This window comes from Gossypium raimondii, chromosome 9 (genome assembly GCF_025698545.1).
Source record: "Gossypium raimondii isolate GPD5lz chromosome 9, ASM2569854v1, whole genome shotgun sequence".
NCBI lineage: Eukaryota > Viridiplantae > Streptophyta > Magnoliopsida > Malvales > Malvaceae > Gossypium > Gossypium raimondii.
Genome location: NC_068573.1, coordinates 7554650 through 7617041, shown reverse-complemented (window position 1 = coordinate 7617041; position 62392 = coordinate 7554650). Strand labels below are relative to the sequence as shown.

Sequence of the window (62392 nt, the reverse complement as noted above, 5' to 3'; positions counted from 1 at the left end):
TAATCAAAGATATGATTGCAATTGGCAAAAGGAAAAAGACATGCCTTAATCCTGTCAAGGAAGTTTAAGCCAAGAACAAGGTCGTAATCATCTAAGTGGATTACCTTGAAATCTTCTTTGCTCTTCCACTCGATGATTTGTAGCTCCACTCTTTGTGCTATTACCATAATTGGGACCTATTCGAAATTTACCATCTTGATCTTCTTAGTCGATTTTCTAATCGAGATACCAATTTTTCCTGTGACTTTTTTTGATATAAACAAGTTTGATGCTCTCGTATCAACTAGAGCACTCCTTCGACTTTGCGGTGTTTATGTTCACAAACATTAGCCCTACCTGCCTGCTATTCCTCTTTATAGGGGCGAGTATCATTGATCCAAGATTTGATAGCCTTTCCTCTTTAGGCTTCGCTTCCTCTCCTTTGTTGATAGTGACGAACTTGGATCACTTTGGGAAGTCCCATATCCAATGCAGATCACTACACAAGAAGCACGTCATTGGCTTCTTCTCACTCTCTTTGACCTTCTTAGCTTTAACACCACTCACGATTGAACCAAGTCTCATAATTGCTTTATTTGGCTCATCCTCCTCTTCGATAGCAGAAAGTAAATATCATTTCGAATAATACCTCACCATATACGGACCGTAAAAAAGAAAACACTTCATTGGTTCATTCGGTTTGTTGTTGGGTTTTCACTTCCTATTCCCACCACTCTTACCGTTGCCATCGTTTCCATTTTTGTCCCGTTCTTCCTTATGGTCTCATCTACCATTGCTATTCTCTTTAGGCTTGGATGTTTCGAACTTTTCTTTCCTCTAATCAAGCTCGATAAAGGATTCTTCCTTAACCATTGCTACAGTAAGCTTAGTGATACCTTGTCAACGCAACTCTGTCGACACAACTATTTTTTTCCCAAGGCTTCAGCCCATCCTTAAACCAATAGAATTCTTCTTTCTAGCTCAAGTCAAAAATTTGAAGCGTCAACTGTTGAACTGTCAAACATACTCTCGAACAATACCTTGTTACATAAGTCGGTGAAACTTAGCCCGAGCCTCCTCCTTGGTATATTGTAGGTAAAACTACTTCTTCAACTCTCTTTGGAATTTCTTCTAAGTCTCAATTGCATTCCTACCACGTTTATTATCTGTGGACCTAGAATGCCACCATAAGAGAGCGACATCAGTAAAAAAGTTTAAAACAATGTTTACTTTAGTGGCATTATCCTCAATGCCTATCGCATAGAAGTATTGTTCCACTCTCCAGAGAAACTTGTCCACCTCTCTCGTGAACCTTGCCCCTTTGAACTCTTTTGGTTTGGGAAAATCAATTGTTCATTACTTTATTTTTGAAGCCAACATCCTATAACTCAAAGCAGCCTTGTAGATCGTGAGCTCCCCCTTGAACTCTGTAATCTCTTCCTTTAAGGCCATCATCATGGACTCGAGATCATCATCCCACACTATCAGCTTATCCGTGGTGGAACTAAGCATCCATTACATTGCTTCCACATTGGAACCGAGAGACTCCAACACAAAGTCTTTGAGTTGCTCCTTCATTGAGTCCAACTCATCATTGAGTCCATAAACCACATTGAGTGTCACCTTCATATTCCCCATGGACTCCTCGAGATTGGCTTCTCGACTTTCCAAAGCCAACAACATGCCCCTCGATCGACTTGTTGTCCTGGCCCTTACAGGTCTCCATTGGCTCAATCTGATTGGTAACTTCTTTAATCATCTCGATCGGTGCCTTCGCAACCTTAGCTCGGATACCAACTATCACGGCGTCTCACAATCTGTGTGGTCTTAAGCGATTTCTTTGATCCAAATACGCCTAAGTCAGCCTAACTCTCTGGAACTGAGAATTCTCGATAAAAATTTTCCATAAAAATTTTCCAAGGCACTGAAAATAAGCGAAAGTAACTCAAAGATAAAAAGAAAGCTCGAAATAATAAAATAGCCATAGAAAAGCAATGCTCGCAAAGTGTTTGAGTAAATGCCTCAATTAGTGTTCACTACTAAAGAATGGAATACAATGGGATGATTACAAATGAGGGGGAAACTCTCTATTTATAGTTGAGCTCCCCCCAATGGTACAACTAGCTTTACAACGATGGACGAGATCGAAACCTATTTACAATTAATGGATTTACATAATCCCCAAAGATTACACAATCAAATCTTATCAGGTTATAATCTCCTACAATCTTCTAAAATTACTTTCTATATTTACCAAGGTAGCCCCAATTTACCATAAGTGCTACACTGGGCCACCAATGCTTCAAATAGACGGACTTCAGCACTTGTTCTTCAAATCAGGTCAATTCAAGTGGGTTAAATGAACCCCATTTAATAGATTGACCTCCATGAGACGCTCTCTGTGCAATGGTTATGGTTTTGAACTGCGGCCTGTGATACTAGTTGGTATTGGAACTTATATTTCGCCATTTAGGTTGGCACCTCCGCACTAACATTGTTAGTTTATGTTGACATGATACTGATGACCAATCTGATGGTGACATGTGTCAGTCTCTCAGTATGACTCGTGCAAAAAATTAATTTAAAAATATTTAAAAATATATAAATTAATAAAAAAAATACTCTTTTCTCATCAAGAATGAACCTGAACAAAAAGTTGTCCAAATACAATTGAATTTGGACAATTATTTATCTAAATTCATTCTAGATGTATTTTTAGTAAATTTATATGTTTTAATTTTTATTATAAAATATTAGGTTATTATTATCTTCCAATTAAAATATATATAAAATTTGAAAAATATATGCATTAATAAAGATAAAAAGTTTTACATCAAGAATGAACCTAGATGATGGTTGTGCAAATTCAAATGCACGACAATATTTTGTTTAGATTCATTGTAGATATGCTTTTAGTTCTTTTATATATTTTTACATTTTTATAAATTTATAAATTTAATAGTTTCTTATATATTTATATATTTTTATAAAATTATAAAATTTTTATTTATATATATTTTATTGTACATTTTATATAATTTTCAAAATATTATAAACTTTTTATATATTTTTATTTGTATATATTTAAAAAAGATATTTTTGGTGAATTACAATAATAGGGCAAAGCCCAAATAACCAGTGCAACTAGATATTTTATAAAAGTAAAAAAAATAAACTTACTTAAAAATATATCTAGAATAAATTTGGACAAATAAGTGTCCAGATTTAGATATATTTGGACAACAATTTGTCTATGTTCATTCTTGAAGTGAAAACAATATTTTTTTTATTAATCTATAGTTTTTTTTTAATTTTTTAAATTAAGTCCGTCATATGCCATATTGGGAGACTGATATGTGTCACAACTAAATTGTCCATCAATATCATACGTCAGCACAAACTAATAGTGTAAGTGTAGAGGTACCAACTTGGGTGAGGAATGCAAAATCAAATAAAATTCAATTTGAATCGAACTCAAAACTTGAAAAAAATTAAATAAATTAATTCAATTAACTTAAAATTTAAATATTTATAAATTTTAAAATTTCATCATTCCTACTTTCTTAAATTAAAATAATAATGAAGACCTCAAAAAGAGGAAAAGAAACATATAGCTTTTCATTGAGGCCCATGGATATTTTCATGCCCCCTCAAATAATAGCAGCCCAAGTTTTGGTGCACCGACACTAATTTTCAATGTAAAACTACTACCAAGATTTTGCTTCTTAAAAACATTAAAATCATGTGATCTTCTAGAAGAATAACAAAAAGATTTATGCCCAAGTATTGAAATAAAATAATTCATAATATTTTATATACATTCTTTTACATTTCTGTATAAAATACTTTTTACTTTGAAAAAATTATTGAGTTACATTAAAATTTTCTTTTATAATTATAATATATATAATATAAATTTATAATTTATATGTATGAACTTGGAAAAATGAATACAAATTGAAATAATGTACGAAGATAATGTTTGATGTTGCAGATTATATGAAATAGGGACGTCATGTCATATGTATCCATTTTTCAATAGTTTTATGCCACATTAGTATTTTCATACTATATTTCAGTTTTTTTTTGGTAAAACAAACGAAAAATTACATCAGATTCATTTGATCTATCGCTCCCTTAGCTTTATATTGAAAAAGAACTTGTGAGACAGTATGAGGATACTCATCATAAAATTAGAGACTTGTCTTTCCTTATGCGTTCAATTTAGTCAAACAGTTGGCAACACGATTGAAAAAGAATAATATCTTTGTTTCATTTGTTATTTAATTAAATACCAAAACAATGGAGATAATCCTTTCCTTTCCAAATGATGAAGCATCATTTCAGGATTTCACTTTCTATTGTTGGAGTGTCAAAGTTGAAAAAATTTACAATACCATAAATAAATTAATTAATTAAAAGGTTTTCATTTTTTAAATTTAAAATCAGTTTTGCCTAAATCAAACAGTGGCATTTTCGCTATTTAAATCAAGACCCAGGGTGTTATTTACAAAAAAATAAAAATAAAAAACCATAAATGAACTCGTGCCTGCCGGCCTCGGTCGGTTTTTCCTTTTAAAATAGCCTATACGGTGTCGTTTGAATTTTGACTTTATTTAATTATTATATATATAAAAAATAGTCTCTCCGTTTTCACTGGGCAGTCTTAAATGCAAGTCACGGTGTTTGCTGATCACATTGCTTTCTCTCTCTACTGGTACTCTTTCTCTCTCTAGTTCTTTTTGGTAATTTTTTGAAAATATAATTTTGGAAGAAAATTAAGAATCCACGGCATATTTCTTGGCGAATTTTTTTATATATAATTCTTTGCTTTTAGTTTCATTTTCTATTTTTTAATGTAATTTAATGTGACGACATTTTCGATTTCTAGATCTCTAAGCTTGCTTTGATTTTTATTTTAGTTACTTCAAATTATTTTGTTGTGGAAATTTCATAATTTGTGCTAATTAGTGGATTTTCATTTGTATTGAATCGAATTAACAGAGATTTAGTTAGGTTTACTTGTATTGAATCAAATTAACATAGATTTAGTTAGGTTTATTTGTGCTAATTAGTTGATTGTATCTGCATTGTGAAGAATTCCTGTGCAAAAGTTTATGCATTAATATTTTAATTACATACTTTTTATTTATGTGGATTTTTTTTTGTCTGTGGTGAAATGATGCTAAATTTGGTTGAATTGAGGTTTCAGAGTCATTAATTAGTGTAATGCTTTCGGATTTTGGTTATGATTTGGTGTTCAATTTGTATAAAGTGGCAATTTGCAATGGAAGTAGTAATTATAGTTGAATCTGTGAACTGTGGGTTAAAACTTTTTGGCAGTCAGGCCGTACAATGAGCATTATAGGAACAAGCTTTTAAAAATGAGAAGAAATTTGTAGAGTGAAACATGCAAAAGCACTGAAACTATGAAGAGTTGCTTTGATTGCTATGTTTTACTGTACTTTTCAGCAATGTAAATCTCTAAGCCAAGTAATTAATTTTATTTCGTTGTCAATTTGTAAGGTCGTGCATAGTTTATCACTGTCATAGGCTCATAGTTGAATATGTTGATGCTTATCTATTCTTGCCTTTTGGTTTCAGACTTTAATTTCTATGATGTCGGGGAATGCTCTAAGAGATCTCAATACTTTACCTGCATCCGAGAGAAAGAATGACAGCTCTAGTAAAGGTAATTTTACTAAGACTTGCAATGGAAACACAATTGAAAATGTTGAAGAGCTGCAGAAGAAAAACCCTTCCTCTGTTTGCATAAACGGAGGTGAAACTATAAATGCTGCGGTAGAGGTAGCTAATTCGGAAGTTGAATATATTGAGTCTGAGAACTTGGGTGATCTAGAAGATGTTAATACCTGTCTTGAGGTAAAACTTTCTATTTTCTAATTCTTACGCTTCGTTTTGGATTTTTGGTGATCTACCATTTGCTAATACGGGTATTTACCTATATCAGAAGCTCTTACCTGGACTTGAATCCAAAGATTGGGTTTTGGTTGTTGAAACTCTCAACAATGTTCGCCGATTATCAATATTCCATAGGGAAGAAATGCATAGTATGCTGTAAGTCTAAGTTCTTGAATGATTATTTGACTGGAAATACTAGAGGATGGGGTTTTAATCTGATTTTCCATCAGTTAAGTCAGTTGTTCCCTTGGATTTAATTTGACTAATGTATTTTTCTTTATTGTTCTTATGTGCAGGGGTGATTTGATCCCACTTGTAGTCAAATCCTTGAAGAATCCAAGAAGTGCTGTTTGTAAAACTGCAATTATGACATCTGCAGACATCTTCAGTGCATATAATGATGATTTGATTGAGTTTTTGGATCCCCTGGTACTTTCACAATTTCTAAGATTTACTGCCACGTTTGTCTGGGTGCTTGTGTTGGATGGTACACTACCATCTTTTTATTTTTCCCCTCTGTGAACGTTTCTTCATTTTGGGGTACAAGTGAACAAGTTCCTACCTTTCTGATTTGTGCAAATTTTGTTGCTACAGCTTGTACAGCTTCTTCTTAAGTCTTCACAAGACAAAAGGTTTGTATGTGAGGCAGCTGAGAGAGCTTTAGAGGTCATGACTACTTCTGTCTTCCCTATGTCGTTGTTGCCCAAGTTGCAACCCTATCTTAAGAACAGAAATCCACGAATTCGGGCTAAGGCATCGATGTGCTTTAGTCGCAGTGTTCCACGACTGGTAGGCAAATGATATCTGAAACGGTTAAGGCTATTCCAATTTGTGCCACATTAAACATTTAAATTTCAATTAACTAAATAATTTTTTCTTCTTGGCTTTGACAGGGTGTTGAAGGAATTCAAGAATATGGAATCGACAAACTGATACAAGTAGCTGCATCACAGCTTAGTGACCAGCTCCCAGAGTCTCGTGAGGCTGCTCGAACCCTTCTATTAGAGCTGCAAACTGTATATGAGAAATCCAATGGACTCTCAACAACAATACCCGAACAACCAGAGATGAACTCTTGGGAGCATTTTTGTCAGTCAAAACTCTCTCCTTTAAGTGCACAAGCAGTGCTTCGGGTGACAAACATAGCTCGCGAAGGCCTCGTTATTGGTTCCTAACAGTGAGTTCTTATATACATGTGTGTAGCAGGTAATGTTATCTTCTTTTTTATTTTCAATTTACCCACATATATGAGATTTAGTGTGCAGACTGCAGAGTCTACACACCACAGTCACCTTTTATTGCTTTGGTTTTGGTTTTATCTTTTATTTTATTTTTTCCTTGTAAATCCTCTTGAATCATCGAGATGTCTTCGATCGTGGTTAAGAAGTAGTATAAATATGATTGAGCCTTCTTTCTTTGTTATGGTAGATGTTACATAATGTATGTAAATACATATTTGGGTGACTTTATGATTGCAATTGCAGATCTAAAAGACCCAAATAATTTATGTGAATCAATATTGAGTGCTGGTTTAAGATGTGTGGATGTCGTAATCGCATGTTAACATCTTTAATATAATATTGTCACCAAAATTGGAGCTAGTCTAAAGGTTTCCAATAAAATAGCCATTTTTATTTCCTCTTTGTCACTCTCTCAGCTACCAGATTTGGATGGTTGCTAATGCCATAGCTGGATCAGATCTAAGACGAGTGTCGGATTTAGATATAAGTCTGACTTTATGTTGGACAAGATTACTTTTTAATTTTAAATTTCTTTTTCGTCAGCATTATAGCATTTACTAATTCTAATACCTGTAACGGACCATAATAATGCTAAAAAGGATGCTGCAACCACCAATGCTAAAATCTGGACAAATTAAGTTTTGTCACGTTCAGAGGATGGGAACAAAGTTGCTGAAGGTAGATGGAGGTGGAGTAGATCAATTGGTGGTTCACCATTTTACGTGAAAAGTTTGTTGGAAGAGGAAATCTGTTAGTCAATAATGAAAAAGAAAAAAGAACAGGCAATAATTTAGCTGCTGCTGTAGGCATGGTCTAAGCTTATTTTATACCAAAAAAAGATGTTAAACATAATCAAATCAAATTGAAAAGCAATTTCTATGAAGTCTTTTAAAGTTATTTTTAAAAAATTAAATAAAAATATAATGGTGTTGGAATTGAATAATTATGGTTTTTAATTTGTAAACCGAATTTTCTCAAAATTTTTTCCTTGGTAGGTCCGGTGATGATAACAGTTGTCTCTTCACTTTCACTTGGTGGGCACGTAATTCGTCACGGAAGAGCGGCACAAAATGGGGGAAACAAAAAGTGGTCAAAACACACGTAAAATGAAGAGACAAATAAAAGTTTGAATCATCACTCTTCCTATGATTTTGTTTCCACCTCTAAAACCTGGTCTCTTTTTTATTTTTTGCCACCTACTCCATCACGAAATTTAACCATTCCACATTAAAATATCCATTAAATCATTTTCATTCTTGCAAAAAAAAAAAAAAAAAAGTGACCAGATTCAGATCACCCTCTGATTCATGTTTTGAACTATCTTTGTTTTGTCCTATGAATAATCACATGGTAATTTGTGGCAACCTTTCCTGCAATAAAAGATTTTTATGTTAATGGGCATTATCATCGCTGTGATTCTTCTGTTTCTTGGCATTGGAGTGCTGGTTTTAGTCCATTTATGTATAGTAGGCAGATCCTTCATCATTAGACGATTTCGTAACCCTTCGAGATTTGACACAAACAACAATAGCAACACGAACCCAACCATGTCCGAGGACGATGTTCAAAAGCTTTCATGTTATGATTACAGTGCAAAAGAGAAAGAAAACAGCACTTGTTTTCAAGTCCTGGATTGTGCTATCTGCTTGGAAGACTTCAAGATGGGTGAAAAATGTAGGCTTTTGCCACTTTGCAAGCATAGTTTCCATGCTGAATGTGTGGATTCATGGCTTCTGAGGAACCCCATTTGCCCCGTTTGTCGAACCGGTGCCGGTTCAGGCGAGTCCGAATCGGATTTAGGTTGCTGAGCCAGTCATCAGAGTGAAGATTTTATTGAGCTAACAGAGGACCATAGCAGGGAAAGTTGCCATTTCAATGATGTTTAGAATTGAAGTGAGAAATTCGACATAAACCAAACCATGTTCGAGGATGGCGACACAAACCGAGCCGAACGCTTGGAAAGACTTGAAGATGGGTGAAAAATGCAACCACAGTTTCCATTCTGAGTGTGTGGATTCATGGTTCTTGAGGAACCCCATTTGCCCTGTTTGTCGAACCGGTGGTCGGTTTTTGGTCACAGTGAAGAATGATCATAGTGAAAGTAGCCGAAATTTTAATTTAAAATTTAATTTGAAAGACGGTTTCTTGTTTTTCGCATATTCTTTTTGGATGATCCATAGCTTTTTGTTAATTTTTCTTTAACATTTTGGGAGGAGAATGAGGCTGCTTAATGACAAATTCAATATAGACTAACAAATTGATAATGTTTATGTTGTATGAAGTATGTATATATTTATAGGATTTTTAAAATATGTGATAGCCCATATTGAGATATCAACTTAAAACTAATTATGATATCAGTACATCTTAAGGTCTCACTGAATTGATTATTATTAAATTCATGTACGTGAATAGCAATAGGACATATATACCTATATTATGTTACCACTTTTAACGTTTTGGTCTCATATTGAAAAATTTTGAGTTTAGTTCGTAAAGCGTAAGGTTATTAGTTATGTGTTCATGGATTTAATTATCACCGATGTCTTTTTTTGTGAGTTGAACTTATAAATAAATTATGTTATATGACTGGGTTATCTACAAGACCATATTTAATATTTATGAATGATTTATGAATTACTTGTTTACTATTTAAATTTATCATCTAATCATTGATGTCACGTCATGTTTGATAAGTTATGTAAAAGCTTCTCTTGCTAGAAAGAGATGGATCCTTTTTGCGCCACTTAGCATTACTATGCTAGTAAGTAGGGTTTTGAGTCGTAAGGAGTCTAAGCTCGTGGCCATTGAAGTCGGTGCTCTTATGGGTCTCTTCTTGGACTATAAATAAATTAAAATTTTAGGTGAATACTGTGAGGAAATGTCTCATATTTCCAACTGAAATATTCCTTGGAGTGTCTTACAAGCTAGTTTAAAAGTAAAAATGATAAAACTGTGATTTCTCAGGCAAGCTGTAGTTTTGTTGTCTTGTGTTGTGTAAGGAAGTGTTTAACAGGATCTATTAGCACAAAAAGTAAACCCAAAAACTGGCTCAGTCTCTGCTTTAAGATTTGTTGGCTATGGCCGGCATGCATGCATGGGATGCTAATACAATGTTACCATTCCATTACTTTATTTATATCACCTTTTTTATAAATCTGAAATTCAATGCAACAAGACAAACAAAATAATATGATACTCTGAAACTTGATCCTTAAATCTCAAATGTTTACCATTCAAAGCTTCATTCTCCGAATCCATGAAAAAGGCCACAAATGTCTGGGTTTTCATCTTCATAATCATTGTCAACGTTGCATTTTCCCAGAAAACAAACTGTACCCTTGATTTCGAGTTCAAAGGTGCCTCAAATTCAAGCAATGAGAATGGCGATTGGGGTGGATTTCTTAACCAAAACCGTTGTGGAACCACATTCAATGGCTACCTCAAAGCATTGGGGGTTAGAGCAAATCAAACTGGGTTTATATTCTTGGATTCAAGTGAGCAAACGAGGTGCTTGAATTCAATGAAAAGATTCGATTGTGGGATGGAGAAGCTAACATCGGGTGGTGGGGGATGCTCCAATTATTCGACGGCCGATGTTGAACAAAAACTGGGGAATGAGCTGCGGAGTTTGAGTGAAAATTGTAGGTTTGCTTCATGTGGTTCGTGTGTTAGAAGCTGGGAATCCATTAATGGAGGGTCGAATTTAGAAGAGTCGATGATTTGCAGGTTTGCGGTGCTGGTTTCATTAACAAGTCTTAAGGTTGAAGATGAGGAGAATATTCAAAGGATTTATGAATGCCTTTCCAATAACACCCGCGTTTATGGAGGTAACAGGTTCTCTCTTTCAATACAAACTATAAACGCATAATCACTAATTTGTCTTTAACATTTACATTTTTATCAATTTAGCCCTTATTCTTTTCTTAAAAGACTTAAAATTGATATTAATCTTACAAAAAGTTGAATTGTTGTTTCTTTAATGGAAATTCAGACTAAAATATTAATCCACATGCATTTCATACTTTTTTTTTGAATATTTATGAACTTTATATATATTGAATTATTTTATTTCTTTTGAATATTTTTAAAATTTTAAATAATTTGACGTGACAAATAACACAAATAATATCATGCCAAACCAATATTTTTATTTAAAAGCGATTTTCAATTATTTTGAAAGGTAAATTATCAAAATTAATTAAAAAAGAGGGTCAAATCGATAAAAATATAAAAGTTGAACGCTCAAAATTAATATTATGCCAATTATAAAACACAAATTTAGAGATTTGAATATTTATTCCATATAATTAAAATCAAGTTGTTTGAATGGGATTGAACAATTTGGTTGAATCGAAAATTGACATGAACTAGTTGAATCAAGAATTATACCAATTTTAAAATTTTTTAATGATATATTTAATCCAACTTCTGTTCACAGAGAAGGAAGAATTAACAAAGAAATCAAAAGGAAAAAGGGGTATTTGGATTCTAATTGGATGCATAGTGGGGTTTGTTGTCATTATTGTTACAGTCATCATCTTCTCCAAGACATGTTGTAAATCAAAACCATCCTTCAAAACACATGGTATGTATATATGTTTCAAAACATCAGTTGTTTCTTCAATTGTTCATATCTAAACTAATTCAATTCTAATATTTTTGAAGCAATTAAGGATGTTTTATTGAAGAAACCAGGTTGTCCCAAATTCCCAATCAAAGAGGTTTATTTTGCTACCAACAGTTTAGATGAATCAAATTTCATTGGTGAAGGAACTGCTGGTAAGTACTGGCTTGATTGGTTGGGCTTTCTATTTCTTTTTAACATTGCAAGATTGAGTACCTTCTTGGATCTAGGGCTATAGAGTCAACCTGAGGTCGAAAAGTAAGAAGCTCTTGAAATTAAGTTTGAGTTTGATTGAATATCACTATAAAAGTTAGTAAAATCGGGTTATTGCAGTCCGTTTATATGATTTACATACTCGAGCACAAGTTTGAGTTTGAGTTCAAACTCATTTCATATACAAAATTTTTATATGCAAAAATAGGGTGAATGTTATCTTGTAATACAATTTGAACCCGTACTAAACAGATATCTAACAAAAACTTTAATCACCACCCCATGCAAGTCTAGACTTTATACTAATTCTTTTAAGATTTTAGATTTAAAATTTAAGCATATATACATTAAGGGTAAAGTAGTAATTTAATATAAAACACATTATAAATAAATAAATAATGCCGGTTTAATCTCAAGAATTGCTCAAATCAAGTATTAAGGTACTCAAACTTAGCTTACTTAATAGTTCGAACTCAACTCAATAATGACTAAATCAAATTCGAATTCTTTTAGTTTTTTTAGTCAAACTTGAATAACTTACGAGAAAACTATATCTCAAAATGGGATGAATAAACAATATAATCATTTTAAATTTCGTCCATCTCATTCTCATGGTTGTAGATATAAATTCAATTTATGTATATATATCAGGAAAGGTGTATAAAGGCATACTATCAAACAAGGAGCATGTTGCAATAAAGCACATTATAAAGGATGGAAAGGTGGAGACATTTGTGAGGGAAGTTACAAGTTTATCTCACATCAACCATCCAAACCTTGTGAGATTGGTTGGTTATTGTTCAAGTAAACAACATTGCTTCCTCATATATGAACTCTGCCCTAATGGGAACCTTGCAAATTGGCTATTTGGTATGTTTCTTGTTTTTTGGTTCAATTTCTTGCCATTTGTCAATAACGCTGAATTGAAATATGGGTTATAACAGGGAAAGACAGGGTGCTTTCATGGATCAAGAGGCTGGAGATCGCGGTCGGCAGTGCTCGAGGTCTTCAGTTTCTCCATACATATTCTGAAGGCTGCATAGTTCATCGTGATATCAAGGTCAGTCAACGTAGTTTCTCTCCAATAATATCGCAAAATCAAGTTATGATGGGTTTTAGTGTCTTAACTTTGCAGCCAACAAACATTCTGTTGGGGCCAAACTTTGAACCGAAGCTGTCGGATTTTGGGTTATGTAAGGTGATTGAAATTGGGGAAACCTATGTGAGCTCCGAAGTTAGAGGAACATTCGGGTATGTCGACCCTGAATATCAAAACGATCGCCGAGTCAATTCATCTGGCGATGTTTTCAGCTTTGGAGTTGTGTTGCTCCAGATCCTGTCGGGGAAGAAGGTTTTCAATTTGAACCTGGAAAAACCAATCCCCTTGAATAAAATGGTCAGCAACCCTATCCTAATGTTTACGATACCAACAGAAAAATGATGAGTTTGAGCACCATATATGGTATAATAGAAGCTTAGTGCTGAATCTGACAGGCCAGAATCCTAAGAAGAGGTGGGAGTGTACAACGATTTGCAGACCCAAAACTTGAAGGCCAATACTCAATGGAAGCTTTTGACATAACATTCAAGCTGGCACTCTCATGCACATCACTCAAACAACAACGACCATCAATGGAGCAAGTTGTTGTCAACTTAGAGAAGGCCCTTCACATTTCAACAATGGCCACTGCTTCAACTCCACAAACCACACCCTAACTCACCAATACTTTTCAATTCTCATCTATAATTCTTGGCCTTTTTATAAAATTTCGAGGGTTAATGTAGTAGAAAAATATACCTTTAAACGAATTTATTTGATCAATTAGGAGACAATTAATAAAATAACTAAAAAATATGTAATTTATAAAAGTAGAGGATTAACCAGGAAATATGTATTGTCTTCTTTTTTCGAGTTTCTTAGTTGATGTTATAAAGGTAAAGCGTTTGCAGCAAACTATTTTATGTGTAGAACAATTAAGAAATACTATTTTCAGGATATAATGCTTTTACTTTTCCGTTTATTCTGTTTATGTATATATGATCAATCTTATTATAAGTTCTAGTCATATCTGTTTTTTTTGACACAATGCTTAAAACTATCAATAACCACTCTCCAAAGTATAATGCGCTTCAGCACACTCTGACCCGCATCCCCCTGCATTAGTAACAATGCCCATACCAATCGAGCTAAGACTCAATGGACCTGTTTATATATATTGTATTTTTATTGTTGTATATATATATATATATAACATAAAATTTTAAGAAAATATAGTTTATTTGAATATATAATATTAATATGTTATTTTTTGGGGCTTGCAACATGTCTAACCTTATTGTCCAAGGCTGATATTGCTAAGAAGAAGGGAAAAGGACAAAGTCTCCTCCTCCACCACCTAAAGCCAAAAAGCAAAAGAAAGTAGTTGGGAAATGAGGCACCAAGGTTGTTGAATAAAACATGCAGGAATAGAATGAATTCTCTTCAAAGGAAGCACTTGATTGAAGAAAAGAATATCAACCTTGATGACTTTATTAAAGCTAATGCAGTAAGATTTGTTAAGAACATTATGCTGGGTGTTCTATGCTCATCTGAAGTAGGATTGTGCTAATTTTATCTCAAAGAACTATATGAAGGTTTATTTTCATAGGGTATATTTTGAGTTTAACCCTTCTATTATTATTGATTTTGTACAAAATTTCTGAACAAGAGAACAGGTGTAGTGCCCCGATTTTTGGGAAGTTTAGTTTTGAGCAGGATTTCCTAAATCGAGAGATTTCTAGGAATGGGCAAGGTGTTGGTTTAGAGGTTTATTAGTAGATTGATACTCATTCATTAGATGTGTTAATTAGTTAGAAATGAGAATTTAGGATTTAATGCTTATATACTAGTTTGTAAGAATAGCAAAATTGTTGGGGTCAATGTGTAGAAACTAGAAAGTGGGATTGGAAGAGGTGAGGTCCTTAAATTGTTATTTTACCAAGTCCAATTAGGCAAAATTTCACGAAAATTATATGTGTGAATAGAAAGGAAACAAGAGGAAACTGGCGCACAGTCATTCCTTATAGTTTTAGGTTATATATATATATATATATAGTTGGAATGGAAAGGGCATTATTGCTGTTGTTTCTAATTTCTTTAATAAAAATTTTCTTTTATTGTTCTTTGTAGATAGTTTTTATCTAGTTTTAGATTTATAATTGATTCGGAGTTTAGACTGTGAGACTTTGAATTCATATTTAAGATTTTCTACATCGGTATTTATTAATTTGTTGGTTTAGGGATAGGCTCAGTCGTCTCACAATATCGTTTTAGCGAAAAAATGGTACCCATCGATTCAGTGTTGGATGACATAAAGTTAGTGAATTGATATGATCCGTAATTGTTGCATTTACAACATCAAACAATAAATTGACGTGACCAATTGAGTGAGTGGTTGGATCCGTCAAAAAAGTTAATGATCAATTGAGTTAGGTTCTTCTAGTTTGTAAGGTTGCCGAAGAATCAAATCGTGGAAGTTGTTTTAAAGGTTATTCACTTAGTAAGGGTTAGCCTTCGAGTTGTTCCTGTAGTTAATCCACTACTATGGAAAAATTAGGAGGTTTGAGGTTGTTCTTCTACCTTTATATTTGACTTATCTTCGACCTCTATAATCGACTTATCGATTGGAGGATAAAACCCATTGTCCGAGATCAATTCAAAGTCAGAGTCAAAATCGCGCCTGAGGCTAGAGTTTTCATTTATTTGTTTAATTTAAATTTAATTTCGTTTTACTTATTTTTATTTCGCTTTTCATTTATTTTAAATTTAAATTTAATCCGCTTTTCTTTAATTTCACATATTTGTCTAATTTTGGTCATAGTCAGTCCAATTTTAGTGGGATTGACCATTGCAATTTTAATTTAATTTCGATTTAGGTGTAGGAATTTTTTTTTTGGTGGATTCAACACCCATCAACTATAATGTGTTAATCATTTATGCATAATGATACTAAAAGTTGATTGGTTGATAAATGCTTTATTAAACATTATTGACAATGATTCAAATATAGTTGGTGTGCTATAGAATTTTTATATTGAGAGACGAAGCATGACACCTGTGTGCATTATTACTAGCGCTTATGCACATTCATATGTGACACTTGTGTGTAGTCTTGATGTGTTAGAGGAAGTCATATTACACGTGCACCATTTTTGCTAATTTGGCACTTCTACACACCTATGTGGAGTGTTAGTGGATCGATCTGTGTATTTGTTCTTGCTTCACAATTGATTAATTGGACAATATCATTAATAAATTTAAATGTTATATCAAATAATTTGAAAATAATTTATCAACAAACACAATGTTTAGTGATATGCATTTAAAAAGTTTTGAGGTAACATTTAAAGTGCCTTCGAGATATATGAATTTTATGGAATATTGTTAAATTACTATAGTAGTTTGAGGGCTTTTTTAATATATTAACCTTTTTAAAAAATTATTTTAATATTGATTTTTGGTTGAATATCAAATTTTTATTCCATTCTTGTTTATATATTTTGGTTTTAAGATCAAAGAAAAGAACAAAGACTATGAATTATGTTTTTGCAAGGCATAAAAAATATTCGTCTTTTGCTAGAGTTGTGTGACTCAAATTCATGTTAAAGAAATAAAATATAGTGGCAAAATAGGGAGATCTTGATAGAGGGTTGCGCGCGGACCAAGATCTAGTTGTCAAGTCATGGGAAAACTCCTACGAGGCCCTAAACAATCAGATCTGAACCAAACATAAAATTAAAGTTAGATGCGAATTAGATCTGAAATAAACGATTAATAAACAACAAGAAACAAAGACACCTTTAGAGATGGTTATTCTTGGAAGCCAAGAATCGAATTGTGCTTAGGCAATGATTTCCCAACAGTCGACCCTATCAATTATGAAAGAAACAAAATGAATCAGATTTCAAATCAAAGGAAAAACAATCAGAAATTTAATTGAATATTAGGGATTGGAACGGCAAGAAGAAAAGAAATAAAATAGATGGATCAAACGATTTTGGAAGTATAGAAGGAATGCGAATCTGCCAACAAATCAATTCGGCAAAGAATGCCCAAATTCCAGCAGCCGAATTTCACCCAAAAAAAGGAGGCAGTAATCGACAAGAACCCTAGAAATTAGGGAATTTTGGGTCGATTCTCTACTGCCAAGAATGGGACCGATTAGACGAAGAGTTCTTGGAGTTTAAACAAGGCTGAAAACGCAAATAAGAAAAGCAAAGAGATTAGATAAAGATTCGGCACAAACAGAAATAAAGAAAAGAAATTGAACAGCAAGTAATTAAAGATAGGTCCTAAGAAGCCTTGAAATCCCGAAAGATTTCACAACTCCCTTCAAACGGCTCTAATCTCCCCTCCAAAGAATATCAATGGCAAGAAGAAGGCTGAAGATGACTCGCACAATCAAAAGATTGTTAAAACAACTTCTAAAGAAAACTCAAGAGAGAATTCTTGGAGAAAACCTCAAAGAAAATTCTGCACTCAACAAATCTGAAATTTTAATAAAATTCTAAGTAGTGAATACAAGGGTGGCCGGCCATGCCTTTAAATAGGCCTTAGACTAATCTTAATCTTATTAGAAAACTTGAAAATTAAACCTAATCAATAAAAATAATAGGCAAATTCGGCCATGCACTTAAATGGACTGTTTTGGGCCGAATTTTAACATGTAACATTCCTAAAGCCTAAAATTTAAATTAACAATTAAAATGTTTACAAATTGGGCCCTTTGACAATTTGGCCTGATTTTCAACTAAATATAGGTGTATTTCTTGATTGGGCTTGGAATATTCTTATTGGGCTTGCCTTCAAGAACTTGGGCTTGTGATCCATCTTTTACCGAAATTGAGTCATTGATGCTCGTGACGGAGATCCAATGCTCTTTGGCTGCAAGATTCGGTTTCTTGGACCAAGATTTCCAAGATTTGAAATCTTGATTTTCTTGATTCTTGAAATCGCTCCAAACAACAAAATTGGGCCAAGATTCGGTTTCTTGATTTTCTTGAAAACAAGAAAGTGAATCTTGATTTTCTCGTTCTTTTATGTACGCATCTAAGGCATTGCTAACGAACTCCTGAATGGTCCCATTTAGTTTGGAACGCATTTGTCGGGCCTTTGATCTCGTTATTGGGCCTTGTGGTAATTTGAGCCCATCGCGTTCTTGAACTTGGGTTGGGCCTTTGTGACTCGTATCAGATCTGTACAGGCTGCACAAGTGGAATCCATATACAAGCACACTTCTTCTATTTTATATTGATTATACAAGTAGAATCCGTATAGAACTTCTCTCCTTCTATTTGAAATTGATTAGAATAATGTTTCTCAGTCTATAAATAAAAGTTGTATGATTCGAATTTCAGTGTTAGTGAATTTTCTTCTCCTTTATCCGTGGTTTTTCCCAAAAGAATTTCTACGTAAAATCTGTGTGTTCATTGTAATAACCCAAATTTTCCCGGCCCAAATCAGAAATTAATAAACAAAAATATATAAAAAAATAAAAATAAAAACAAAAATTATTAAAAGTCCATCAGTCCATAGTTACAAACCCAAGTTACAGAGGCCCAATTTCAAAACACCCAAAATTTAAACCCAGACCCGAAATAGACCCTAAACCCGACGTAAATAGATCCCCAAACCCGTCAACTGAACCTAAATGGATCCTAACTTGGACGCAATTGGCTAAACCTGGATCACCAGGTCCAAAATGCAACTGAATACCCCTAGCCCAAAACCAAAACGAATAGGAAACCCTAGGGTTTCGGAAATGGCACGAGCGCCGCAACAGTGACCTCCAGCACCGCTCTCCCCAGCCACGCACACCTCCGCACGTGCCACGTCCGCGCCTCCGTACACGCCACGTCCCTCGCCACACGCCGTACCTGCAAATAGAGCCAAACAACGCAGCAGAAAGGAGAAAAATTGTATTTCATTTTTTGATGTTGTTTTATTTTTTTCTTTCTTCCAGCCTATAAAACAAAAGGCTAAACCTTTGTAATTTTTTTAGACACATACACATATATCAATAGACAAAAGAATCAAAAAGGGATAGACGGAGTTTTGAAGGTGTTTTTTTTCCTTCTTTTTCTATTTTTTTTCTTTATTATTATTCGGGCATAAAAAAGGGAGAAAGAGGAGGTTTCGAGGTTGAGAGACTTACCTGGTGGTCGGTCTTTCGTTCCTTCCATTGCGATCGTAAACGGGTGAGGGATCGGGACCTCCAAACGTTAATCCGTCGAGCGGCGTGCAGAGGGGGGTTTCTCGCTTAGGGTTTGCAAGTCTGCTGAGAGTGGCTTAGTGCCTTGTTTTTTGGGTTTTATGCGTGATATGAAACGGCGCCGTTTAGAGGTCTTTGACCCGCGCGGTGACCCGACCCGAGGGAAGGATCCGTGCGTTTTGGGTCTGATGGGATTATTACGCAATAAGCCCCTCCGCATTTTTTTCATTTCAATCCGGTTTTTTATTTGTTTTTTTATTGTTATCTCATATTTAGTTCCAATTTCAATTGGGTCCATGATTAAACGACATCGTTTTCGATGATTAGGTTTGGGTGCCTGGATTTATGTGCTTAATTGCTACAATGGTCCCTTTAATTTTAAGCCGTTCTCAATTCGTTTGTTTATCTATTTATTTCAAATCAGCCCTTTAAATTTTGTTTTATTTCGAAATAGGTCCACTTTTATTAAATTAATTGATTTATTGTTATTATTATTATTATTAGTCTTTTATTTTATTTTTTCTCTTAATCTTATTATATAAATACTTTTATTTTATTATAAGATATTATTTTATGTTTTTAGGTATTGTTATTTTATTTTGTTATACATTGCTATATTGTCTTAGTACAATTTATACTTTTTATTTCATATATGTATATATATACATTTAACTTCAAATTTTTTTATAATAATATCTCAAGTTTTTATATATATATGTTAATATCATATTAAATTATTCATAGTATACATATGTATATGTAATGATGTGCTATTAATTTCAAATTGAAATTTTACTTTTTTTATGCACAAATATTTCGTCTATTTTAAATTTGCTACTCTACTTTTATTATTTTGACCTTTATATATTATTACTATACGTATACTATTATCTACATTAAGATTTTTGCTTATATAAATTAAAATGTACATATTAATTCTAAGATTTTTCTTTTTTTTTCTTACAATTCTTTTGTAAAGATTCATTTAAACATTTTCTTTGTTTTTAGCATTATTATTCAATTGTTTTTTCTTCACATTATTTTTTATTTTTAATCAAATATCTTTAGGAATTTGATTATTAATTTATTAGATATCTAATTATTAATATTGAAGTATTATATGCTTGATTGTTCCTCAATGTAAATTTAGTCTGCCATTTATCATTTGTTTTGTATATTGTTATTCAATTATGTTGTTTGTAAGAATTGTATTTTATTAAAGCGCTACAATCATTGTATTTCATAGTTCCCCCAAAAAAAGGGCTTGATGTGCATAAGTTCTCGATGGAATTGTGCCCTAACTTACTGGGCTTCGGTTCTTCTCGATGAATTTAAATAGTCGAGTGCTTATTTTGTTAAAACCTTATAATTTCAAAACAAAACTTTTGTAGATTTCAGAATGTTGGATCCTAACTTACTGGATGTGACATTCTGTTATCCCAATTTTAAAATAAAGGCAACGTTCGATGTTTAAGAACTTCGAGAAATTAAAACATAACTTACTGGATTCTGATTTCTCGTTTGGTTTAAATACCGAACTACCTTCTCAAAATACATGAATTTTAAAAATTTGAAAATTAAAAGACATACTTAATTTTGACGATTGAATTGTTGCACCCTAACTCACTGAGCGTGGCAATTTATTTCTTCAAAATGAGTACATCATACTATTCAATTTGGTTTATCCAATTCTAAACTTTAAGAGGATCGTACTTTTAAAATCTTCTCAAAATTTCAACTCTAAGACGTAAAACGATCAATTTGGTACCAATTTTGGTCGTTGCGAGGGTGCTAACCCTTCGTCGTGCGTAACCGACTTCCGAACTTATTTTCTCAAATTTTGCAGACCAAAATCATTTTTTAATGGTAAACCTGTCACAACCTAATAAAAGATCGGTGGCGACTCCCATTTTATTTTCAAAGTCGATCCCCATTTTTCAACATATAAAAATGGTTTCGACATTCATATTTTTCTTTCTTTTTACTTTGCGATCGTTCTATATTATCATTATCGACGTTGAGTTTTACAGCCTTGACCATTAACACTACTTTGTTAAACTTTAACATTTGAACTATATTAGTTGAACTTGTATTTGATCTTAACATTTTAACTTTGGGATTCTTGTGTTGTTAATAGTTGATCTAAATATTCTTATGTTGTTGTTATTGGCTTTCTTGAAATTTCAGTTTAGAAATATAAATTATTTGTAAATTCAATTATATATATTTTAAAATTTTGGTATTTTGCGGAGTTTATACGAAGAAACGCCACAAAATTTTAAGATACGATGACTGCTCTATCGTTGCATATTGTGGCGTTTATTTATATAGAAATATTTAATGACGAATCCATGTAAAAACGCGGCAAGAAATTCAACATACAGTGGCATTTGCATTCAACAACGTTGCTAAAGTTGCAACATTTCGCAATGCTTATAAGTATAATCGCCAGTAAATTCATGATACTGTTGTGGCGTTTTTATGAACAAGTGTTGCTGAATTTTTGTTCTATTGTGGTGCTTTTAAATGTCGCTAAATGTTGCGACGCTAGTTTTAATGGCTCTTTTTGTGGCCGCTAATTTTTTAGTGGCTTTAAAAACACCACTATAAGCTGTAGAAGGTGCTGCAATAACCCTACTTTGCTATAGTCATCATTAATTCTAATTTTTCTTAATCAAATTTGCAAAAATTACAATGTTCACATTTAAATTTACTTTCAAATGTTACATACTCAAAAATAAAATTTTTAAATAACTTCACATTTTACGAAAATTTTTAAGTATCCTAAAGTCCTTTAAAAATGTTTCTAAGCATAAATGTTGCATTTTTCCAACAGTGTCTCAAGATATAAAACTTCAAATGTAAAATATGCTTCAGGTGAACAAAGTCTCGAGACATAAAACATCAAAGCTAAAGTTTTGTTTCTGGGGAATTTTGTCTTGAGACAACCTTGTCTAAGTCTTGATACATACCTATTGTATACATACCTATTGTATATTTCCAGCAGTGTCTTAAGTCTCATTCATTCTTTCAAGTGTTGCTTTGTCATTGTATATTTACCTTCTAGAGGTGACTATTTATTCTCAATTATGTTTCCAAAATTTGTGAGAGGTTACTTAAAGACTGAAAACCTTAAAGGGAAGTGACTCTATCTTGCCTTATTGAAAAGATAGCGTTGTAAATGTTAAATATTGTCCTTAAAAGGTTTCAAATTTGTGAATTTGAGAAAACCTTAGCAGTGAAAAACTAAGGTAGTGGATGTAAACATTTGGGGTTGAACCACACTTCTTTTACTTGTCCATCTTCTAGCAAAGTTTTAAATTACCAGTTCACCCCAACCCGATTCCATAAACTCAAATCTTTGACTCCTAAACCTCTTTTAGCTTTAAGATAGCAAATACTTGCCCAACAACCTTCATTCCCATTCCATAAAAAGGATTACTCAACTGATTAGCCTTTTTAATAACTTTGTAAGGAAGCAGAAAGATTCTACAACAATTTTGAAGGTTGAAGATGACCGATGTACAGCCCAATTTGCTCGGGCCCGCACCAAATAAAAATAGGGCCCAAAAACCCAATTACCTAAACCTTAAACCAAACCCAATACCCTAAAACAGACCTAACCCAAAACAATAAAATTACAGCCCAAAAAGAAAAAAAAACTAAAGGCCCAACAAGCCCAAAACTAAAACATTTTCAGAAAATCCTAGCCTTTATTGCACCTAACCCTAACGCCGCACCTACCCTCTACCGCTCATCAACTCCTCTGCCACCGCCACCTGCTCGCATCGCACGTCTCCATCAATACCTGCAAACACGAAAAGGAAACAGAGACAGAAAATAGAAGTAAACAATAAACAATTCTTCTTTATTTTTCTCTTTGGGCTATATAAAAGCCAAGCAGAGATTTGTAAAGGGGGTTTTTCTTTTTTCGACTATTGTAACCAAAAAAGAGAACAAATATCAACAGTAATAAAAAAATCAAGCTTGAAGGTGATTTCTGGTTTTTTCGATTTCAACCTTTCTTTTTTTTTTGTTTTTATTTTTTATTTTTTATTTCTTAAACAAAAATAAAAAGAGAAAAAGGAAAAGGGAAACTCACCGGGGAAAGGGGCTGCAATGGCTCGATTTGACGCATCGCCGACCGTCGGCTATGGCGGTGGTGCTATGGGTGTATGAACGGCGCGGTGGAGGTTGGAACTCCAAAGGTTGGAGTCTTCCAGACTCCAAAGAGAGGATCTCTCTCTTTTTTTTTTATTTTTGCAGCATAAAAAATGAAGTTTCAGAATATTTTTTTTTGATTTTAAAGATTATCAAAACGACGCCGTTTTGGTGAGGGGATCCGCGCGTTGACCCGACCCGACTCGGAGGGTCCGCGTATTTTGCCTTAGGGGGATATTTGCGCCATAGGTCCCCCTCCTTTGTGGCGTGTTCGATGAGATCTCCTTCTTATCTTTGATTTTGGCCACGTAATTCTGCTTCTGTTTCGATTTGGTCCTTAGACCATGCGCTTGTATTCCTCTAGAACGAACCGTTTCAGTGATGTGGGAATATTTCACTATTGGTCCCTTCTCTTTTACGCGTCTTACCATTTAATCCTTTTTTATTTTTATTTCAAGCCCAAAGTTTAATTTCGTTTTCAATTTAATCTCATTTTTTGCTGTTTAGGTTATTTTATTTAAAATTACTTGTTTTAATATTATTAATATCATTATACAATATTATTATTATATTATTATTGATATTATAATCAAATATTTGTACATTATATACTTATATTCTATATGTTGTATCCTATATACGTATTAATGTATTTTGTTATTACATACATATTTTAAAACATATACATATATATATATATATATATATATACATATCTATATTTTATAATCTATGTATATATGCATGCATTTTATTATCTTAATATATACATACATATTTTAGGATATATATATAGGCATACATTTATCCCTTTATTATTATTATTTATGTACATATTTATGTATTTATATACTTCCCTAATATATATATATATATATATTATATTTTATACCTTATAATATATATGTCCTATATATACGTTTTCATTTTCATATATACATTTGGTGTTAATTTATTTATTTATTTACATGCTCATTATTATTATTTACTTAAGTGCTTTAATTTTTATTTGTTTATTTATTGATTTCTTTTTATTATATATTTGCCATCTTATTTATTTATCTTTTCTTATTTTGCTTGTATTATTTTATTTGCATTATCATCATTATTATTATTTTACATTCATTTTTTACTCGGATTTATCCAAAAATGGAAAATTTCAAAATAAAAATAACACTCGATATTTGAGATCTTTGAGAGAATCGAGCCCTAACGTATTGGGTTCCGATTTTCTTTGTTGAATCAAAATAATCGAGATTACTCTTTTAAAAATGATAAAAAGTTCGTTATCGAGAATTCAATATATTGTGTCCTAACGCATTGGATGTGACATGTTTTCTCGAAACGAGGATTTTTCGAAATAAATGTAATATTCAATGTTTAATATTTTGATAAATTGTGCCCTAACGTATTGGGTTGCGATTTCTTCATTTGATTTAAACAATTGAATATTCTTTTAAACTTTATTACACGAATCTTTTCAAACTCAAGTTTTAAACGATATCGATAATTAAAAAAGGATCGTGTCCTAACTTATTGGTCATGATCCCTTTTTTTAATCCAAGATAGTTAAAATATATTTTAAATAAGCATTTTTCATTCGCGTATCGAGAATTCGAGACATTGTGTCCTAACTTACTGGATATGATTCTCTTTCTCGAATAACGTGAAATATGCCCATTTTTTTTGAAAATTTTCAACGTTTTAATACAAGGATCGTATTTTTAAAATTCTTCAAAGTTCTCAATTTTCGATATTAAGATATTAAGTAATCAACTAGGTACCAATTTTGGGCGTATCGATGGTGCTAATCCTTCCTCGTGCGTAACCGACTCCCGAACCCGTTTTTCTGAATTTCGTGGACCAAACTTGTTGTTTTAATAAAATCAAACCGTTTATTAAAAGCAACCACTTTTCGAGGTGATCCAATCACACCTCATAAAAAAGATTGGTGGCGACTCCCGTTTCATTTTTCAAAACCCAAGTCAACCCCGTTTTTATCCAAAAAATGGTGTCAACAGCTTGGCGACTCCACTGGGGATTTTAAATAAGAGAGTCAAGCCACGAGTTGATTACTTTTTGTCTTTTTGTCGAAATTTGAAAACTTGATTTAAATATACGATCCTGTCATTGCATTTCATTTGTTTTGAGTTATAGTTTTTCTCATGTTTGGTATCTTAAATTTTTATATCTCTGCATTGCATTGCATGACCTTTGGTCACACCCTTTTAAGTGGGAGTGAGAAGCTACTCCTTCGTGAGGTTTTCACCTCCGTGCAGGATAGTGGATCGCTTTCGGGATACATCCGTACCTATGTCTTCGTGAGATTTTCATCTCCGTGTAGCCATAGGGAAATGTATTCCCCTGAACCGAACTCGGTCTATATGAGCCTATAATGGGTGAGGATCGAGGAATCTGCTGGTTCGGGTACCCTTACTTTAGAGCCAAACCTCATGTAGTGAACCTTAGGAGCCCACCCTAGGTAGAACCACTTTGAACCTCTAGTAGTCACCCGAATAGGTGTTCTATTTATTCTTGCTTGCTTTTGCATTGTACTAACCTGTTTTTTTTTATGATTGCATTGCATTATAAAAAGAGGTGTTGATTCACGTTCGATTGTTAAATAGAGAGCTTGTCATAAGGAAATGGGTTTCTTGATAAAGTGGATAATAATACGGTTGTCCGAATATATTCTGAGAAAACACAACAAGAGAAGGGTGATAGTTTAATGGAGGACTACACAACCATTGCTCCGTTGCCCGAGAATTCAAGATGACAAAGATTATTCGAGAGCCGTTGAACTTTCTTAAAAAGAAGCCAATGAGCATCATGAGGATGAGCGAGCAACGAGTCAAGGCCCGGATCAAGCAAAAAGGAGATAAAAGAGATGTCCCTTTTGAAGAGTTTGTGAGATTTATCTTAACGCGCGAATGAAGAAAAGGATCGTTCTCTTGGAACATAAGGGCAAAGCCGTATATATATCCGCTTTATGTAAAGAGATTTGTTTTCTAGTAAAGTTGTTCTAATAGAATTGAACCAAGAATCAACGTCTCTTTTTTGCATTCATTTCATGCATCTGCATTGTATTTCATTGCATGCATCAAATTTCACTAAAAGACCCTAATCAAACGAAATGATTTCAGAGTCAATGGAAACCAACCTACCAAACCAACACCCTTGCGCTACCCGAACAGGAACTAGAGAAATGGAACAAAGGTTGGAAAAATTAGAGCGAGTGCAGATACATATACATGAGTAATTGATCGAATTTCAACAGGAGATGAGAGATCAGATGCTAGAATTACAGAGAACTATGATAAGCCAATTCAATCGATTGCTAGCTGGAGAGTTAGAAAAAAGGAAGGACCTGATAGACCACTCTGAGGTTGATAATGAGGATTTTGCTTATTTCTTAGATTGTACTCAGACAAGTGTCCGAGTCCGACCGGATGGGCACCCACAAGGGCACTCTTTACCATAAGATCTCAACAATATCGATGGTACAACACACCAAAGGAGTGGCTTGACGGGCCTAAGATCCAATTTGAGGAACAATTTTCTTGTTGCACGTGATGATCCAGTAGAAATGAAGCAGGTGAGGGCAGAGTACCCAGATACTATAGAGGCCCCAAGGAAGAAGAGGAATAGGGGGAATAATGCGAACAGATATAACAAGGGCCACTCAAAACCAATCACTGTGGGCCGGTCAAAGACAGAAACCACCAGACGTCGGAGTCCTTTAAAGCAAGAATCTAAGGTGAAACCAGGTACCGAGAAGCTCCAGTTTACACCAATTTCGACGTCATATAAGGAACTGTATCAGATATTATTTGACGCACGTGTTGTCTCCCCTTTCTACTTGAAGCCTTTACAACCTCCTATCCCAAATGGTATGACACAAATGCGCAATGTGACTATCATGCGGGAGTTATGGGGCATTCTATAGAAAATTGCACAGCCTTTAAAAAGCTGGTCGAAAGGTTTATCAATATGGGCATTGTCAAATTTGAGGATTCACTCAGTACAGGAAACCCGCTACTCAAACATATGGATAATGAAAGGAATGCGATGAATGAAGAAATGTTAGGAAACGTTCACATCAGTACCGGATACGAAGAGGCAACTGAAGAAGAGATCATATTAGATATTCGCCCTTACAAACTTGAGAGTGTTCCAAATAATTATACAGAAGAGATCCCTGTAGTATTTAGAGCTTACTTAGAGTAATATTTAGAACACACTTGTTGCTTTCAGCCTAGAGGCAACAATAACTCTTTTGTGAAATAGGCTCATGTCTGAACGTCATCATTTTAATGGAATGCATCTTTGCGATCTTTTGAACCAATATTCTTTCATTTCTTATGAATGATTATTTTTATTCTTTTATTCTTTCATCCAAATCATTCTTTCATTCATTCATAATCATACTGCGCAGATAATTATTCTTAAATTCATACATTTTTTGTATATTCTCTTGTACCTACAATAGGTCCCTGAATATCAACAACATGAATGACACTGCTACAGACTTAGAACCTTCTTTTAAGCGAGACATGTGTTTAGAGGGATCTTACGACTTTGAAGATGACATAGATTGTAGCCTATCTCCGGATTTGTTGAGGATGGTAGAACAAGAGGATAAACAGATCCTACCTCTCAAGGAATCATTAGAAATTGTGAGCTTGGTGAAGACTAGAATTGACCTGACCACAGAGACAAAGCAAGACCTTGTTGAGTTACCTCTAGAGTTCAAAGATGTCTTTGTATGATCATACCAGGGGCAATGCCTCTCTCGTTGAGTCAGCATAGCTTCGCCCATTTGAAGTCGAGTTTCCATCCCTTCAAGATCCTGATTAAAGAGGAAGATCCAAAGTTTTCTGTCGTAGTTGCGTCCCAAAAGGGCTCTATGAAAGAAATCTGCTACTAAAGAAGGTTTTTCGCATACAAGATGAAAGTGAAAGATCTTATGTGGAAGACTTTAGAATAATATTGATTCTGGTCGAAAAGCGTGACCAGGACTTGCCTGATCTCGCGAGTTCAGACTCAAAAAAAACAAAAAACAAAAAAAATCAAAAAAAATAAAAAAAATAAAAAAATCAAAGTAAAATTTTTTTTTTAAAAAAGAGAGGTCAAGGTGAAAACCTGCAAAGGGCGCTTTGACCAAAGGTGGATTTGAGTTGAAAACCCGAAAAAGGGTGACTCAAATTTTGAGCAAAATGGGGCATGGACATCACCATTATTGAAGACTTCTAATGGGCATTGCTTCATTTTTGAGAGGCTACTTCATGGATCAAGGTCATCCTATACCGATACAGAATTTCGGAGAGGATGGTATTGGAAAATGCATTGAACTTAAATGATAGCACGATAACTGAGGTCTGAAATCAATTCAGAAGCAAACGCCACGTTTTGTCACCAAATTACCTAGAGGTGAACAAGGACTGGCATGAGAAATTACTATTTGGCCTCATCGTTTGTCGAACATCTGTACTGTGGCAACACCTCTCTTTTTGGTTTACAGGATTGAGGTGGTTTTACCTATTAAAATCCCCTCATTGCTTGTTAGAGGGATCTAATCGCGATGTGATCAGTTGGCCCTAGGAAAAGGGTTAAAAGCTATTCATCAGGGTCGGATGTACCATAAATAAATAATATGAGCCCATAATAAACAGACTCGTCTCAGAGAATTCCACGAGAGGGCTAGATGTTGAATTCTTCCTTAACGAAAGGATTCTAAAGGGAAATGAATGCCAAACTAGGAATGTCCCTATGTTGTAAAGAAGACCATTTTCAGAGGAGTACTGATCCTGAGTGAGATTGTCAATCCTATAAACTCGGATCCAGTTAAGAAACACTTCGTTTAAAGAAGAAGGAAGGACCAATGTGAAAACCTGCAAAATGGACTTTGAGTCAAACAAAAAATATATATAAAAAAATGAATGAAAGAAAAAATGAAAAATGAAAAAAATGAAAAAGTAAAAATGGAGAGGCTAAGGGGAAAACCCACAAAGGGCACCTTAGGCCAAAGGGGATTTGAGTTGAAAACCCGAAGGGCGGCTCAAATATTGGTCAGAATGGGGCATGAAGTGATCAGATTGGGGCATGTGGTGATCTTGCTATACCTGAAAGGGTAAGGCGACATCTTGGGGCATTGACAAAGTCCTGTAGATCTCCTAAACACATGTCAAACTCAGGAAAGTCTTCAGAAAGTTTGTACAGAGAAGTTCAAGCTGCAATATCTGGGGCACCTAACCTTCATACTATTTATATATTGAATTTGTTGTTGTTCTTGGAATACTTCATTCTTTTTCAAGATACGTGTTCCAATCAATTCCTCTTTTATTCTTGCTACCCTTGATAATTCATTCATTTCGAGCTTGCTCTCAAATTAATTCTATTTCATCCATCGTTATATTCTTTTTTGCAAACATGTTGCATTGGAATAATGATTAATGGACTAATAAAACTTTCACAAAGGAAGTTTTGCATATTACTCTGAAAAGTTTCTAAATAATATAGGAACCTGAAACAGGATTATTGTTTAGAAAACACCAAGTTTAAAGGGTGAAATATCTAAGAAGGAAGAGTCTAAGTTAAAGGCTATCTTTTCAAATTTTGTTGTCCAAACATTGATTGAACAAAATAACAAGATGCCGTGTTGGTGACAAAGCTTCAATGAACAAACAGGCAATAATCACCGAGTGATAAGAAAAAGTTTTCTCAGAGATGAAAATTTTGCGATTGTGCATGAGCATTTGGTATGACACCTTGGGAATGGGGTAAAAGAACCAAAAAAAAAAACTTCACATTTTGTATCCTTGAATTGCGATAGGAGAAGATTGAGAAAAGCCATATCTTTCTACCTTTCGGTTACAGTGGGAGATTGATGGTACAAATTTTATGTCCTAGTGGATTGAACTTTGACGTTTACGGTGGGGGGCAATCAGATTAAGTGTTTCTTTGGATATGCCAGCTGAGCAAGAAGGCGTTGTAGCACGTCAGTGATAAAGCCTTAATAAGCTTTTGCGTGATGATAACCTAAACATTAAGGAATCATTTTCATGACATTTTGCATTCATTCAAATGTCATTCATACACATCTAATTAGGAGCATTTGATTCATTCAGATCATGTCATCCTAATCACTAAGCACAATTAGGTTCATAAAATAGAACATACAGGTCATGTTCCCCAGAGAACAGATCAATGAAGTTGCAGATCTTGCCTTCCTGTATTGACAGCGAAGCAGGTCGAAGACACAAACCTTGCCTCTCTCGATTGTGATGGAGCTGGTTGAAGACAAAAGATCTTGCCTTTCTGTATTGACAGCGAAGCAGGTCGAAGACACAAACCTTTCCTCTCTCGATTGTGATGGAGCTGGTTGAAGACAAAAGATCTTGCCTTTCTGTATTGACAGCGAAGCAGGTCGAAGCCACAAACCTTGCCTCTCTCGGTTGTGATGGAGCTGGTTGAAGAAAAAAGATTTTGCCTTCTGTATTGACAAATCGGTCAAGACACAAACCTTGTCTCTCTCGGTTGTGATGGAGTGGTTGAAGACAAAAGATCTTGCCTTTACGATTGATAATGAAGCGGTCAAAGACACAAAACTTGCCTCTCTCGATTGTGATGGAACTGGTTGAAGACAAAAGATCTTGCCTTTCTGTATTGACAGCGAAGCAGGTCGAAGACACAAACCTTGCCTCTCTCGGTTGTGATGGAGCTGGTTGAAGACAAAAGATCTTGCCTTCCTGTATTGACAGCGAAGCAGGTCGAAGACACAAACCTTGCCTCTCTCGGTTGTGATGGAGCTGGTTGAAGACAAAAGATCTTGCCTTCCTGTATTGACAGTGAAGCAGGTCGAAGACACAAACCTTGCCTCTCTCGGTTGTGATGGAGCTGGTTGAAGATAACAGATCTTGCCTTCCTGTATTAACAGCGAAACAGATTGAAGACACAAGCCTTACCTCTCTCGGTTTTAGTGGAGTAGGTCAAAGATAGCAGATCTTGCCTTCCTGCATTGACAGCAAAGTAGATCGAAGACACAAACCTTGCCTCCCTCGGTTGTATTGGAGCAGGTCAAAGATAACAGATCTTGCCTTCCTGCCTTGACAGCGAAGCAGATTAAAGACACAAACCTTACCTTCCTCGGTTGCAGTGGAACAGATTGAAGCTACAACAGCGAATCTTACTTTCCTAGCGTTGCAGTGGAACAGGTTGAAGCTACAACAGCGGATCTTACTTTCCTGACATTGCAATTAAAAAGATTGAAGCTATAACAGCGGATCTTACTTTCCTAGTGTTGCAGTGGAACAGATTGAAGCTACAACAGTGGATCTTGTTTCCCCGGCAGTTAAAAAGACTGAAGCTACAACAGCGGATCTTGTTTCCCCGACAGTTAAAAAGATTGAAGCTACAACAGCGGATCTTACTTTCCTAGTGTTGCAGTGGAACAGATTGAAGCTACAACAGCGGATCTTACTTCCCTAACATTGCAATTATAAAGATTGAAGCTACAACAATAGATCTTACCCCCCTGACGTTGCAGTGGAACAGAATAAAACCATGAATCTCGCCCTCTTGAATTTGATGCGAAGAAGATTGAAGCTACAGGTCAGATCCCCCCTGAAGTGCAGTGGAGTAGATTGAAGCGACAAGACACAGTGGATTGGAATGAGACTAGTTGAAAAGAAAAGTATCAAATAAGAAAAGACTCGGCGAGACCGGGCAAAATTGGTCTTTCTTAGTCTTTGCTCTGTTATCGTTACACGACAACGAGCAAAGAGGGGCAACTGTACAACCCAATTTGCCCAGGCCCGCACCAAATAAAAACAGGGCCCAAAAACCCAATTACCCAAACCTTAAACCAAACCCAATACCCTAAAACAGACCTAACCCAAAACAATAAAATTACAGCCCAAAAAGAAAAAAAAACTAAAGGCCCAACAAGCCCAAAACTAAAACATTTTCAGAAAACCCTAGCTTCTATTGCACCTAACCCTAGTGCTGCACCTACCCTCTACCGCTCATCAACTCCTCTGCCACCGCCACCTGCTCGCGTCGCACGTCTCCGTCAATACCTGCAAACACGAAAAGGAAACAGAGACAGAAAATAGAAGAAAACAATAAACAATTCTTCTTTATTTTTCTCTTTGGGCTATATAAAAGCCAAGCAGAGATTTGTAAAGGGGGGTTTTTCTTTTTTCAACTATTGTAACAAAAAAAGAGAACAAATATCAACAGTAATAAAAAAAATCAAGCTTGAAGGTGATTTCTGGTTTTTTCGATTTCAATCTTTCTTTTTTTTGTTGTTTTTATTTTTTATTTCTTAAACAAAAATAAAAAGAGAAAAAGGAAAAGGGAAAAGGGAAACTCACCGGGGAAAGGGGCTGCAAAGGTTCGATTTGACGCATCGCCGACCGTCGGCTATGGCGGTGGTGCTGTGGGTGTATGAACGGCGCGGTGGAGGTTGGAACTCCAAAGGTTGGAGTCTTCCAGACTCCAAAGAGAGGATCTCTCTCTTTTTTTTATTTTTGCAGCATAAAAAAATGAAGTTTCAGAATATTTTTTTTAATTTTAAAGATTACCAAAACGACGCCGTTTTGGTGAGGGGATCCGCGCGTTGACCCGACCCGACCCGGAGGGTCCGCGCATTTTACCTTAGGGGGATATTTGCGCCATAGGTCCCCCCTCCTTTGTGGCGTGTTCGATGAGATCTCCTTCTTATCTTTGATTTTGGCCACGTAATTTTGCTTCTGTTTCGATTTGGTCCTTAGACCATGCGCTTGTATTCCTCTAGAACGAACCGTTTCAGTGATGTGGGAATATTTCACTATTGGTCCCTTCTCTTTTGCTCGTCTTACCATTTAATCCTTTTTTATTTTTATTTCGAGCCCAAAGTTTAATTTCGTTTTCAATTTAATCCCATTTTTTGCTGTTTAGGTTATTTTATTTAAAATTACTTGTTTTAATATTATTAATATCATTATACAATATTATTATTATATTATTATTGATATTATAATCAAATATTTGTACATTATATACTTATATTCTATATGTTGTATCCTATATACGTATTAATGTATTTTGTTATTACATACATATTTTAAAACATATACATATATATATATACATATCTATATTTTATAATCTATGTATATATGCATGCATTTTATTATCTTAATATATACATACATATTTTAGGATATATATATAGGCATACATTTATCCCTTTATTATTATTTATGTACATATTTATGTATTTATATACTTCCTAATATATATATATATATTATATTTTATACCTTATAATATATATGTCCTATATATACGTTTTCATTTTCATATATACATTTGGTGTTAATTTATTTATTTATTTACATGCTCATTATTATTATTTACTTAAGTGCTTTAATTTTTATTTGTTTATTTATTGATTTCTTTTTATTATATATTTGCCATCTTATTTATTTATCTTTTCTTATTTTGCTTGTATTATTTTATTTGCATTATCATCATTATTATTATTTTACATTCATTTTTTACTCGGATTTATCCAAAAATGGAAAATTTCAAAATAAAAATAACACTCGATATTTGAGATCTTTGAGAGAATAGAGCCCTAACGTATTGGATTCCGATTTTCTTTGTTGAATCAAAATAATCGAGATTACTCTTTTAAAAATGATAAAAAGTTCGTTATCGAGAATTCAATATATTGTGTCCTAACGCATTGGATGTGACATGTTGTTTTCTCGAAACGAGGATTTTTTGAAATAAATGTAATATTCAATGTTTAATATTTTGATAAATTGTGCCCTAACGTATTGGGTTGCGATTTCTTCATTTGATTTAAACAATTGAATATTCTTTTAAACTTTATTACACGAATCTTTTCAAACTCAAGTTTTAAACGATATCGAGAATTAAAAAAGGATCGTGTCCTAACTTACTGGTCATGATCCCTTTTTTTAATCCAAGATAGTTAAAATATCTTTTAAATAAGCATTTTTTATTCGCGTATCGAGAATTCGAGACATTGTGTCCTAATTTACTGGATATGATTCTCTTTCTCGAATAACGTGAAATATGTCCCTTTTTTTGAAAATTTTCAACGTTTTAATACAAGGATCGTATTTTTAAAATTCTTCAAAGTTCTCAATTTTCGATATTAAGATATTAAGTAATCAACTAGGTACCAATTTTGGGCGTATCGAGGGTGCTAATCCTTCCTCGTGCGTAACCGACTCCTGAACCCGTTTTTCTGAATTTCGTGGACCAAACTTGTTGTTTTAATAAAATCAAACCGTTTATTAAAAACAACCACATTTTGAGGATATCCAATCACACCTCATAAAAAAAGATTGGTGGCGACTCCCGTTTCATTTTTCAAAACCCAAGTCGACCCCGTTTTCATCCAAAAAATGGTGTCAACAACCGATCATCCAAAAATGACCTGATATATGAGTAAGATGGACTATTTTACATTTCGGGTGATAATCAAAGACTTTCAAATAGTAAGAGTATTGTTGATGGATTGTTAATTCTAGACTTTAAGGTGGCGAACCCTACTTCTTTCTTTTTGGATGAATACAATTTTTTCTTATAAAAAAAGAAAATCCCATCTCATCTCATACATTTAGGGGTGAGAAAAGATTCGATTAGAAAAAATAATTTTTTTGAATTTGAATTATTCGAACTGAGTTATTCAATTTTTCAAATCATCTCAAATAAGTAATTCAATTTTTCGAGTTTAAGCCAAGTTGAATTTTACAACTCCAATAGTTTGAATAACTCCAATATTTTTCCCAAAATTTTATAAAAAAATATAAGTTCAAAAAATTAAAAATATATAAAAATGCTAAATTATATATATAAATTCAAGATGACTAATTTGAGACTTTAAACAAGTAAATTATCAAATCAAGTTTATAATACTATTCATTTTGTTTTTCTCTTATTTTATTTTAAAAGATTTTTCAAATATTATATATATGGTATTTATGTTCTTTTAACTTGAAATTCAATTAAATTTTCAACAAGATTTCAATACGGCGGTTTAGTTTTTTAATTTAACTCGAATAAATTTATTTAATTTGAATTTCATTTCACTCGGTTCTATTTGAGAAAGTCTAAAATCTAGTTGGGATGATAAAATAGAACTCATCAACCTAGTTAACTAGAAATTTTTCACTTGATTCGGCTCAATGATATAACACTCACCCTTACATACAATAATTTTCTTAAGAGAATACAGAAAAAGTTTTAGAACAAATTTTTATTAGTTCAGTTAGTTCTTATTTGGTTAAGGATTTATATCGGATGATATATGTTTGACAAATTGGATTCACCGATTTTCAATTCAATCGATCATATTGTTTTTCCAACACACACTTGTTTAAGACAAGGCTTTCCTTTGTGTTTCTGTTTTTTTGGGGGGTGTCTCATGTACATGTTTTGTCAATCTCCATCTCTCAAACCTCATACAAAACCCAACACTTTGGTCTTAAAATTGTTTGATTTGTCTGAGTTTTTGTATTCACTGTCAGCCACACTTTTGCAATGCAGGGTGGACCACTATGGCAAGTGATTGGCTTGAAATAAACCCATTGTTGAGGGTCACTTTCAGAAAATGGAGGAGCAAGGTATCTTTTTATGAATATCCTCATTTTCAAAATCCTTTATATTTATATCTATATTAATATTTAAGCTTATGACTGAGTTTGTATAATTTTCAATCGAGTCACTAATTCAATTAGAAAAATTACTGATATGTCCTCTCGTAATTAAAATAAGTTATATTATTAATTGAAGATATTTTAGTCATTTTATTTTTAAAAAACTAATAAAATTTGCATATGGTGAAATTTGAACCCGAACCAATTGCATTAGTAAAACCTTCTAACTTACTATTCAATTAAAGTTTTATTTTGATATTTTTATATATTTGAATTTTATTATACACATTTTATTACTTTCATCATTTGTATATATAAATAATTTAGTATATATATTTACAATTTTAATATCTACGTATTTCATAATTTTCAAGCATTAGATCACTAAACTATTATTCATTAACATCATAGAATTGATTAATAAAATTATTCAAAGTTCTTTCGTACATAAAAATGAAAGTATAATGTCAAACTTAGCCTTCAATTTTTATATTTTTTGTCAATTTAATCTTTATTTATTTAGTTAAATTTGATCATTGATCTTTTAAAAAAGTCAAATTACTTTTTTTAATAGAAATGCTGATTAAAGAATTAATTTTTAACCATGTTGATGTGGCAACTTAGTAGTACTTTACATATACTTCATGTTGACATGACACTACTATTTTATATATCACATCAATAAATAAATTAAAATTATAAAAATATTAAAAAATAAAAATCAATAAAAATATAAAAGTTCATAAAAGTAAAAGAATTAACATGGTATGTTTAAAATTTTAATATTTTAATAAGAATTTCTATTAAAAGATAATTGGACGATGATTAAATTTATTTCTTTTATGTGATTAATGATTAAATTTAATTGAAAATAATTAAATTGACAAAAAATATAAAAATTAAGAATGAAATTTAACATTATTTTCTCTGTAAATTTTATAATTTTTAATAGTGTTTTCATATATTTTGACCGTTGGTTTAATGTGCACTTGAGTGGTCCATTTGGCAGTTAATATGGTTATTAAATGCTAGTATTTACTTATTTCCTGTTTTGTGGTTTTAATTACAGCCTTGAAAAGTATGTTATCCTATATGGTCCAAAAAGTTACCGGTCCCAAGTATATAAATATTAGGAAGAAAATCAGACCTTGATATTTAGCTGAGGTTATCAATGAACGCACCACCATTTAACTCTATTTCAAAGCTCACAAGCTCTTAAAATCTGACCAGCTTCAATTAGTCCCAACCAACCTTTCCAACACCCTCAACCGAGGTTACTTTATAGCTTCAATTGTTATTGAACCATTCTACACTGTCCGACCACACAGGTGTTGTAGCAGCCCGTTTTTAGTGAAATCAGAACAGTGGTTTCGGGATCACAAATTAGAGTCTGGAAGAAAAATTATTTTTATATCATTTCATGTTCTGCATTATGATAAAAATATCGTATGAAAAATTTCGTTAAGAAAATTTTACGGATTACATGTCTAACTTGATGCAAAGGATCAAATTGCATAAAGTACAAAAGTTGAATTCTAGTAGCTAAAGGGATCAAATAACTATGAAATTCAAAATTGGAGGTCCTTATATGACAAATAGACCATTTAGAGGAGTTAGTAGATAAGTATGATTAGTCATCATTGGAAAATTCATTAAAGAAAATGACTAAATTGGAAAGAGAAATAATAAAATATAATAAATTAATTAAATAAGAAAATATCATCATTTTATATCATCTTTCCCAAATTCAAGACATGGAAACCCTAGTTATGGGTGTTGAGCTCAAGCAAGCTATTTTGGCTTAATTAGGTATGAATTTTTGTCCCGTTTTTAGTAATTTTTATATTTCCGAGATCGTAATAACTTAATCTAGCTATCTCAGGGATTAATTTGCAAAGTTATCAAAGTATCAAAGTTTTGCCATAGATGAATATAGATTAGCTATGAAGTTTTATGGTAGAAAATGAAAGATTGTTGATAGATAAACAACTTTTGTAAAGAGAATTGTTGACACCATTTTTTTTGATGAAAATGGGGTTCAACTTGGGTTTTGAAAAAAAAATGAAAATGGGAGTCGCCACCAATCTTTTTTGATAAGGTGTAATCGGGTCACCTCGCAAAAGTGGTTGTTTTTAATAAACAATTTAATTTTATTAAAACAACGAGTTTGGTCCACGAAATTCAGAAAAACGGGTTCGGGAGTCGGTTACGTATAAGGAAGGATTAGCACCCTCGATACGCCCAAAATTGGTACCTAGTTGATTACTTAATGTCTTAGTGTCGAAAACTGAAAACTTTAAAGAGATTTAAAATACGATCCTAAAAAAACTTGAATGACATGGATCAAGATTCAAGAGGATATTTGGCTTTTTGGTTAAACGAGAAATCGAAACCCAGCACATTAGGGCACGTTCCTTGAATTTCCAAACGCTAAATATTGCCTTGTTTTGAAATTTTTAAAAGGATATTTGGTTATTTGGTTGAACGAGAAAAATCGAAACCCAGCACATTAGGGCACGTTTCCTCGAATTACCAAACACAAAACATTGCCTTATTTTGAAATTTTTAAAAGGATACTTAGTTATTTGGTTGAACGAGAAAAATCGAAACCCAGCACATTAAGGCACGTTTTCCCGTAGTTCCAAATGCTAAATATTGCCTCATTTAGAAAAATTTTCCTTTTTGAAGTATGGTGTTAATATGCATAATGAAATAATAAATATGATAATGTGAACAAAAATAATATGAGGAAAAACGAATAAATAAATAAAAAATCATGTATATACCATAACAAATAAATAGATAAATAAATAAACTGAAACATAAAAAGGACATATAAATAAATACATAAATGAACATAAAAAACAATAAAGGAAAATAGATGAAAATTATAAAATATGAACATGTGTATGTACATTTAAGAGAAATATATATGTGGATTATATAAAAAGTAAGATAAAATATAATATATATATATATATATATATATAAATATACATATTTTAATATATAAAATATATATATGAATACGTATACACATATTCGTGGAAGAAAAGTATATAGATATACATACGTGTAGATATGTTTATAAAAAAGTATTTATGTATGTATTAAATAATTTAGAAAAATGTATATACATGTATATATATATATATAAGCTATTATATAATAATAATATGATAAGTAACAATAATATAAATAATAAAAATAATAAAAATAAAAATAATAAAATTACTGAAAAAAGGGACTAAATCGAAATAAAAATAAAAAATACTGGGCGAATTTCAAATAAAAAGACGAAAAGGACCGAACTGCGACACGCGCAGAAAGAGGGGGACCAAAATGGTAAATAGACCAAGTACCCCAAAACGCGGTGCTGCAATTGACCAAATTAAAACAAAAATAAAATTATGGGGCTAAATTAAAAATAAAAGAAAATAATGAAAAATGGCCAAATTGCAACGCGTCGCAAATCGGAGGTACCACGCGCGCAAATATCCCCCTTCTTAGAAAACATGCAGATCCTCCCCCAGGGTCGGGTCACCGCGCGGGTTAGGGCCAAAACGGCGTCGTTTTGGCACCTGACCTTAATAGCTAAACGGCGCCGTTTTGTGTTTAGTATAAATATTAAAAAAAACAAAATAAAAACAATCAGTTTCTTCATTTAAAAAAAAAACAGAGAGAAAGCTCTCTCTCTCTCGTTCTCTTAGGCCCCAAATCCGGCGATGGTCCGGCCTAGGATTCCGGCGAGCCTCCACCGTAGCGCCACCGTGTGTGGCGGCCGGAGGCTCAAAATCAGACCTTTTTGGTCTCTTTTTGAAGCCAATGGCCTCATCGCCACGGATCTGGGGCCGAATCTCGTGAAACAAAGGCCGAAGACCCGAAAATAGGGCAAAATAAAAGAGAACAAAATAAAAATAAAAAAACTTCAAAACTGAACAGAAAAGAAAAAAAAACCTTGAATCTGTTTTTTTATTTTCTTTCGATTGAATCCGTTTTTTGATACAAAAGTCGCCAGAAGAGAAAAAAAAGAGTTACATGTTCGGCTTTTATAGCCAATTTTTGCTACTGTTTCTGTTGTCTCGTTGCTTTCTTCTTTGCAGGTGGCTGGCGGCGCAAGTGGCATGGTCGACGTGACGTGCGCGGCGGCTAGCAGAGGCGGTGGCAGGGCAAGTGGGAGACCAGCAGGCTGCGGCGCTAGGCTAGGTTAGGGTTTCAGAAAACTGAAACCCTAGTTTGAAATTTGGGTCTGATTTGGGCCGTGAGTTTGTTATTGGGTCAGGTGGGTAAGGTTTAGTTTGGGTTAGGGGTTAATTGGGTTGTTTGTAATTGGGCCCTGGGTCAAAAATTGGGCCCTACAGCTGCCCCTCTTTGCTCATTGTCGTGTAACGAGAATAGAGCAAAGACATTAAAAGGGACTAATTTTAGAGATCTAACTTGTAGCTTCAATCTTTTTCGCAGGAACTTCAGGGGGATGAGATTTGTGGTTTTAGTCTGCTCCACTGCAACGTCAGGGAGATAATACTTGTAGCTTGAACTGCAACTTTAAGGAGATAAGACTGGATGTGCTCTGCTCTACTGCAACTTTAGAGAGATAAGATCTATCCTTTTAAGCTGCTCTACTGCAACTTCAGGGAGATGCTCCACTGCAACTTCAGGGAGATAAGATTTGCCACCTTCAATCTACTTCGCTGCCAGTACAGGAAGATAAGATCTGATGCTTTCAGTCTTAATGCTAAGGGGATACGATTCGTTGTTTTTCGATCTGCTTCGCTGCCAGTATAGGAAGGCAAGATCTGCTATCCTCAGTTTACTTTGCTGTAAACTATGGTGTCTTTGATCTGCTTCACTGCCAGTACAGGAAGGCAAGGCTGGTGTCCTCGATCTGCTTCTCTGCCAGTACAGGAAGGCAAGATCTACTATCTTCAGTCTGCTCCGCTGTCAGTACAGGAAGGCAAGGCTGGTGTCTTTGATCTGCTTCGCTGCCAGTACAAGAAGGCATGATCTACTATCTTTAGTCTACTCCGCTGTCAGTACAGGAAGGCAAGACTGGTTTCTTCGATCTGCTTCGCCGTCAGTACAGGAAGGCATGATCTACTATCTTTAGTCTGCTCATTGTCGGTCAGAAGGCAAGATCGGTTTCTTTGATCTCGCTTATTGTCGATCAGAAGGCATGATCTGCTATCTTTAGTCTACTCCGCTGTCAGTATAGGAAGGCAAGACTGGTTTCTTCGATCTGCTTCGCCGTCAGTACAGGAAGGCAAGATCTACTATCTTCTTTGATCTGTTCTTTAGGGAACATGACCTGTATAATCTATTTCATAGACCTAATTGTGCCTAGAGATTAGGATGACATGATCAAAATGAATCAAATGCTCCTAACTAGACGCGTATGAATGACATTTGAATGAATGCAGAATGTCATGAAGATGATTCCTTAATGTTTGAGTTGTTATTGCTTGTTCTTCATCAAGGCTTCATTACCAATACCTCAGGATGTTGTCTTGCTCGATAGGTAACACTCATCTCTTACTTAAGCGGATTACCCCCACTGTAATCTTCAAGGTTAGGTGCCATAGATATCGCAACTTAAACTTCCCTGTATAGACTTTCTGAGTTTGACATGTGTTTAGGAGATCTACAGGGCTTTGTCGATGCCCCAAGATATTGCCTTCCCTTTCCTGTTGATTCAGGTATATCAAGATCACCACTTGCTCCAATTTGATCAAAATTTGAGCTGCTTTGATCACCTCATGTTCCATTCTAATCAAAATTTGAGCACCCTTTTCGGGTTTTCAACTCAAATCCCCTTTGGTCTCAAGGCGCCCTTTGTGGATTTTCACCTTGGCCTCTCATTTTCTCTTTTTTTTTCTTTTTCCTTCTTTTTTCTTTCTTCTTCTTTTTTTTTTGAAATATTTTTATTGACTCTGAACTCATAGGATTAGGCATGTCCTCGTTATCCCTTCCAATCAAGATTGACATTTTTCCAGATAAGTCATTCCACATACGATCCTTTCCAGCATGGCATAAAGTTCTTTTGTATGGGAAGGATCATCTTCAATATCAGGTCCCTCTCGTGGAATACTCTAGGGTGAACTTTCTCTGGTGAGCCTGCACCATTTGCATTTGACCACGATGAATAACTTTAAGCTTTTCTCTTCAATAGGGATCGGATCCAAAACTCAGAGAGAAGGAATCTTGACCTCAATGAGCAGAACTGCGACAAGCCAAGGCGTTGCCCTGGCAGAGTTGGTTTTTTTTTCAATACACTATTCACTTTGGGGTGACATGATGCTAATCTTGAATAGACTGCCAACTTCTGATATCATATTCTTGTTCAAATTTAGTGCATTGTCAGATATAATCCTTTTTGGCATTCCATACTGACATATGATTTTTCGAGAATTTGCTGACAGTCAACTTTGTGACGTTGGCATATGAAACGGCTTCTACCCGCGAAGATAAATCAATAATCGCTAGAATCTTCTATCGAGATCGACCCAATAACCTTCATGCCTCGCATAGGGAAGAATTATAAATTCTGTTGATTCTTTATAGGGTAGGATCTGTTTTTCATCTTGTCCTATTGATTCTTTATAGGGTAGGATCTGTTTTTCATCTTGTTGTACCATCCTCAATAAGTTCGGAGATAGGCTACAATCCATTTCATCTTCAAAGTCGTGAGATCCCTCTAAACACATGTCTCGCTCAAAAAGAGATTCTGAGTCTGTAGCAGTGTCATTCATATCGTTGATATTCAGGGACCTATTGTAGGTACCAAAGAATATACAAAGAATGTATGAATTTAAGAATAATTATCTGTATAGTATGATTATGAATGAATGATTTATTTGGATGAAAATCCAAAAGTATGAAAGAATAAAAAATAATTATTTGTAAAGAATGAAAGAATATTGGCTCAAAAATGATCGCAAAAGATGCATTTCATTAAAATAATAACGTTCAGACATGAGCCTATTTCACAAAAGAGTTCTTATTGCCTCTAGGCTAAAAGCAACAAGTTTGTTCTAAATATTACTCTGAGTAAGCTCTAAATACTACATGGATCTCTTCTGTCGTCTAATTATTTAGAACACTCCTAAGTTTATAAGGGTGGATATCTAACAAGGCCCCTTTTCAGTTGTCTTCATGTACGGTACTGATGTGAGAGCTTCCCAACACTTCTTCCTACATCACATTCATCCCATTATCAACGTGATTGGGTAGCGGATTTTCTGCACTGGATGAATCATCAAATTTGACGATGCCCATGCTGATAAGCCTTTCAACCACTTTTTTAAAGGTAATGCAATTTTCTATGGAATACCCCGTAATTCCCGCATGATAATCACATTATGCATTTGCGTCGTACCATTTGGGGTACGGAGGTTGTGGGGGGTTTTGAGTAGAAAGGGGCAACAATGTGCGCATCGAATAATCTTTGATACAGCTCCTTATACGACATTAGAATTGGAGTGAACTGAAGCTTCTCAGTGTTTTGTCTCGTTCCAGATTCTTGTCTTAATGAGTCTTGTTGGTTAGCGACCATTTTTCTTGGTTGATTCACCATAATTGGTTTTGAATAACCCTTGTTATATGTACTCGTGTTGTTCACCTAATTTTCTTTGTGCTTTAGTGTTGATCTTTTAGTGCTTTCTCCCGCTTCTATCTTGCCGCATCTTATGGTGTTCTCTATCATTTCTCCAGACATCACTATGTCTGAAAAGCTTTTAGTGGCACTGCCCAACATGTGATTGAGAAATGGAGCTTTCAAAGTATTGATAAAAAGCATGGTTATCTCTTTCTCTAGAAGTGGTGGTTGAACTTGCGTTGCCACTTCCCTCCATCTCTGGGCATACTATCTGAAGCTCTCATTAGGCTTCTTTTCCATGTTTTGCAATACAATTCGATTGGGTGCTATATCCATCACATGTCTGTACTGCTTCATAAAGGCCTGTGCCAAATCCTTCCATAAGTGGATGTTGGCCCGACTCAATTGGTTGTACCATCTAGCCGCTGACCGATCAAACTGTCCTGGAAGCAGTGAATCAGCAGTTGATCATTGTTGATGTATCCGGTCATTCTTCGGCAGAACATAGTGATATGATCTTCGGGACAACTTGTCCCGTTATACTTCTCAAACTCTGGCATTTTAAATTTGGGAGGGAGGACCAAATCGGGTACCAAGCTCAAATCTTTAGTGTCCATTCTTCGATTGTAATCAGCATTTTCCATGGCTTTAAACTTCTCCTCTAGCCATTTACATCGGTCTTCTAATTGTTTTGGTAGATCCACTTTTGCTTTCTCCATTTCTGCTACGTCATCGAGATAAGAAACTAAAGGGAATGGTAGGATTCTCTCCGAGTTTAGAACCTACTCTAATTTGAAAGTTCCTTGGCATCGAGTTACCTGTCTGAAACTGCTGGGGTCTGATTGTAACGGAAGACTTGTGTGGGTACATCTCAGCTTGAGTATGCACATGCGGAGGTGTAAAACCTAGAGGGTAAAGGGGTTCATCATTATTTCCCTTTTCAACATTAACTACAAGGTCCTTTCCCTTGTCGTTTCCTCCTCTCAACATTTGCGTTAATCGTGCCACCAAGTCATTCTGGGACTCTCGCATCTTTTCTGTCATATCTTGCTGAATTCTTTCCAGCCGCTCTTGTTTTTGGGCTTGCATCTCTCTTTGGAGCTGTTCAAGCTTTTCTAATCTTTGATCCATGTTCTTTTATTTCGTCCGAGTACCGTAGGGGTGTTGGTTTTCCAGGTTAACTGAAATAATTTTATTCAATTAAGGTCCTTTAATGGTCCTTAATGCATATGATGTTATGTAATGCAAATGCATGAAATGAATGCAAAAAGAGACGTTGATTCTTGGTTCAATTCTTATTAGAACAACTTTACTAGAAAACAAATCTCTTTACATAAAACTGATACCGTAGGGGTGTTGGTTTTCCAGGTTAACTGAAATAATTTTATTCAATTAAGGTCCTTTAATGGTCCTTAATGCATATGATGTTATGTAATGCAAATGCATGAAATGAATGCAAAAAGAGACGTTGATTCTTGGTTCAATTCTTATTAGAACAACTTTACTAGAAAACAAATCTCTTTACATAAAACTGATATATATACGGCTTTACCCTCATAGGCGGAGACATTCGATCCTCTTCTTCATTCGAGCGTTTAAGATAAATCTCACGAACTCTTGAAAAGGACGTCTCTTCTATCTCTTTTTTGCTTGATTTGGGCCACGACTCGTTACTCACTTATCCTCGTGATGCTCGTTGGCTTATCTTTAAGAAAGTTCAGCGGCTCTCGAATAATCTTTGTCATCTTGAATCTTTAGGGCAACGGAGCAATAGTCGTGTAGTCCTCCATTAAAATATCACGTTTTCTTGGGCCATATTCGGACAACCGTATTGTTATCCACTTTATCAAGAAACCCATTTCCTTATGACAAGCTCTATATTAAACAACCAAACGTGAATCAACACCTATTTTTATAATGAAAATGCAATGCAATAATAACAAAAACAAAATAAAATAGGTTAGTACAAAGCAAAAGCAAGCAAGAATAAATAGAACACCTATTCGGGTGGCTACTAGGGGTTTGAAGTGGTTCTACCTAGGGTGGGCTCCTAAGGTCCTTTACATGTGGTTTGGTTCTAAAGTAAAGGTACCCGAACCAGCAGATTCCTCAATCCTCACCCATTATAGGCTCATATAGACCGAGTTCGATTCAGGGGAATACATTTCCCTATGGCTGCACGGAGATGAAAATCTCATGAAGACATAGGTACAGATGTATCCCGAAAATGATCCACTATCCTGCACGGAGGTGAAAACCTCACGAAGGAGTAGCTTCTCACTCCCACTTAAAAGGGTGTGACCAAAGGTCATGCAATGCAATGCAAAAGAATACCCAAAATTTAAACCAACACAACAATTATAAACCACAACAATGACAATTGTAATACAGACGAATGAAATGCAATGAAAGGATCGTATATTTAAATCAAACTTTTAATTGTCGACAAAAAGACAAAAAGTAATCAACTCGTGGCTTGACTCTCTTATTTTGGGTCCTAAGTGGAGTCGCCAAGCTGTTGACACCATTTTTTATGAAAATGGGGGTCGACTTGAGTTTTGAAAAAAAAATAAAAATGGGAGTCGCCACCAATCTTTTTTGATGAGGTGTGATCGGGTCACCTCGCAAAAGTGGTTGTTTTGAATAAACAATTTAATTTTATTAAAACAATGATTTTGGTCCACAAAATTTAAAAAAACGGGTTCAGGAGTCAGTTACGTTTGAGGAAGGATTAGCACCCTCGATACGCCCAAAATTGGTACCTAGTTGATTACTTAATGTCGTAGTATCGAAAACTGAAAACTTTAAAGAGATTTAAAATATGATCTTAAAAAAAAACTTGAATGACATGGATCAAGATTCAAGAGGATATTTGGCTATTTGGTTAAACGAGAAATCGAAACCCAGCACATTAGGGCACGTTCCTCGAATTTCCAAACGCTAAATATTGCATTGTTTTGAAATTTTTAAAAGGATATTTGGCTATTTGGTTGAACGAGAAAAATCGAAACCCAGCACATTAGGGCACGTTTCCTCGAATTACCAAACGCAAAACATTGCTTTATTTTGAAATTTTTAAAAGGATACTTAGTTATTTGGTTGAACGAGAAAAATCGAAACCCAGCACGTTAGTGCACGTTTTCTCGAATTTCCAAATGTTAAATATTGCCTCATTTAGAAAAATTTTCCTTTTTGAAGTATGGTGTTAATATGCATAATGAAATAATAAATATGATAATGTGAACAAAAATAATATGAGCAAAAACGAATAAAAAAAATTATGTATATACTATAACAAATAAATAAATAAATAAACTGAAACATAAAAAGGACATATAAATAAATACATAAATGAACATAAAAAACAATAAAGGAAAATAGATGAAAATTATAAAATATGAACATGTGTATGTACATTTATGGGAAATATATATGTGGATTATATAAAAAAGTAAGATAAAATATATAATATATATATAAATATACATATTTTAATATATAAATATATATATATATGAATAAGTATACACATATTCGTGGAAGAAAAGTATATCAATATACATACGTATAGATATGTTTATAAAAAAGTATTTATGTATGTATTAAATAAGTTAGAAAAATGTATATACATGTATATATATATATATAAGCTATTATATTATAATAATAATAATAATAATAATAATAATAATAATAATAATAATAATAATAATATGATAAGTAACAATAATATTACAAATAATAAAAATAATAATAATAAAATTACTGAAAAAATGGACTAAATCGAAATAAAAATAAAAATACTGGGTGAATTTCAATTAAAAAGACGAAAAGGACCGAACTGCGACACGTGTAGAAAGAGGGGGGACCAAAATGGTAAATAGACCAAGTACCCCAAAACGCGGCGCTGCAATGGACCAAATTAAAACAAAAATAAAATTATAGGGCTAAATTAAAAATAGAAGAAAATAATGAAAAAGGGACAAATTGCAACGCACCGCAAATCGGACGGACTGCGCGCGCAAATATCCCCCTTCTTAGAAAACACGCGGATCCTCCCCCAGGGTCGGGTCACCGCGCGGGTTAGGGCCAAAACGGCGTCGTTTTGGCACCTGACCCTAATAGCTAAACGGCGTCGTTTTGTATTTAGTATAAATATTAAAAAAACAAAAAAACAATCAGTTTCTTCATTTTTTTTAAAAAAACAGAGAGAAAGCTCTCTCTCTCTCTCGTTCTCTCAGGCCTCAAATCCGGCGATGGTTCGACCTAGGATTCCGGCGAGCCTCCGCCGTAGCGCCACCGTGTGTGGCGGCCGGAGGCTCAAAATTGGACCTTTTTGGTCACTTTTTGAAACCGATGGCCTCCAGGCCACGGATCTGGGGCCGAATCTCGTGAAACAAAGGCCGAAGACCCAAAAATAGGGCGAAATCGCTCGCCTTCCTCCTCCTCCGGCGCGGCACAGGTAAGGTTTTCTTTCTCCCCTTTTTTACTATATTTATTTATATAGATGTAAACGAAAAGAAAAGAGAACAAAATAAAAATAAAAAAACTTCAAAGCTAAAAAGAAAAGAAAAAAACCTTGAATCTGTTTTTTTTATTTTCTTTCAATTGAATCCGTTTTTTGATACAAAAGTCGCCAAAAGAGAAAAAAAAGAGTTACATGTTCGGCTTTTATAGCCAATTTTTGCTACTATTTCTGTTGTCTTGTTGTTTTCTTCTTTGCAGGTGGCTGGCGGCGCAAGTGGCGTGGTCGACGTGACGTGCGCGGCGACTAGCAGAGGCGGTGGCAGGGCAAGTGGGAGACCAGCAGGCTGCGGCGCTAGGCTAGGCTAGGGTTTCAAAAAATTGAAACCCTAGTTTGAAATTTGGGTCTGATTTGGGCCGTGAGTTTGTTATTGGGTCAGGTGGGTAAGGTTTAGTTTGGGTTAGGGGTTAATTGGGTTGTTTGTAATTGGGCATCGGGTCAAAAATTGGGCCCTACAAGAATTTTAATAAAATTGTGATTTAGGGACTAAATTGTAAATATAGAAAATTCATGGAAAAATTCTAAATTTTGTGAAATGCATGGGCTGTTATTGTTACATGTAAAAATCGGCTAGGCTTGAAATAAGGATTAAATTGCATGAATTTCATTTTTCGAGCCTAGGAACGAAATCATAATTATTTAAAAGTATAAAGGCAAAATGGTAATTTTGTCTAATATGTGAATTGGATTGAATTGAATATAAATTGATGTTAAATTCATTCGAATAAATCTGGATAGATCAAATACGGAGTTAGATCGTGGAAAAGAGAAAGTAACGGATTAGTAGCTTTTGTGTACACGAACATTGTCGAGGTAAGTTTGTGTAACTAAATTGAGAATTTATATGTGTTAATTGAATTGTATGTATGTGATTGTATCATTGCCATGTATGTGAAATTAATCACATATCCGATAATGATCGACAAGTATTAAGTCTCGTTTGAATAAGTGAAATTCAATGGATACAGGGTTCCCGAATTGGTTGTGGTCCTACATCTGTTACGGACACACCACAGCTTGCAAGAGTGTCCCGTTAATAGCTCTCATGAGTATCTCGATATTGGCTTTCTTGAGCTTTCTGATATATGGCTCTCGTGAGCTTCCCGTTAATAGTTCTTCTGAGTATCTCGATTGGTTGTGATCCTACATGTGTTGTGGACACACCGCAACTCTTATGAGTGTCCCGATATATGGCTCTTCGAAACTTCCCGATTAAAGGCTCTTTCATGAGCTTCCTGATATATGGCTCTCCGGAGCTTCATGATATTGGCTGGCATGAGCTTTCAGTTATACAGCTCGAATGATGTTCTCGTTACATGGCTCATATGAGCTTCCCGTTGTGTGGCTCGAGAGAGAGCTTCTCGTTTATGTGCTCGTATGAGCATTTCTGAATATGAATTGATGGATGATACATGAATTCACATATTACAGTTTTTTACACTTCGTGTGTACTACCTGTGTATCCATCGATATTTTAAATGGTTCAACAGGTAAAGTTCTGATATGAATAACATGAGTTCAAAGTGAACTATTGCCTGTGTATACCTGAATTATATGGAAATGATATTATTTGATATATATTGAAGTATGATATGCCTGACACAAGTATGTGAAACATGTTAAATGACTAAGTTCATCCATGATTATGATTTATTACATGTGATTACTTGGCTAATGTGATATAGATATGTGTTAGGCTATGGCCAAGTTGGTTTGGAATATGTTTGTATGTTTACCTTATATGTGAAATAATGGTAAGTTAAATTTCATGTTATACCAGCTTACTAAGCATTAAATGCTTACTTTGTTTTATTTCCTCTGTTTTATAGTAATTCGAAAGCTCGTTGGGTTGGAAGCTTGGCGGTGATATCTCACACTATCCATTGACCTATTTCGGTACATATAGAAAACTAATTTTGGTTATAATATCATGTATAGGGTAAATTAGCCAATGTTGGTTTAAAAGTATTTTGTTATAAATAGCCATTGGAATGGCTTGAGTTGGACATATTTTTGTTATGTATATATATGTGGTATATGACATGTTTAAGACTTGGTTTTGGATTGATTTGAATGTCTTAATATTGGTTTGTGAATATGTTAATGTGTTAATGTAGGTGAAAGACAAATTTGGGTGAGAAATGTGGCTTGAAAATGACCTATTTTCGTCCACACGGACAGAGGCACGGGCACGTGTTTCTATCGTGTGTGACACACGGCCTCGCACACGGGCGTGTAGTTTGGTCGTGTGTCTCATGCATCTTTAAAATTGCAAAATAGAATGCTCAAAATATCCATACGGCCTAGCACACGGGCATGTGGCTTGGCTGTGTGACCCCTACACCTATTTAATGCAAGTCAGTATGCTCACATGGCCTAGCACATGGGTGTGTGGCTTGGTCGTGTGACCCAAGTTAGAGAGCACCCTAATTTGGACACAGGCTGGGACACGGCCGTGTGTCCCTATTTTGAATACCTACATGACTTGAGACATGTGTGTGTCTCTTGACCATGTGAGACACACGGCCTGGCCGCATGGGCGTGTGTCTCCTGCACATTGGAAAATTTTTGATGTTTTCTGAAAAATTTTCTGAGTACCCAGTTTAATCTTGACTTGTTTCTAATGCATATTTTGTGCCTCAAGGGCTCATATAAGGGACAATATGATTGATTATATTAGTTTCTTATATAAATGTTCAATGATATTAAATGTTTGTATTTGATTTGTAAATTTTGGTAATGCTCCGTAACCCTGTTTTGGCAATAAATATGGGTTAGGGGTGTTATAGACGTATGGTAAGTAGTATCCGTTTCACGAAATTACGCATCGAAGTGCAGAAAATCGTGATTTTTAGGTCTTTCGGGCATCTAAGACATATATATGATAAAAATAAAAAGATATGAGTGAGCCGTTAGAGAATATTCAAGAAAATAACTCGAAAAATACTATTGAAGCCGATTTTGAAGCAAATTTTTGTCAAGATTGAAGATTCCCATTTTATTTCTTAGGAAGTCATCATGAGTTTCTTTATTTATTTTGGTTATATTGTATCTTAGATGTTTTTATTTTCAAGCATGAACTAATTTTCTAAATACCTTAGGGAGATTTATCCTATGATGGATTTTGTCGTTTAATTTTTATTTTACATAATAAATACTTGGTTCTTATTCTCAACTATGTGTGTTTAATTCTTGGTTTAATATTTTTAGATTATTAATCCATATTTGATGTGCTTAAATCGATGGTTGAATAGACTCTATTTAAGAGTATATATTGTTTAATTGAGTGGAGTTGTATGCAATCCTAGAAATAGGACGAAAAATCTACCGAATTGGAGTCAAGTCTAATAGGAGAATCCATAGCACGAGTTAATGTAATAATAGGGGTTTTAATAAAAAAGAAATTTCAATTAATTAATCAAGAGTTAGTTGCTCTTATGCTCGAAAGAGATATTAACATAATTTATGGATTTCTACGGATTAAGATACTAAGTAAAGAAATTGTTTAATTTAGATTGATAGTGGTAGATGAAATCTAGGTGGATTCTTTCCTGGATTTTTCCTGGATTCTTTCTTGGGTATTGTTTTACTTCTTGGTTGTTAATCGATTAATTTCATGTTTTGTTTTTTTTTTCATGTTCATTAATTAATTTTAATTCTAATCAATCACTCGAATTATTCGGTTAAATAATAGAAAGACGATAATTACTAGTACTTTTAGTATTCGTGGGAACGATATCTTTCCTCACCGTAGCTATACTATTAATTGATAGGTGCATTTGCCTTAGTCAAAATTTTAATTAGTTTTGTAGACATCAAGTTTTTGGTGCTGTTGCCGAGGATTAAAATATTATAAAAACTTTATTTATATTAATTTAGTCATTTTTATTTTTATTTTTATTTTAATATTTTTTAATTTAATTGTTACGTTCTAATTGTTTTTTTTCTTTTTTTTATTCCTACAGGTCCCTTTGGTTTATGATTAGAGGCAACTTGTTGGAACTGTTAATTTTTTATAGTGAGATCGAAAAACTGCTCGCATAAATCGTAGAAAAGTTAGAGAGGCAAGGCAATGTCAACAAATTTTAATAGATGGTCAAGAGCAAAAGGACATTACCGTGGAGATGGATAATAATCCTGGTAATTTGTAACTTTTTGCATGTCCTACTCCTCGGACTATGTATGACTATGCTAAATCCACTCTGATTGGAGCTGAATCGAGTATTGTTAGACTGAAAATGGATGCAAATAATTTTGAGATTAAGTCGAATACAATTCAGATGGTGTGGTAGTATATTCAATTTGATGGGTTGCAAGATGAAGATCTGAATGCTCATTTAGCTAACTTTTTTGTGATCTGCAACACATTTAAGATTAATGGTGTTACTGATGATGTCATGCACTTACGGTTGTTCCCATTCTCTTTTAAGAACAAGGCAAAATAGTGGTTGAATTCACTTCCACGAGATTTCATCACGACTTGGGCTCAAATGACTGAGAAATTTTGGTTGAAGTATTTTCCACCGGCCAAAACAACTAAGTTAAGGAATGACATCTCTTATTTTGCTCAATTTGAGCTTGAGACACTGCATGATGCATGGAAGAGATTTAAGGATTTTCTAAGAATGTGTCCTTATCATGGGTTAGCTTTGTGGCTTCAAGTTTAAACATTTTAAAATGGTTTGAATCCCTTAACTAGGAAGATAATTGATGTAGCAGCTGGTGAAACATTGAATAATAAAACACCTGAAGTAGCTCAAGAATTTATTGAGGAGATGACATTAAATAACTATTAGTGGCAAGTTATGATAACAAAGCCTACTGAGACAACCTGTGTTTTTAATATAGATACAGTTGCTATGTTGGCGAGTCAGGTGGAAGTGCTGAGTAAAAAGATTGATGGTTTGAGTTTCAATAAACAAACAAATCTGGTAATGCAATGTGATATGACAGGAGCGAGAATAATCAATCCTGAATGTTTGCCCTTCAAATCTAATATGAAGTATGAGCAAGTCGATTTTATGGGTAATAATTCTAGAACTCAGAATAAACTCTACAACAAAAATTATAATCTAAGATGGAGGAATTATTCAAGCTCATAACCCCCTCTAAGTTTTCAGTAACCTTATCAACAAGAAAAGAACCTGGATCTGGAAGAGATGTTGACTAAATTCATTTCAGTGTTAGTTACTAGATTCCAGAACACTAAAACAACTTTGAAGAACCAACATGCATCTATTCAAGGCCTCGAGAACCAAATTAGTCAGCTTGCTAAATTGGTTTCGGAGAGACAACAAGGTAATTTACCTAGTAACACTTAAACAAACCCAAAGGAGCAAGTCCACGCAATCAATATATGAAGTGGAAAAGTGTTAGCCGAGCCTGAAAAGAAGCTGAAGAAGCTATTGAGAAAAATGATGGGGTTGAGGAATGTAAAAAAGAGCATAAATCGGTGGTCAGAGAATACAAACCACTAATTCCATATCCGGCAAAGTTGAAGAAAGACCGTATGAATGAATAATATAATAAAATTCTTGAATTTTTTAAAAAATTGCATATTAACTTATCTTTTTTTGAAACACTTTCTCAGATGCCCAAATATGCAAAATTTTTAAAGGAGCTATTAACAAATAAAAGGAAGTTAGACGAACTGTCCACTGTGGAGCCCAATGAGGAGTGCTCGACCATTCTCCAAAACAAATTACCCACCAAGCTTAAAGATTTAGGGAGTTTTACTATCCCTTGTTTTATTGGTAGTATAAATCTTTGAATGTTCGAACAACTTGGTTTCGGGGAACCAAAACCCACTAGGATGAGTATTCAATTAGCTTAAATGTTGAAAAAGCTTTGACTAATTTAGGTGATAGCATAAATCTAATGCCTTATAAAATTTTCAAACAACTTGGTTTCGGGGAACCAAAACACACTAGGATGAGTATTCAATTAGCTAATAGATCAATTAAGTATCCTAGGTTATTATTGAGGATGTGCTTGTTAAAGTAGATAAATTCATATACCCTACTGATTTCATTATATTAGACACGGATGAGGATATTGAGGTGCCCATGATCATAGGTCGACCCTTTTTAGTCACTGCTAGAACTGTTATTGGTGTGGGTAATGATGAACTTGTGATAATGGTAGGTGATGAAGAGGTCACTCTTCAAGCACATGATGCTGTGAGAATTTCTAGTAAGCGAGATGATAGTTGTCATTCTGTTGATGTTAGTAATCATGCAGCTTAACATTTTTTTGTAAGAAATCAATCATGAAGATGTGTTAAAACTGTATCATTTTCAAGGTAATGGAAATCAAAGGACAAGTGAAGAGAGAATGATGCAGCTCGATGAATTAAATAAATGGCGAACAAAAACTGATTAGAACCTAAGAACATTCAAAGAAGTAACAAAGAAAAAACATGATGTGCATGTAAAGAAGACGAACCAATTTAAAGTTGGAGAAAAAGTATTGTTGGGCAATCTAGATCCACGAATGTTCCTTAAAGAGCTGAAATTGAGATGATTGAATCCATTTGTGGTACGAAACGTATTCCCATACAGAACCACTAAGGAAACACACCCTAATTACGACACATTCAAGGTAAACAATCATCGTCTCAAACTTTATTTTGGTGGTGATATTGATAATGAGAGAAAGGAGCTTCGACTCCAAAATTTGACTTAACCATAAGTTGGAAAAGGGAAGTCGAGCTTAGACTTTAAACAAGCACTTCTCAGAAGGCAACCTAGGTGTTTTTTATTATTAATTTTTTTTCATTTAATTTTGTTGCATGCTTAGTTTCTTATTTACCTTATTTTTGTTTTTATTAATTAAAAAACCAAAAAAAAAGTGTCATACGGTTTGGGGTAGACCACATGGCTTGGAGACACAGTCATGTGACCCACAAATCCCTTGACACAGCCATGGGAAAAGTAAACAATTAACCCCGCTGAACTTGAATGAATCCACACGGCCTATCCACACGGACGTGTCATGCATCGTGTGAATACTATAGCCAATTTAAATTTTATTTTGACACACAAGGTCTGAGTGGATTCACACAGCCTAGCGACATGGTTTTGTGGTGCACATAACCAAGACACACAGGCATGTCCCAGACCGTGTGAACACTAGAGCAATTTTTAAAAGTTTTAATAGACTACACTGCCTCAGAAAGATACACGGCCGTGCGGCCTACATGACCTGACACATGGCCATGTACCCTTTTTTCTAAAGATAGTTTTTTTGTTTCCTTCCTACCCCATTTCACCAAACCCAAACCCTAACCACCACTCTATCTTCACTGTCGTCACGCACCCAAAAGTCCTTCGAATTATCTTTTATTTTTATTAATATTTGTCGAACTTATATGTTTTATTTTACTTTATTATGCACTTTACTGTTATTATTATTCTATTGGTTGTTTTTCTATTTTGTTATCTCTTTATTTTATTTTATTTTTGTCTATCTTCTTATTAGTTTCTTCAAAACCATGTACTTAATTTAGGATCTCCTACGATTCCAGATTTTACTATTCCGATGAAATCATCCAAATTCAAGGTAGTTTCAGTTCTCTTCCTCACTTATGATATTTTGCTTACTATGTTTATATGTATTTGTATATTGAGGGCAATGTACATATTAAGTGTACGGAGGATTTTATATGTTTATGCGATATAGTCCCTGAAATTTTTTTGTGTGTTTATGTAATTTTCTCAAACCTAATATTGAATTATTTTTTAAATTTGGAGTTTATATTAATTACATTTGGGATTAATTTGTGAATTTTATGTATTGTGTGATTTATACTTTAAGATAAAAGAGAGTTAAGCATGCTAAGTTTTTTACATAAATTATTATTTTAAGTTGTCTCCTAAACTGAAGCATTATCTTTGAAATTTTAAAATTAAGTTTAACATCAAGACCATAATTTTTTGTGAGCTTTTAAGCCTATAGATCATACATTTTATTTCGTGCTCATTTAATTTTTTGTTGTGAGTATGTCAACTTGATTTGTTATTCTAGAATTTGCTTCAGTTATACATGTCGAGGCCACATTATTGATTTGATATACTGAGATGATAGAGGTACTTAGAATTTAACCCGCTTAACCTATAAACAACTTACTCGTTGAATTAACCCCTAGTTAACCTTGTTGATCCTAACATTTTCTTTTTCTTATCATCCATTTGAGTTAACTCGTAACCCATATTAATGTTGTAAATCATCCATTTTATTTACTCCTTTTTTGTCGATATTCGATTTGTTTAGTTGCTTGACTATGTTTCATCATTTACATCGTTGAATTCTTTCTTTATTCTAAAATTAAAAAAGATTGAAAAATAATAATAGATGAAAAAAAGAAAAAGAAAAAAATTGCTTGAATCGTGAGTCTCATCATTTGTATAAAAGCTCACATCTGCCTTTTATTTCTTGTTGATGTAAATTCTTTTAATTCAATAACTGATTTTTTTCTAGTTTGGTAACTTATTAACTCGACTCTCATTTATAACCAACTTTTCTGACCTTTTCCGCACCCTTAACCTAAGCCCTGTTACAACATTGTAAAGACATCTTAATTGGTGTGTCATCTCATTATATAGTGGTGGAGATTTGATTTTCAAGCAAGTCTATGGTAATAACATTTCTTGTTCGACTATTGAGTGCACATTACTTGAACCTTAAACACTTTGAATGCTTTAAGGGAGCCTTAGTGAGGGTGTTCATTTTTGTTAAGTTGAATTTTAGGTAATTACTGATATAGGGAAGACGTCTATGTTTTTGTGCTTTAAAAGTTTCTACTTGGATTTCTTGTATTCTTTTGTGTCATTTTAGTTTAAATTTCCAATGCATTATTATTTGTAAATTATCTTAAGAAATTATTGGTGAAAACAATAAATCAAGGGAAGCTAACTTGAATGTGGGTTGAGAATTTTGCTTGAGGACAAACAAACACTTAAGTGTGGAGATATTTGATAAGTGCTAAAAGTAACATGTTTTAACCTTATTCTGAATGCGTTTTGGGGTGATTATTCGATGTTAATTGTGAATTTTATGCTCTTAGTCCTTTAAATTCATGTTTTAATGCTTAATAGAGCACTTGAGAGAAAAAGGAGCGAAAAACGAGTGAAAATTGGAGCAAGTTGTAGGAGTTACACGGGCTAAACCATTCCATACGGCCAGACCACAAGGCCGTGTGACCCACACGGGTGTGTGATAGGTCGTGTCAATTTCACAGAATTACACACCAGACTATAGAAAATCACGATTTTTAGGTTTTTCGGGCATTCTAAGACATATATATGACAAAATAAGAAGATAGGATGAGCTGTCAGAGAATATTCAAGAAAACAACTCGAAAAACACCATTGAAGTCAATTCTAAAGCAGATTTCCATTAAGATTGAAGATTCACATTTTGTTTCTTAGGAAGTATCTTGAGTTTCTTTATTTCTTTTGGTTATACTGTATCTTGAATGTTTTTATTTTCAAGTATGAATTGATTTTCTAAATACCTTACGGAGATGAATCCTATAATAGCTTTTTTCGTTTAATTTTTATTTTACGCAATAAATCTTAGTTCTTGTTCTCAATTATGTGTGCTTAATTCTTGGTTTAATATTTCTAGATTATTAATCCATGTTTGATGTGCTTAACTCAGTGGTCGAATAGACTCTATTTAAGAGTAGATATTGCTTAATTGAGTGGAGTTGCATGCAATCCTAGAAATAGAACAACATAAATATATCGGATTAGAGTCAAATCTAATAGGAGAATCAATAACATGAGTTAATACGATAATAAGGGTTTTAATCAAAAAGAAATTTCAATTTATCAACCTAGAGTTTGTTGTTCTTATGCTCAAAAGAGATATTAGCATAATTTAGGGATTTCTACGGATCAAGATACTAAGTCAAGAAATTACGTAATTTAGATTGATAGTGACAGATGAAATCTAGGTGGATTCTTTCTTGAGTATTATTTTGTTTCTTGGTTGTTAATAGATTATTTTCGTGTTTTGTCTTTGTCGTGTTCGTTTGTTAATTTTAGTTTTAATCAATTACTCAAATTATTCGGTTAAATATTAGAAAGACAGTAATTACTAGTACTTTTAGTCTTCATGGGAACGATATCTTTTCTCACCGTAACTATATTATTAATTGATAGGTGTACTTACCTTAGTCAAATTTTTAATTAATTTCGTGGACATCACATAGTACCTCACACATCACATAGTACCTCACACCCATTGATTACTAAGTCATCCTAAGATACCACATCACCAACTTATAGGATTACATCACTGCCCCTTCAAGAAGACAATATGTAACGTTGCTGTCAATGAGATCTTAACACATGGCTAGTCCTTTATTTCGTATATATAAGCCTTCTCATTTCACTAATGGCAAGTATGTAAGACATACAAATAGAAACCAAGGCATCTCTCTACTAGCTCTTCTCTCCTCCCTCTCAATCACTCTTACCATCATTCCAACCACTCAAATACTATGACTCTCCATCTTACCAAGGTGAACCGTTACCTCGACTCCCTCCTCTTTATTTTTGTATGAAAAAACTAAGGATAAAATGAGCATGTGGGGAAAAAGGAAAAAGGAATCCAACTTGATTCTCGTGAGAAAAACAAAATCTCGAATCAAAAGCGAAAAAGAAAAAAACCCAAAAGGTAGGGCTCTTATAAAAGACATTAACTTGTAGTGGAAAGTAGTCTCATCCACTACTATATATATTGACATGACAAATACCTGCTTCTGCACCCTCCTTCGAACCATTTTTATATTTTGTCAAATGACATACATACCTAGTGGATCCTCATACGAAATTGTCTTCTTTTAACATTTATAAAATTTCTAAGGTTTTATTACTTACAAATATTTAACATATTCGAATCTTTTAAAATATATCGATTGAGTTTTAATTCGATTGATATGAATATTATTGTCAATATAGGAGGACGTGAGTTCGAATGCGTTGAAACACATTATCCTCTTATTTATGGGTTGGAAAGAAACTATAATTAATAATAAACATGTATCAAAAAGGGGAGATATAATCTGTTTAACTGGTGAAAAAATATAAAATTTTAAACTCTAAATAACCCATCATTTGGACCCAAAAGCATTATTACTAAGTAAGAAGATAGAGACCTTAACCCTTCTAAAATATTTTTTATCCCAAATTTAAGATTTAGTACTAACACTCAAAAAAGAATTTCTAGTTTCACCACTATTTGCCCATGGATCTATTCCATTCTATATTCTTGAAATTATAGGAAAGTGGAGTTCCAAGGCGGGCCATGGTACCATCCAGTCCAAAATTTGCCACACCGTGTCTACAATATCCCGCGTCCCAAAGTTGGTTATGGCTCTTTATTTTTCTTAAATCTTTTATCCGATATATGATTATTTAAATATATAGAAAATATGATGAATTTTCAATTGGAATTTTCGGTTCTTGGGAGTTTAACAATTAAGATATGAGTATTTCATGTTTAGATCATTTTAGTTATGAACCATTTCAGGTCGAAATCATCTCGAATTCAAATGGTCTTGGATTCGAGATTTTATGGTCAATTTACATTGAGTTGAGTTGAGATTAATCAAGATTAAGTTTTTAGACTTGGGTTAAAATTGATAAATCTTGAAGAACATAGTTGATAATTGCAAAACAGGGGAGCAATGCTACTAGTAGTGCCAATTGCTTGTGGGACTGAGATAGAACAAAGATAAACACATAGATGTTTACGTAATTCGGTTTCCTTGCATCTGTGAAGCCTTTCCCAAAGAGATAAATGGACTATCGTCTTTTGACACACACACACACATTAGATTAACAACCTCATTTTTCACCTAAAATTTTAAATCACTCAACTCTAAGTTTTTTTTAGATACTAAATCGATAACACACTTATTTACACCCACAATGAAAACTTACGATAAATTACGTATACAAATCTCAAGATTATATATTGTTGCTTACTTGTTAGATTAATTACATTAAATCTACAATGAGATTGAGCAAAACATTCTGAAGAAGTATTAACCTTTTATAGGCATTCAAAATGGAGGAATTTTGAAAATATCCATATATAAGGAGACAAAATCTGGCATTAAAAGGGCAACTAAATCATTTTTATTAAAATCAAATCAAATAGAGTCAAATTCAAATAAAATCTCCTTTCAAAATCGAATACAAAATATTTGCAAGTTGGGTTTAAACTTGTACCCCCTTGCATGTAAGGCAAGGTTCTAAGATTTGTCATTTTAATATTTTTTAAGTAGGTTCTCATATATATACACATCTCACACTTGGTCTTTAACCAATGTAAGATCTAAGCTTTTCTTTTCCTCAATAAATATTTACAAGTAGCTTACTTTAAACCTTCATTTCTCATTCATCACTCAATCTTTTTTGAGCATATGATATATCGTTGTCAAGGTCTCACGGAGTAGAATATGAAACCATAATTTTATGATTCAACTCTTCACCTTTACCAATTGAAAATATACCTCAAAGTTCCCATAAATTACAATTTTTCCAACTGTTGGAACAATAAAGCTTGAAAGTTGCAGAGCTCCGATCCTTGTGAAATTTCACAACTTCCTTTGGTTTTAAGTGCATCTGATTCTTGGAGTATTTATTCTAACAACCAAAGCTATCCTATATACCATTACTTTGCATTCATGCTTAAAGAATTTATTTAGTGTTTTTAATATTCTAAATTCAGATTTTCTGGATATTTTCATAATTTTATTCATGGTTATGTTTTAATTTTCTTTTATGAATATATTATATATATTTAGCATCAATATTATTATCAATGTAAAAAATGTAAATTTAATTATTCAGGCGTATTATCTTTAATCAAAATGTTTTTCATGCAAGGAAAAAAAACAGCTTATAGAATCATATATACAATTTTGTCTTCTTTTATTTTTGGATAAACTACAATTAAGGTCACTAAACTGTGACTATTAATAAGTTTACGTTTTGATCAATCAACTTTAAAAAATTATAAAATGGTTGAAAGTTTTCATTTGAGTTACTAGAATGTTAAAATCGTTGTTGTATGACCTTCTCTGTTTGCATCATCTACACCAATTGAAAGCTATCCTCCCCTTATTCATTCTTTTCATAAAATATCTTTGAACGTCGCAAATCTATGGACCAAAATCCAAATAGCTTTCTTCTTCAATCCTGACAATGACCATCAGATCAATTTTTGACCTAAGGTATATTCTTCTACTCGTCCATTGGTATTGATTCATCATATTGATTATCGAATTGTCACTTAGAGCTCGCTAACTAGACTTTTTGCAAAAATAAAAAATAAATAAATAATAGCCCAATGATTTAGGCTTAGTTTAGCAATACTTCTTAAAAATATTTTCTTTTCTCAAAAGTTAAAATTTTCAGCTTCTCAATAAAATTCTTTTGGGCCAATTTTTTATTTGAGAGAAGCACTTTTTCTCTCAAAAAGTAACTTATGTAAGAGTGTTTTTGTCTCAAAAGTGCTTCTTAGAAGCCATACTAAACACACCCTTAATAAAAACTTTTGAATAGTTGAATGATTTAAATGAAAATTTTTGAAGAGTTCAGTGACTAATTTATAACTTTTTGGAGTTGAATAACCAAAACTAGCACATAAACTTACTAATAATTTAGTGAATTTAGTCTTTGTGATATTTTTTCCTTATGAAAATTTTGATGACCAGAAAACAGAAGGAATTACAATTTTCTGAGTCACATTATTTGATGGTCCCAACTTTTTAGAGAGTAATTAAACAGTTTCATCAACTCTTTCAGGAAAACAATTAAAGAAAAAAAAAGAGATATTAATGTGAGTGGTCAAAGTTAGGTTTCATAGAAAAAGAGAAAAAAAAAATTAAATTCAATTTTCAGTTAGTGCATTCCCAGTTTACAAATTGGTCCTTCAATTTCCCACTCAAAACAAAAACAAACTTACTTTTCTTTTCTTCCTAAAAAACCCCAACAAAATGGAGAGCCAAAAGAAAAACCCAAGTTTTTAATCTTCAAAATATCTCCATTTGCTTTCCTCTCTAGCCATCTTGTCTTTGTTTTCTCACTTCAAAACTAAACATTCCCCATAATATTCTTTGATTCTTGTATCACTGAAAACCATTCTCTCTAAAAAGATTATTCACCTGTTAGGTGTTTGATGTTTTGTC

At 33.7% G+C, this 62392-nt stretch overlaps 4 protein-coding genes and 1 non-coding gene across 6 annotated transcripts in view; 4 read left to right on the top strand and 1 right to left on the bottom strand.

Moving 5' to 3' along the window:
* The first annotated feature begins 4547 nt into the window (after window positions 1-4547).
* On the top strand, window positions 4548-7438 carry LOC105798307 (uncharacterized). Its single transcript, XM_012628332.2, has 6 exons — window positions 4548-4696; window positions 5584-5862; window positions 5951-6057; window positions 6198-6330; window positions 6496-6690; window positions 6795-7438. Exons 2-6 carry the CDS (start codon window positions 5596-5598, stop codon window positions 7074-7076), a joined length of 984 nt encoding a protein of 327 aa, XP_012483786.1. The 5' UTR covers window positions 4548-4696; window positions 5584-5595; the 3' UTR covers window positions 7077-7438.
* A 1098-nt stretch (window positions 7439-8536) lies between these two features.
* On the top strand, window positions 8537-8950 carry LOC105797434 (probable E3 ubiquitin-protein ligase ATL44). The gene has a single exon (XM_012627414.1). The coding sequence runs from the start codon at window positions 8537-8539 to the stop codon at window positions 8948-8950; it is 414 nt and encodes a 137-aa protein (XP_012482868.1).
* A 1197-nt stretch (window positions 8951-10147) lies between these two features.
* On the top strand, window positions 10148-13991 carry LOC105798306 (probable serine/threonine-protein kinase PBL28). Of its 2 annotated transcripts, XM_012628331.2 has the most exons (7): window positions 10148-10972; window positions 11584-11730; window positions 11811-11924; window positions 12634-12852; window positions 12927-13042; window positions 13118-13378; window positions 13477-13991. In XM_012628331.2, exons 1-7 carry the CDS (start codon window positions 10402-10404, stop codon window positions 13696-13698), a joined length of 1650 nt encoding a protein of 549 aa, XP_012483785.1. In that variant the 5' UTR covers window positions 10148-10401; the 3' UTR covers window positions 13699-13991. The 2 variants fall into 2 exon arrangements, with proteins under 2 accessions (XP_012483785.1, XP_052477392.1); XM_052621432.1 differs by having other exon boundaries at window positions 12927-13378.
* Window positions 13992-52724: 38733 nt separating this feature from the next.
* Window positions 52725-52831, bottom strand: LOC128032931 (small nucleolar RNA R71). Its single transcript, XR_008189271.1, has one exon. It is a non-coding gene; the product is annotated as a small nucleolar RNA R71 (small nucleolar RNA).
* A 9299-nt stretch (window positions 52832-62130) lies between these two features.
* Window positions 62131-62392, top strand: part of LOC105798304 (potassium transporter 8) — an 8189-nt gene continuing 7927 nt past the window's right edge. Inside the window, exon 1 of the mRNA XM_012628328.2 lies at window positions 62131-62392. This exon is cut by the window's right edge and continues 101 nt beyond it. The gene's annotated coding sequence lies outside the window, so the exon portion shown is untranslated.

Excerpts from the sequence above, each read along its gene's own strand:
- LOC105798307 (XM_012628332.2), top strand. The coding sequence starts at position 5,596 with ATGATGTCGGGGAATGCTCTAAGAGATCTCAATACTTTACCTGCATCC. Across the intron at positions 6,331-6,495 it reads TTGAGTTTTTGGATCCCCTG|CTTGTACAGCTTCTTCTTAA; the intron begins GTACTTTCACAA and ends TTGTTGCTACAG. Across the intron at positions 6,691-6,794 it reads GTCGCAGTGTTCCACGACTG|GGTGTTGAAGGAATTCAAGA; the intron begins GTAGGCAAATGA and ends TGGCTTTGACAG.
- LOC105798306 (XM_052621432.1), top strand. The coding sequence starts at position 10,402 with ATGAAAAAGGCCACAAATGTCTGGGTTTTCATCTTCATAATCATTGTC. Across the intron at positions 11,731-11,810 it reads ACCATCCTTCAAAACACATG|CAATTAAGGATGTTTTATTG; the intron begins GTATGTATATAT and ends ATATTTTTGAAG. Across the intron at positions 12,853-12,926 it reads CCTTGCAAATTGGCTATTTG|GGAAAGACAGGGTGCTTTCA; the intron begins GTATGTTTCTTG and ends GGGTTATAACAG.
- LOC105797434 (XM_012627414.1), top strand. The coding sequence starts at position 8,537 with ATGGGCATTATCATCGCTGTGATTCTTCTGTTTCTTGGCATTGGAGTG.